At 37.2% G+C, this 72,089-nt stretch overlaps 1 protein-coding gene and 1 pseudogene across 2 annotated transcripts; one reads left to right on the top strand and one right to left on the bottom strand.

Moving 5' to 3' along the window:
* Nucleotides 1-8,740: 8,740 nt before the first annotated feature.
* LOC129492470 (uncharacterized) lies at nt 8,741-8,818 on the top strand (annotated as a pseudogene).
* A 16,246-nt stretch (nt 8,819-25,064) lies between these two features.
* On the bottom strand, nt 25,065-69,068 carry RASSF6 (Ras association domain family member 6). Of its 2 annotated transcripts, XM_055297353.2 has the most exons (11): nt 68,994-69,068; nt 60,258-60,356; nt 47,008-47,086; nt 41,845-41,987; nt 36,210-36,304; nt 33,717-33,901; nt 30,352-30,453; nt 29,982-30,033; nt 25,938-26,056; nt 25,738-25,835; nt 25,065-25,638 (listed from the first exon to the last, which is right to left on the bottom strand). In XM_055297353.2, exons 1-11 carry the CDS (start codon nt 69,053-69,055, stop codon nt 25,563-25,565), a joined length of 1,110 nt encoding a protein of 369 aa, XP_055153328.2. In that variant the 5' UTR covers nt 69,056-69,068; the 3' UTR covers nt 25,065-25,562. The 2 variants fall into 2 exon arrangements, with proteins under 2 accessions (XP_055153328.2, XP_055153329.2); XM_055297354.2 differs by lacking the exons at nt 47,008-47,086; nt 60,258-60,356 and adding an exon at nt 64,404-64,449.
* Nucleotides 69,069-72,089: the final 3,021 nt, after the last annotated feature.

Below are 72,089 nucleotides of genomic sequence, written 5' to 3'. Positions count from 1 at the left end.
GAGAATAAGGACTGTTTCCTGATGGTTGCTGTAGCCCTACTCCTACACATGCTAGAAAATCAATAAAAGCTTTAATGACCTGTGCAGATATTTCTTTTAGAAGCTGTTTACTACAAGTCTGATTTTGCAGCTATCCAAATAAGCTTTCATAGTACCTTAATGAGTAGAAAAAAGATGGGTCAGGGTAGAGCAATGCCTGAGGTGAAAAGACATTTCCAGGTGTACTGAATGAGCCATTGAGCTATTTGAATAAGGGTTGAGAGGATATAATTAAACTCAGTTTAATGCGGTGTTCATCCTAAATCAGAGATCATGTCAGGTACTCAGGAAAGCTTGGTCGAATTCATGTTTGGTCCAACAGTCATTGCCAGGAGTAAGAGGAAATATTCTTTTAGGTTCATAGTCTTTTACAGTAAGAAAGCCCCACAACCATCTGCTCGAGAGTTGGTTGTAAAATTAGCCAGGCATGGTGGTGCATGCCTGTAATCCCAGCTACTTGGGAGGCTGAGGCAGGAGAATTACTCGAACCCGGGAGGTGGCGGTTGCAGTGAGCCAAGATCACGCCACTGCACTCCAGCTTGGGCAACAGGGTGAGACTCCTGTCTCAAACAAACAAACAGAGTAGATTGTGTTCACAAAGATGATGGTGGCTGCTGCCACCAAATGTTGCCCACTGAGACATGAGCAACGGTTTGTCTGCATTGAGAACTCGGTAAGCACATCTGTGACTTTGCCTGTTCTGAAAGTTCTAATCTCCAACACGCATGTGGATCATTAATGTAGTTGTTGAAATTACAGAGAATAATGAATGACATGATAATCATGGAAAGTGAGGCAATTAACTGGGTCTGAAGTCATCAAAAATGAGGAGAATGACTAGGTTTTCTCTGTGTGGGATAAAATAAATAGGGATATGGAATTTGTCAGATTTAATGGCATGTACTTCAAAAAAGCTACAGCTTTTAGAAGATAACGGAGAGATACGTTGGAAGCAGTAAAAAGGAACCAGATGCTAAAGTAAGTGGTTTTCAAGCAAAAATAGCCTCCTCCTGACAGGTTGTAGGGGAAGCTTTGTTCTCAGGAGAGCCTCTCATGTTTTGTATAAAGCCAGAAAGAGAAGTTCAGAGAAGAGGCTGTGGATATAGGGAAGTTTTCTAAAAGCCACAGATTATGAAGGAGTCAGAGGAAGAGTTAAATAGGGCAGGGAGAGCAGTCGATGGGTCAGGTTAGGGATGTGGAAAACATCAGTGTGATGGCGCATGATTTGGGAGCCTTCAATTTCTGACTGGGACTGAGGTGAATGGAGCATGAAGGGCTTGGCCTTGGCAGTTGCACACGTGGCATGCACAACCTCAGGGTAGCTGGTCTTGCCTTGGCTACTGATAGCATAATGTGATTGAGATCTTACAAATGACTGGCAGTTCCTTTGATTCTTTCTATCCTACCCATCTAGGTGAACTGAGTCATCTATCAGGGTCTTGAAAAAGAGGCAGGCACATGTTTTTTTTTTTTTTTTTTTTTTCTATAGACATAGAAATATCTTTCTTAGTGCCATCAATCATCCATCTCTCCACTCTCCCCTCTCCCATGACTGAGCCAAGACCCAAGACAGTCCCTTGGCCATGCATTCTCCGTTGGAATGGTTTCCGTTGGTGATGAAAGTGATGCTAGGGGCCTTTGTTGGAATCTACCAAAAATGACTATTCTAGGAAAAGCCAGATAGTAAAATTCTAATTTCCCAGAACTAGCAGAATGTGTCCCCCTGACAGTGGGGCAGTTCCCTTCCAGTGTCCAGCCACCCTTCCTGGCCTCTTTGCACACCTCTGCTCCTGTTTTCAGGAGAACACAGGCCCTGGTTCACATTATTTCTCCTCCTCCAAGATTATAAGAAGTGGCGGCTTATTTCCACAAATTTATTTACTCTAAGTTTCACTCTGTCAAAGCAGGGTGTAAATATTATTAGTCCAATAATATCATCTTGCTGAGTGAGACAAAGTTTCTGTTGCTTTGGGAATCAACACATTCTCATGTGCTGAGTGCCTTCAGTGTGCTGGGCACTGTGCTTAGCCTTTTAATGTGTTATTTATGGTCCTCACAAAAACCTCGCATGATATGTGCTCAAGTTTTCTTCTTACAGATGAAAATCAGAGAGGTTAAGTATCTCACCTACCATTACAGACGAGTAAGTGGAGGACCTAACTAAAACCAAAGTCCATTTGACTTCAAAGTTTGCGCCCTTTTTGTGATATTAGAAGAAAAGAGAAGTCCAGATTTTGCACAAACTAGCAGTAAACTTTGTCCCCTTCCTTGCAGGGCTGAATCCTCTATGCCAGGCCTTGGAAGCTGACCTAATAGACATATACAGAACTCTCCACCCCAAATCAACAGAATATACATTCTTTTCAGCACCACGTTGCACTTATTCTAAAGTTGACCACATAATTGGAAGTAAAACACTCCTCTGCAAATGCAAAAGAACAGAAATCATAACAAAGTCTCTCAGACCACAGTGCAATCAAATTAGAACTCAGGATTAAGAAACTCACTCGAAACTGCAGAAGTACACAGAAACTGCACAACCTGCTCCTGAATGACTACTGGGTAAATAACGAAATGAAGGCAGAAATAAAGATGTTCTTTGAAACCAATGAGAACAACGACACAACGTACCAGAATCTCTGTGTAGATTCTTAGTCACTGCCTTTCTATAAGGTTACTTTAAAGCACACACATACACACACACACAGGCACACGTGCACATATGTGTGCACACTTTCACAATTGCCTTCTGACCATCAGTCTTTGGATCTAAATGGTGAATAATTCAGGTGTTGCAGGCTGTTGCTACTCACTGCTTATACAGAATTTCAGTTCTAGTGATTATCCCTAGAATCCTCTGAGACGAGCTTATGAAACTCCTCTCCCCTTCCCACCTCTCAGGAATTCTCCATGGTAGCTCTCCTGGGCACTACTCCTGCACCATGGGGAATAGTTATGCTCTCCAGGTACAGTTTTCTCTTGCTCAGTTGCAAACTGGATTCCTTGAAATGGCAAAGCTTCTTTATGTTTTATTCTGAAGGGAAGATAATACCTCTGCCTTACCCCGAGGATTATATACCTTTAGTGGGTGCCATAGCAAGGCTATTTGTGTCTTAACAGTTTGCAAGATTCTAGTGAAAGTACTTTTTTGGTAGTTTTCATACCCTAATCCTTGTATGACTTAGAAATGAGTCTAGTGGAGGCCCAGCTGGGAACCACAGGATTACTCCTGTCTTCCCCTAACCAAGAAAGCCTTTCCTGCTGAGTAGAAGTCTTTGAGCCTGGCCTCTTATCTCAGGATCAGTTCTCACAAGTAGTTCCCAACCCTCATGCATTCTGGAAAGAAAGGGCTGCATAAATGTCAGTTCTCACAAGTAGTTCCCAACCCTCATGCATTCTGGAAAGAAAGGGCTGCATAAATGTCTTCTTTTAAGAAGTGTCTGTTCATGTTATTGCGGCACTATTCACAATAGCAAAGAGTTGGAACCAACCCAAATGTCCAACAACCATAGACTGGATTAAGAAAATGTGGCACATATGCACCATGGAATACTATGCAGCCATAAAAAAGGATGAGTTCATATCCTTTGTAGGGACATGGATGAAACTGGAAAACATCATTCTCAGTAAACTATCGCAAGGACAAAAAACCAAACACTGCATGTTCTCACTCACAGGTGGGAATTGAACAATGAGAACTCATGGACACAGGAAGGGGAACATCACACTCCGGGGACTGTTGTGGGGCTGGGGGAGCGGGGAGGGACAGCATTAGGAGATATACCTAATGCTAAATGACGAGTTAATGGGTGCAGGAAATCAACGTGGCACATGGATACATATGTAACAAACCTGCACATTGTGCACATGTACCCTAAAACCTAAAGTATAATAAAAAAAAAAGAAAAAAAAAAAAGAAAGGGCACCCCACTCGTTTGTTATATATGTCCAGATTAAATTATTCCCAAGGAGTCTGAAACCACTGTTACAAATGCAAGCTGGAGATAATATACGGAACTTTTTAAAGAAGGCAATAGAAAGCATAACATAACATATAAAATTATTAGCACATTGTATGAGTTATAGTAAATGTTAATATACTCAAAAGATATTGGCTATTGCCATTATTTTAAATATAGCTTTTCAAACATATAATGTTTGCATTTTTGTCATTATTCTTCAAAACAGCATTTTTTGGGGGGTCTTTTTCTTCAAAATAATCTGGTGGGGTGACCTTCCTTCCCAAAATGTCTCTGTAATATTCCACTACATATGCAGTGGGTACATATACAATGAAAATAATAGAAAACAAAAATGTTTATCCTAGTAATAAGCACATAAAGAGAATTTAATGTAATAATTATGTTTAGGAGGTGTGCTTGCAGAAAAAATATGTTTAATAAACTTGAAAACAGAGATGGATATTATGAAGTCCGAGGACATCAGGGCCTTTTGGGGGCCTTTACCCATAAAAGTGAGAACAATGAAGAGGTGTGGCTGGTGCATGTCTCTAAACAAGGCAGGCGGTCTTGTAGGCTGGCCTTCCAGAACTTAGGGGTGCTTGTGTTTTTGCTCCTTGTTTCTGATGTAGGCTTCTCAGCAACCTTGTGAAGCAGGAACCATGTGCAGCAGGGATGCAGTTCCAATCAATTTTTGTGGATTTGATTCACCTGTTGGAGATGAGCTGCCAAGGAAAGAAAAGTGAAACTGTTTTCAAGAGACACCCTTGTTTCCATGTTTATTCTCTCAGCACTCTTAGGGTTTATTAAAGTAAAAAAATAAATAAAAGTTACCACGAAAAAACGCCAAGACCATTTCCCATTCCAATCATGAGTGGATTAGGAGAAAAATCACAGTCTAGGTGGATTGGAGTAATTGGCTATATTTGGGTTTAGAATATGTTAATATTTATGAACATTTGAGGAAACCAGGAGAACTAGACATGAATAGAGATGAATACAGCAGTCAAGATCCCAGCTGGAGGGGGAATGCTTAGAATTGGGAGTTGGTGGAAAAAGGATGAATTGAAAAACATTAGTAATTGTACAGAAATGGTGTCCTTGGAAAATATAGAGAAATTTTAAAGAAATAACAATTTAAAAGCCTATCTTTTAAATGGGAGTTTTGTTTTAGAAGTTTCTGGGGCACAATCAGAAAGAGTCACTGAATGTGGTTTGGGGTTTAACTAGGGAACAAGGTAAAAAAATGTTTTATTTTCTCAGTGGTCTGAAGTTCATGAGAATAGAGGTTGAGGAATACAGGAAAGATCAAGGACAGGAGAAAAAGTATCCTAGTCTATGCATACTCACCAACTGCCAGGAGACTACTTACATAATTAATCTAATCGTGTATAGTTAATAAGTAAATTATTTTTCACAAGGTAGTTGTGTGACTTAAATTGCTGAGAATATCATGGTGGCATGTAGCACAGTAAATTCATGCAAATTCTCTGAGGCAGGGAGATCAGACACAGACTGCTCTACCAGTGATACGACTTTAGGAGCAGAAACTCAGATACAGCAGGTGACAGTGTCTGAATAGAGAAATGCAAGTGTAAAGTTAACAAAACAAACACAAAGTAGCTTTGTGCTTTGGCAAAACAGTCTGGGGCTGGTGAGGACTTGGGTTAAGTTTAATAATGGCCTTGGGAAATGTTTTCAAAGGTAATAATTTTCGTGAATGCCTTTACCTGCAGTGGCTCCTTTTTACCTGTTCAGCTGAACTGCACATGTGCTTATGTTAAATCATATGTCTATAGTTTAGTCAAGATTAAGCAAACTACATAGTCCTTGAGCTAAACCAGCTCCACTTCCTGTTTATATAAATAAAGTTTTATTGGTAAATGGTCACATCCATTTATTTAAAAATTGTCTATCACTGCTGCATTCAGGCTACAGCAGCAGAATGAGTAGTGGGGACAGAGACTTTATGAACTGTAAAGCCCCAGATATTTCTCTTCACAGAAAATGTTTGCTGACCCCTGAACTAGTACAAAACAAAGAAAGTCACCTACACCAAAATCCATTTATTTATTTTAAAGTCTTTTTTATAAAACATTAGGAAAACATCTCTCTGAGTTACAATTTTATATCTACTCAGTAAACACTTCTGCTGAAGTGAAGTGCCAAGTGAATTTCCAAGGAAATTTTCTTGAAATGTTTTTGCTCTTGCGCCTGAATACTACTTGCTTTAACTACTTCATCAATAGCAAAATAGAAAGATTTTTGTGTGCTTTTTCTTATGCTTTTTGCCCAACAACAATCTTCAACTTAATGGTTGAAAAACTCAAAATTGTTCCCTTCTTTATCCTTTCTTTTCTTTTAGGATTTTCCCCCAAATTCAAAGAGAAAATAGAAGTTATCTGAAGATTATATCATGCTAATTATAATTTTCTGTAATTAAATCTTCAGATAAAATGCTTATTATGTATAATTATGCATAATCTCTAAAGTTTGGTTGGATTTACCTTTGTATGATTATTCTAAGGCAATAATTCTCAAATTTTAGTGTGCATCAGAATCACCTGTAAGGTCTGTTAAACCACATGAATGTGCAGCATTCACACAATTTCTGATTAATCTGCTTTCATCTGGGCTGGGGCCTGATAAAAATTTACATTTCTAACATGTTCCCTGGTGATGCTGATGCTGCTGATTTGGGAACCACACTTTAGGAACCACTTTTCTAAGGTAGAGATAGACAATCACAAATTGTTCCCCATTCCCCTCCCAATGATTGAGGAGTTGGAACCATGTATGGCAAAATAAATATTGAAACAGCTGGAAAAATAACGTTTATAAAAGAAAATGAAAGAATTTGAGGATATTAAATAGGATAAGAAGACTGGAATATTTAAAAAAATAACCTCATAGTATATGAAAAGGTTGACAACATTCTCAGCAAACTGTCACAAGATCAGAAAACCAAACACTGCATGTTCTCACTTGTAAGTGGGAGTTAACAATGAGAACACATGGACACAGGGTGGGGAACATCACACACTGCGGCCTGTCAGGGGGTGGGTGCTGGGGGAAGGATAACATTAGGAGAAATACCTAATATAGGTGATGGGTTGACAGGTGCAGCAAACCACTATGGCACGTGTATACCTACGTAACAAAACTGCACATTCTACACATAAAACCCAGAACTTAAAATATAGTAAAAAAAGAAAAGGTTTAGCAAAAATGGTGGGAATAGATGATCAAAATATTTTAGAATCTCATCACGAAAATTTGTGTAAGTCTCTGGCTTTTATGTTTGCCTAAGAAGTCTAGGTTTGACGATGGTAAACAGGAATAATACCTAGTAGCTTCCCAGAAGTCTCCATGGAGCCAAGATCCCCCAAGTAAGGAGGTTCAGCTTCTGGCAGTCTGTAGGTGTTCCAAGGCCTCTAAAAGACTAACTGCTCCAGGGACCTACAAAGCATTTTCTCTGTTTTCTTTTCTGAGATACTAATAGTCAATTATGCAAACCTGTTCTTTTCTGTTAAAAGAGAAAGTGGGCAGGCTTAAACTTTGCCTTTCTACTATGGATTTGGGGAGGAGAAAGCATTTTTAGACAAGAGAGAAGATATATTTTAAAAAGTAAGCCAAGAATGAAGGATAATTTTAAGGAGGAAAAAAAGAACCAATGCCAATATTGGCATATTTACAAGAGTAAGAAGAAAATGTAAAGAATGAGAAAAATGAGAAGCTCAGCCTATTTCACCTACATAGGGTATAATAGCCTGGTGTGTATAGCTTATTCACTTAATATACCAATATGCTAGGGTGAATTTGAACCATTCAAAGAAGAGGCAGACATCTCACATTTCATGAAATAATGAGAACCATAGCCATCAGCTAGATCAAGGAGAAAATTCCACAACCAGAAATTCTTTCAGGTCAAGGACAAAAGATAACTATGATTCCTTGTTTATTAGATATTTATTAGCCAACAGAATGTAAGTATAGGACAAAGTTATTATGATTTAGCAGAAATTTGGACAGATTAAAATGATGGTTTGAAAATAACATGAAATGTAATAAGAATAAATGGTTTTGCTTTTAGATGTAGCTTAACAGAAGCACATGCGAGAAGACCTGTTGGTTTAAGTCCATACTTAATGAGTTCCCACATTTGATGGGTCTACTATCAAAGCTACTGCAATCTTGGGACTCAGTTCTGAAGAGAAAAATTAAAGAACCAGATTAAGCAAAGTGATAATCCCGACCTATACTAGCCAGATCATTCTGAGGTACTATGCTCAGTTTATGAACGTGGTGACAGTTCAAATAGACGAGTAGAACACATTTCCCATTTCCCAGAGACAACCAATTTCAAGTTTTCTCTTTTAGTTCTTTTGTGATTACCATCATCACTTTATAGTTTCTTAAAATACAACCATCACAAAAGAAACACAGTGAACTTATGCTAAGTTCAGCCACACTATTCACAGACTCTCTGTCAATAATTTTTAGTTAAAATATTGTTAATTGTTTTATTGGTTGTATTCTATTTCTTGGTCTTTCAACTGTAGTCAGCATCTAACTGATTGTCCAAAACATAATTAACATGTCAAAATTTCCTTTGATTTATTTGCAACATTTCCTATCTTTTCTTTTTCTAGCTATACCATTACTTTCATTCACATTATTTAAATTTATACATCTTGTTTTGTAAATATAACATCTATGTGCTTTATTAATAGGTGGCTCCTAAGACTATACTTTCAGGGATCATTTCTATAGTTTGTTATTAATAGATGGCTGCTAAAAACTAGAAACCATTAAATAGTAGACTCAGTAGGGTGTTTACTTGGAATATTATTTACAGAGGTTCTATAAATGGATTAACCTGTGGGTCAATGACTTGTCCTGTATCTCTCATAAGAGAACATTACAGATGTCAAGTTTAAATAAAGTCTCTACCTACTGTCAACTGTGGAAACCATGCCACATGTATTTACTTTTGCAATTTGAACATGATTTTCTAGTATGTCCTTCTTTTTTTTGAGTTTTTACTTGCCTTTCTTTTTCCATGTTGACAAAGCACAAAGGACTTATTTTCATTATACCACTAACATAGTTCAAGTTCTTAATTATATAATTTCTGTAATAGAATATTCCATCATCTTAAGGCTATATTTCAAAACGTCTTCTGATTTATCTTTCAGTTTGGATCCTGTTATTTTTAGGTTAGATTAGTGACCATTTACATAGGGTTTATTTTCAGTGTCATCCTTAGTAAATTTGACTATTTGTATTATCCTATGTTGTATTCTTGGATTCTTTTAAGTTTTGCTAGGCTACATTCTTAAGTTACTTATGTACATATGTTTTTTCTTTTTCAAAATAGGCAACTGGGAGACAAACTTTTTGGTTCCTTGCATTTTAAAATATTATTTTGTCCATACAATTGGACCACTATACTGATTATTTTGTCCATCTATTTGCACAGTATTTTTTGTGGGTATGTCAGTTGAGATTTTTAAATTATAAATAATGGAATTAAATTCTGGCTAACCTACGTAAATATGAATATATTGAAATGATATTGATGGCTTCAGGCATCTTTGGGAAGTTTGAAAAGTGCTGGGCACCAGACAAGAATCAAAGCAGCTCAGAAATCGATGCCTTTCTGGTCTTTTACTGTTGATATATCTTTTTATGTTACTATTCTGAGCTCCTATTTCTCCACTTTGATATATTGGTCAATATCATCTCAAATTGCTTTCTCCAGAAGTCCATCAACATCTCTTACAGTGATGGTGCATTTTTTAAAAGCATTGTCCAGGCTTTATTCTCTTTTTGTATCTTTTTGCCATTATTGCATTGAGATTTCAGAAGATATGAGAGACAACATATTTTAAGAGTATGTTGGAAAACTGTTATGTCCAGAGAGTGTTCAGAATGGAAAAGGGATTGAAAATCATGTTACCAGGGACATGAAGGGATAGACCGGTAATGTTTATTACAAAATCTTAGGATTGGTGACATGTTAGCAATCTCCCAACAGGCCCAGAATTCTAGGAAATTAAATAGCGGAAAATTTGGACTCAGCATAAGGAATATCTGTCCTGTCTTTTCTCTGTCCTCTACATTCCATCATACTAGTCAATGTTTTATATAACAAAATCTGGCATGGGCCTATTTCTGACTGGGAAGTGATCATTCCTGTTTATATTTAATGCAGGGAATTCCTCATTTATTAATGTACTCTTCTAAGAGGGCTTCCTTCTGCCTTACCTTAGCCTCAAGTATTTTTTCACAGCATTTGTTATAACAATTAGAGATTTATCAAGGAACTATGGAATAAATGAAGTCAGGAAGGACAAATATAGAGAAAGATTACTTTCATTGCTATTGCTAGGTTCAGAGAAAATAGGCAAGATTAAATATAAAGATCTTGGGTAAAGCTTGTGGGGAAATTTCCCAAGAAGATTGATTTTGAAAGTCATGTATTGCCAAAGAAGCAAGGATACCTTAAACTCCAGAGGTATTTAAAAAATCAAGCTTAAATAGGTTATAATCTGCCCAAATAATTTAGTGTGGTACTGTTTGAAAGTGGGAGGAAGGATTAAATTAACAAATTTCTAACAATTTTTCACAGGATCCTATGGACTCATAGTAGTGCAAGTCAGCTATCCCCCAGGGGGTGTGTGTGTGTGTGTGTTTGTGTACATACCTTAACAGTGTCATTCTATGAGTCCCATTCAAACTTTAGCTAATGAAGATCTCACTTTTATCTGTCTGTCTAGGCTTTTACAAATGATTTTTATTTGAAGAAATACTATACAAGTAAAAACTGGAGAAAACTTCTGGGCTTAATATAGAAGACTATATCAATATATATATATAGAGAGGCTTAGAGATGCTATGATTAATGTTAGCAGTTTTGTTCCTCTTGAGTTCTTGTATCTAACTAGGTAGTGATACGTGGGAATAGCCTAGAATAGTTTAAAATTCAGTGAGATGCCAATGTTGATGGTCTTTTTTACCCTGCAGCAAAACAGTATCACTTTTTTTTTTTGAGATGGAGTCTCGCTCTGTCGCCCAGGCTGGAGTGCAGTGGCGACATCTCGGCTCACTGTGACCCCTGCCTTCCAGGTTCAAACAATTCTCGTGCCTCAGCTTCCCGAGTAGCTGGACTACAGGCCATGCCACCGTGCCCGGCTAATTTTTTGTATTTTTAGTAGAGATGGGGTTTCACCAAGTTGGCCAGGCTGGTCTTGAACTCCCGATCTCAGGTGTTCTGCCAGCCTTGGCCTCCCAAATTGCTGCAATTACAGGCGTGAGCCACTGCACCCAGCCCAGTCTCACATTTTTGTGAGGAGGAAGCAAATTTGTATTTATTACAGTTGGAGTCCTGAAAGCAGAAGAGGAATTACAGTTCATTAAGCCTTTAAGCTAAAGGACTACCACTGTGGGAATGCATAAGTTCTTGATCAAAGGGTACATTAGAACCCGTCTCAGGCTGTGATAGTAAGTCTTTTTGCCAAGGGTGGGGGAGTATCCATCACCTCAAACGTTATCTTTTGTGTTTCAAACAATCAAATTATATTTTTTTCATTATTTTAAAATATACAATTAAATCATTTTTGACCATAGTCACCCTGTCGTGCTAGCAAATACAAGGTCTTATTCATTCTTTCTAACTCTATTTTTGTATCCATTAACCATCTCAACTTGTCCCCCATTTCTTCCACTACCCTTCCTAATCTTTGGTAACAGCGTTATAATCTCTATCTCCATGAGATCAATTGTTTTAATTTTCAGCTCCCACAAATAAGTGAGAACATGCAATGTTTGTCTTCCTATGCTTGGCTTATTTCACTTAAAAAAATAACCTCCAGTTCCATCCATGTTGCTGCAAATGACTGGATCTCATTCTTTTTTTTAATCACTGAATAGAACTCCATACCACATTTCTTTATCCTTTCATCTGGTTTTGGCCTTTTAGGTTGATTCCAAATCTTGGCTATTGCGAAAAGTGCTGCAATAAACAAAGGAGTGCAGATATCTCGTCAATATAATGCTTTCCTTTCTTTTAGGAGTGGGATTCGCGGATTGGATGGTAGCTCTGCGTTTAGTTTTTTGAAGAACTTCCAAAATGTTCTCCATAGTGGTTGTACTAATGTACATTCCCATCAACTGTGTACAAGGTTTCCCTTTTCTCCACATCCTCCACCGGCATTAGTTACCGCCTGTCTTTTGGATAAAAGCCGTATTAAATGGGTGAGATGGTATCTCATTATAGCTTTGATTTGCATTTCTCTGATGATCAGTGATGTTGAGTAGTTTGTCATATACCTGTTTGCCATTTGTAGGTCTTCTTTTGAGAAATATGTAGTCAGATCTTTTGACCATTTTGAATCAGATTATGATAGTTGTTTGAGCTCCTTATATATTCTTGTTGTTAATCTCTTGTCAGATAGGTAGTTTTCAAATATTTTCTTCCATTCTGTGGTTTGTCTCTTCACTTTGTTGATTGTTTCCTTTGCTGTGCAGAAGTAACTTGATGTAATTCCATTTATCCATTTTTGCTCTCATCACCTATGCTTATGGGGTATTACTCAAGAAATCTTTGCCTAGTTCAATGTCCTAGAGACCTTCCTTGTAGTAGTTTCATAATTTGAGGTCTTAGATTTATGTCTTAATCCATTTTGATTTGATGTTTGTATATGGAGAGAGTTAGGGATCTAGTTTCATTTTCTGCATATGAATGTCTAGTTTTCTCAGCATCATTTATTAAAGAGACTGTCCTTTCCCCAATTGATGTTCTTGGCACCTTTGTCAAAAATGAGATTACTGTAGATTTGTGGATTTATTTCTGCATTCTCTATTCTGTTCCATTGATTTATTTGTCTGTTTTTATGCCAGTACTATGCCATTTTGGTTACTATACCTCTGTAGAATAACTTGAAGTCAGGTAATTGTGATTCCTCCAGTTTTGTTCTTTTTGCTTATGATAGTTTTGGCTATTCTGGGTCTTTTATGGTTCCATATACATTTTAGAAATTTTTTTCTATTTTTGTGAAAAATGTCATTTGTATTTTGATAAGGATTGTGTTGAATCTGTAGATTGCTTTGGGTAGTATGGACATTTTAACAATATTGATTCTTCCAATTTATGAACATGGAATATTGTTCCATTTTTTGGTACGCTCTTCAATTTATTGCATCAGTATGGATTTCATTGCAGAGAACTTTCACTTATTTGGTTAATTCCTAGGTATTTTATTTTATTTGTAGTTACTATAAATGAGATTATTTTCTTGATTTATTTTTCAAATTGTTCACTGTCAACATATAGAAATGTTACTGACTTTTGTATGTTGATTTTGTATTTTGCAACTTTACTGAATTTGTTTATCAGTGTTGATAGTTTTTGGTGGAATCTTTAGGTTTTTCCAAATATTAGATTATATCATTTGAAAGATGGATAATTTGATTTCTTCCTTTCCAAATTGGATGTGCTTTATTTCTTTCTCTGGTCTGATTGCTCTAGCTAGGACTTCCAGTACTATGTTGAATAACAGTGGTAAAATGAGCATCCTTGTTGCGTTCCACATCTTAGGGGAAAGGCTTTAAGTTTTTCTCCATTCAGTATGATCCTAGCTGTGGATCTGTCATATATGGCTTTTATTATGTTGAGGTAAGTTCCTTCTACATCCAGTTTTTGGAGGGTTTTTATCATGAAGGGATGTTGAATTTTATCAAATGCTCTTTCACTATCAATTGAAAAGATCTTTGGTTTTGTTCTTCATTCTGTTGATATGAAGTATTACATTGATTGATTTGCATATGGTGAATCATCCTTGCATCTCTGTAATAAATCCTGCTTGGTCATTATAAGTGATCTCTTTAATGTGTTGATGAATTTCATTTGCTAGTATTTTGTTGAGGATCTTTACATCAATATTCATCAGGGATATTGGCCTGTAGTGTTGTGGGATTCTTTTTTTTTTTTTTTTAATATATCTTGTCTGGTTTTGGTATCAGGGTAATAATGGCCCCATAGAATGAGTTTCAAAGTATCCCCTCCTCCTTTATTTTTCAGAATAGTTTGAGTAGGATTGGTGTTAGTTCTTTAAATGTTTGGGAAATTTGGCAGTGCAGCCATTGGATCCTAGGCTTTTCTTTTCTGTAAGACTTTTATTACAGCTTTGGTCTTATTACTTGCTATTGTTTTGCTCAGGTTTTGGATTTCTTTATGGTTCAACCTTGGTAGATTGTATATATCTGGGAATTTATCCATTTTTTCTAGATTTTCCAAATTACTAGGATATAGTTGCTCCGAATAGCCATCTATGACCCTTTGAATTTCTGTGGTATTGGTTTTAATGTCTCCTTTTTCATCTCTGATTTTATTTATTTTGGTCATCTCTCTCTTTTTATTAGTTAGTCTGGGTAAAGGTTTGTCAATTTTATCTGTCTTTTAAAAACACAAACTTTGTTTAATTCATCTTTTGTATTGTTTTCTTAGTTTTAATTTTATTTCTCCTCTAATTTTTATTATTTCTTTTCTTTCCTAATTTTGGGTTTGGTTGCTCCTGTTTTTTTAATTCTTTAAGATGCATTGTTAGGTTATTTATTGGATTTTCTTTTTCTTTTTTTGATGTAGGTGCTTATATCTATACATGTCACTCTTAGTCCTGCTTTCACTGCATTCCCATAGGTTTTGGTATGTTGTGTTTCCATTATCACTTGTTTCAAGAAATTTTTCAGCTTCCTTCTTAATTTCTTCATTGACCCACTGGTCATTCAGGAATATGTTGTTTAATTTCCATGTGCTTGTACAGTTTTCAAAATTACTCGTTATTGATTTCTAGTTTTATTCTATTGCTATCAGAGAAGTTGCTCGATATTATTTCAATTTTTTGCATATTTTCAGACTTGTTTTGTGACCTAACACATAGTCTGTCTTGAGGATGATTATGTGCTGAGCAGGAGGTGTATTCTAGCTATGCAAGCTAGCTATGCCAGCTCTTTTATGCTTTTCATTGGCATGGAATATATTTTCCATCCCTTTATTTTGAATGTAAATGTGCCTTTACAGGTGAAATGTGTTTTTTGTAGAGAACAGATCATTGCATCTTGTTTTTTTTTTTTAAATCCATTCAGCCACACTACGTCTTTTGATTAGAGAGTTAGTCCATTTACATTCAATGTTTCTTTTTTTTTTTTGATGCGTAAGGACTTAACTCTTGTCATTTCGTTGTTTGTTTTCCAGTCCTTTTGCAGTGTTCTCTTCCTCCTTTCCTTCCATCCCGCATCCTGTCTTTTTTTCAGTGAAGATGATTTTCTCTGGTAGTATGATTAAATTTCTTGTTTTTTATTTTTTCATGTATCCATTGTATGATTTTTGATTTGAGATTCCATGTTTCTTGCAAACCTTATCTTTTAACCTATTATTTTAAACTTACGACAACTACTGATTGCATAAACAAAAACTAATAAAATCTCTGTACTTTAATTGTATTCCCTCACTTTTAAACTTTTTGTTGTTTTTCTTTATGTCTTATTGTACTATGCCTTGAAAATTTATTGTAGTTATTATTTTTGATTGGTTCATCTTTTAGTCTGTCTACTTAAAAGTAGTTTACATACCACAATAGTAGTGTTATAGTATTATACCTTTTTCTGTGTACTTACTATCACCGGTGAGTTTTGTACCTTCAGAAGATTTTGAATGTTGATTAATATCCTTTGTTTTCTGGTTGTAGAACTCCCTTTAGCATTTCTTGTAGGAGAGTTGTGACGCTAATAAAATCTCTCAGCTTTTGTCTGTCTGGGAAAGTGTTTAATTTTTCTTGATGCTTGAAGGATATTATTACTAGACATACTATTCTAGGGTAACAGTATTTTCCTTCAGCACTTTAAATATGTAATGCCACTCACTCCTGGCCTGTAGGATTTCCACTGAAAAATCTACTGCCTGATAGAGCTTCATTGCATGTTATTTGTTTCTTTTATCTTGCTGCTTTTAGAATCCTTTCTTTATCCTTACCTTTGGGAGTTCGATTATTAAATCTTTTGAGGTAGTCTTCTTTGGGTTAAATCTGCCTGGTGTTCTATAACCTTCTCGTACATGGATATTGATATCTTTCTCTAGGTTTGGGAATTTCTCTCTTATTACCCTGTTGAATAAACTTTCTACCCCATCTCGTTCTCTTAATCCTCTTTAAGGACAACAACTCTTAGATTTTCTGTTTTGAGCTTATTTTTCTAGATCTTGTAGCCCTATTTCATCTTTTTCTTCTGCTTGATCAATTCTGCTATTAAGACACTCTAATGCATTCTTCAGTATGTCAGTTGCATTTTTGATCTCCAGAATTTCTGTTGGATTGTTTTTAATTATTTCAATCTCTTTGTTAGATTTATCTGATAAAATTCTGAATTCCTACTCTGTGTTATCTTGAATTTCTTTGAGTTTCTTCAAAACAACTATTTTGCGTACTCTGTCTGAAAGGTCACATATCTCTGTTTCTCCAGGATTTGTCCCTGGTCCCTTATTTAGTTCATCTGGGGAGGTCATGTTTTCCCCATGTTTTCCTGGCTGAGCTTGATGCTTGTGTACATTTGTCAGTGTCTAGATATTGAAGAGTTGGGTATTTATTGTAGTGTTTAAAGTCTGGGCTTATTTGTATCCATCTTTCTTGAGAAGGCTTGCCAGGTATTCAAAGGGACTTGAGTGTTATGATTTAAGCCAATCTGCATTAGGGGATACCCTAAGCCCGGCAATGTTGTGGTTCTTGCCGACCTATAGAAGCATTGCTTTGGTGGTCTTGGAAGAGATCCAGAAGAATTCTCTGGATTACCAGGCATAGATTTTTGTTCTCTTCCCTTACTTTTCCCCAAACAGTCTTTCTCTCTCTGTGCTGAGCTGCCTGGAGCTTAGGGTGAAATGAAACAAGCACCCTTGTGGCCACCACTACTCGACTGCACTGCATCAGACCTGAAGCCAGCAGGGCACTGGGTCTCACCCAAGTCCATGGTAATTATCATCTGGCTGCTGCCTATATTCATTCAATGCCCTAGGGCTGTATAATCAGCAGATAGTGAAGGCAGTCAGGATTGTGTCCTTCCCTTCACGGCGATGAGCTCCCCCAGGCCACGGGTGAGTCCAGAGATGCTGTCCAGGAGCCAAGGCCTGGGATCAAAACTGTTAGAAATCTACCTGATGATTTTTATTCTGTAGCTAAGCTGGCATTCAAATAATGAGACAGTGTCCATCCCTCTCCTCCCTCCTTCCCCTTTCCACAGGCAAAGGAATATCTCCCTGTGGCCACCACCACAGGCCTACAGGGACTAATGCCAGGCTACCACTGATGTTCATTTAAGGCCCAAGTCCTCTTCTGTCAGCTTGTGGTAATGCTGCCAGACCAATGACTCACAATTCAGGGCAGTGGGCTCCCTTCTGGCCCAGGACCAGTCCAGAAATGCTGTCCAAGCGTCGAGGCCTAAAACTGGGGACCCCAGGAGCCTGCTTGATATTCTACTCCACTGTGGCCAAGCTGGTACAAAACAGAGTCCCCTTTACTTTTCCCTCTGCTTTTCTCATGTAGAAGGAGTCTCCCACCATAACCACCATAGCTGGAAACGTGCTGAGTCTCACCTGAAGCCAGCACATTTCAGAGTCTCAACCAAACCCACAGCATACTACCTGAGTATCATTGCTGGTTATAAAGGGCCCAGGGACCCTTTAGTCAGCAGCTGATGAATCCTGCGATGACTGTATCCTTCCCTTCTAGGCAGTGGGTTCACTTCTGGCCCAGGGTGTGTCTAGAAATGTTGTCAGGGTTTAGGGCCTGGAATGGGGGTCTCATGACTTTGCCTGGTGCTCCATCCTACTGTTGGCTAGCTAGTATCCAAGATGCAAGTCAAAATTCTTTTGATTCTTCCTTCTTCCCTCCTCAAGCACAAGGAAGGAGTCACTTTAGTTGTTGTAAGCTGTGCTGCCTATGGTTGGGAGAAGAGTGTGCAAGCACTCCCTTAGCCATCCTGGCTGGTGTCTCACAAGATTGTGTGCTGCTTAAATCCACTGCCTCTGACCCCAGCACAGCACTAGGGCTTGCCTAGAAGTTGCAATCCTTGTGGTCTAGACTGCATTTCATGTTTTTTTAGCGTCCCAGAGAACTTTAGCCCATGGTTCTGAGGCTTGCTGCAACTCAAATTCCAAAGACGGAGACAGGCAATTTCCCTGTGGCTAGGGCTTGTCTAAATGCTCCCGCCATGGATAGAAATTGGATGAATTCAGTCTGGTTCTGCTTTGTACTGTGACAGGGTAGCACTGAGTTCAATGTAAAATCTCATAATCCTTGTACTGTCCTTCCCCCAAGTGCACAGATTCTCCACACCATACGGCTGCTGGGGGATGGAGGATGGGTGGTTTCTGCAATTCAAGACTGTCTTTCCTACCCTCTTAATGCCTCTTTCAGTGATATGAAATTAAAACCAGGTATTTTGATTGCTCTTCTGATTTTTGGTTCTTATGAAGGTTTTTTCTTTTTTTCTTTTTCTTTGTGTGTGTGTGTGTGTGTGTGTGTAAATCATTGTTAAATTTGGTGTTGTGTTTGATTGGTGGAGAAGAATGATTGGTGGAGGCTTCTATTTGGCCATCTTGCTCTGCCCTTCCCAGCTAAGTCTTAGAAATTTTTCTATTTTGTGATCATACGTATTTAGGTTTTTACTTTTTCTTTTTTTTCTCACAAATGTAATTATTTGTTTGTTTGCTTTTCCTAAGGGTCCAAATGGATCAAAAAGTACTAGTGTCTATGGGGAGGTTAAATGATCCCAGAAAATGTCAATGTAGGATCTTTGATGAGATCTAAACTTATTCTTATAAATCATCAAACATATCTACTATTCAAAATAAGAATCAACAAAATAAATTTTCGGGTGCTCACAAAGTTGCTCAAGAACACTGGCCAGTCTACACTGAAATTGTCCTTTCTTACCCAGCAGAGAAATCTAATTACTGTAACCCTCAGAAAACCCACCGTAATTACCCCTGTCTCTCAACAACAAGCTTTCTGCTTCTCAAGAGCAGAAACAGAAACATGAAATCAAACAGCTTTCAAAGGGCTCAGGTAGATGTGATGGACTGCCACACCAAGCTGGGAATTGTCTGCCAAGTTTCCACAGTGAACAAAACCCTAAAAGCAACTTGGAATTTTTGTCTATGCCAATACCGAAAATGTTTATTGCCAAACTGAATGAAATAAGCTTCATAATAACATTACCTTCGTAAAGGTTTCACCTTTACTCTTTACCCTAAATATGTGATGCTGTATTGGCACCAATACAATATAATGCACTTAAACTAATTTGAGCTTGAAGTGATGATTTGTAAGAGTACTTTTTTTCTTTGGAAACCTTTCTGCAACCAACATAAAGAACTGATGTGTATCATTTGGACTTGTTTTTATTTTTCCAGATATTTTTGTATAAAAGATACAGTAAAATGAATTATTAAATAAATGAATTTAATAATGAATGAATGAACTTAAATAAATGAATAATGAATGAACTTAAATGAATTATTTTAATTAGAGAACTATAGAAAAAATTATCATTATAATATCCTTTCCTTGAGTTTAAGTAATTATTTTTCCTCACTTTAGTGACTTCAACACGTTCATATGCATTAGTGAATTAAATCCAATAAACATTTGCTGAGTACCTAATGCATTCAATACACTGTGCTAGATACTACAAGGAATAATACAAACATGAATATGATTGCACCAGATCACTAATGCATTTATACAAGATATAAGCACATAAAGAATTATAATAAAAGGCAAATTTCAAAATTCTGGTGTCACAAGAGCAGAGCTAACTGAAACTGTGGTACATAGGAGCTTGAGATCACACATTGTTACAGAGACCAGGAAAGGTAATGGAAGAAGTGACCCTAACCGGGGACTAGAAAATGGGAATGTTTCAACAGAAAGAGATGTGCTAAAGTGTGCAGTGTTTCAGGGAAGACTGAGTGATTTAGTATGGCTGGTTTTAAGACAAAAATGACATAGCTGTGGGCAATAAGACTTAGTAGAAGATAAGGCTACAATGGTGGTTGGGGAATATACTGAAGTTTAATTATAACATAGCTAATATTTATCACATTCTTATGTGCGAAGGCTTTACATGTGCTATTCTTGTAACTCCCCCAACTGTCCAATGAAGTAGGTACTATTTTTCCACTTAAAAATGGGGACACACTTTAGATTGGCAGATTCAGGAAGCATAGTTTAGGGGGAAGCCACAGATTATGGTGGTTAACTGTATGGCTTCTGGAGCCATAAGTTTAAATCCTACCTCTGAAATCTCCTAACTGCTCCATGGCTTACTTTCTTTATCTGTAGCATGAGGTTGAAAGAGTAATTTCCTTATGGAATTGTAATGAATATTAAACATAGTGCCCAGCAAATAAGTTGTTATTAGTTTGAACAATATGAAATCATTTCCTTTGTAGGTCAAATACTGGCAATTTCAAATGGCTCGGTCTAATAGGTATTAGATGTTATTAATTAAAAAGACAAATGAATGTCATTGTAAGGTTTTGCCCTCTGTAACTACATCCTATTTCTCATTCTTTCCCATATATATGCCTCCACCTAATAGTTATACCTGCTGTCTTTATCACTTCATCAATTGCATTGCAAAGGGCTTCTTTCCCCTGCAGTTTCAAAAACCAATCTAAATAGCCCTAAACCAAATTAAACAGTAATGACACCTAACTGAATATTTCATAGTAGAGCCAAGAGATAATAAAATATACCACTATATCAGGGAAAAACATATATATAATGTTTAATATTTTTTCAGCTATGGGACCAGACTTGTAATAATACATACATACACTTGTAATAATACATACATACACTTGTAATAATACATACATATGGGGAATTTTATAAAAATATTTCAGATAATTCCTTCACTCATTCATTTATTCTTTCATTCACTTATTTATTCAATCAATTTTTATTGAGCACATCCTATGCACAAGACACAATATTAGGTACAGAAAAGCTGTGAAGATAAATGTGACACATTCTTTACCACTAATAATAATATATATTATCTAAAATTTAATTTGAGCTGATATATAACTGACAATGAAATATTTGGACCACCTAAAACAAGGATAAATGATTCTGCGACAAGTTTATATTCTTGCATTATGCAAAAATGATTCTAAAATAAACTATTTTTTTCCCAGAAATTGTATGAGCTATACATTGCTATGTAACAAATTGCCCCAAATTTAGCAGCATACTACAACAAACACTTCTTATCTCATACAGTTTCTGCGGATGAGGAATCCAGAATGGTTTCCTTGGGTTTTCTGGCTGAAGGTCTCTCATGAAGTTACGGTCAAGCTGTTAGACAGGGCTGCAGTCATCTGAAGGCTTGACTGAGGCTGGAAGATCTACTTCTAAAATGGCTGTTGACAGGAGGCCTCAATTCCCCGCTGGCATTTGACAGAAGGTCTCAGTTCTTCATCATGTAGGTCTTTCCAGGGCTGCTCAGGACGTGGCAGTTGACTTCCCCCAGAGCAAGTGATCCAAGAGAGAGCAAGGAGGAAGCCACAGTGACTTTTATGACCTACTTCAAAGTCTCACAGTCTCTTCCATTTTCCTGTATTAAAAGTAAGTCCCTAATTGCTAAAAGAGTACATTTTTAAATGCTCTCACCACAAAGAAATTATAAGAGGTTATGGATATGTTAATTAGCTTGATTTAATAATTCCACAATGTATACATATATCATAATATAATATTGTACCCCATAAATACATACAATTATTATTTGTCAATTTAAAATAAAAAGAAGTAAGTCAAGTCCAGCCCGTTTTCAAGGTGAGGAAGATTAAGCTCCATTTCTTCAAAGGAGGAGAATCAGACTTTATGGATATAAAACTACCACAGAAGTGATGTTAATGTCTCATTTGAATAATTGATTTGAAATTTTTTGCATTTGGTAGAACTCTGTGCTTGCATGTGCTTGTTACTTGTTTGTTCATAAGTTTTAAATAATAACTTTACTATTTCCTGATTTAAAAAGTAACAAATATAAACTATAGAACACTTAATACAGATAGGGAAATTAGAAAAACATGAATCACTCATAATTCTACAATGCAGATATAGCCATTTTTAACATGTTTTTGTTTCTTGTGTGTATATATATGCAAATATTAGTGTTCACATGCACAAATATATATATACACATACTTATATAATATATATGCCTTAAGTATATAATAAATATTTTGGAACACGTGTATGTGTATATTCTTATTTAGATATATAAGAATTTATCCCTGTAATTAAAATTATTTGGAAACATAATTTTAATGGCTACATAACAATATACAAATAAATGTTTATTTCCCTTTTTTTTTTTTTTTTTTTGAGACAGAGTCTTGCTCTGTCGCCCAGGCTGGAGAGAAGTGGCACCATCTCGTCTCACTGCAATCTCTGCCTCCTGGGTTCAAGCGATTCTTCTGCCTCAGCCTCCCAATTAGCTGGGATTATAGGCGCCTGCCATCGCACCTGGCTAATTTTTTGTATTTTTAGTAGAGGCAGGGTTTCACCATGTTGGCCAGGCTGGTCTCGAAATCCCAACCTCAAGTGATCCGCCTGCCTTGGCCTCCTAAAGTGCTGGTTACAGGCATGAGCCACCGTCCATGGCCTATTTCCCTCTTTCATCTTTTAAAATAATTTTCTGAACCTTTAGGCTTTTTATTTCCTTTTGTCACAATAAATAACAATATAAAACATATCTTTGCAGAGTGTGTTTGTATCTCTGGTTATTTTCATATGATAGGATCTTACAAGTAGAATTATAGGATAAACAGACTACTAAATTGCCTTCAAGAAAAATTATATCCATTTGTATTTTTACCAGAAGTTCGAGTCCCATCTTATGGTGATTTATTGAGTATTTAATGTTATCATTTCTTAATCTTTGCTAATAGGCCAAAATGTGTATTTATTTATTTATTTATTTATTTATTTATTTATTTATTTATTTATTTTACTTTGTACTTCGGTGGCATGTCAGTTATTATTTTACTGTCTCTCAGCTTCACATTCACTGTTGGTTGCCTGCTCCGTGAAAATAGATACAGGCTCTTTAAATGTTTCCTTTGCAGCTTGCATGATGGCATGCTTTGTCAGTAGAGGGCGCTGGAGACACATTGCAAGAAGAAAGGGTCTTTCCTGATTCCTCCAGGCTGACAGGCCAGGCTCCTGGAGAGCAGGCTTTTTTCCTTCACTACTTTGCCTAGAGTGGTTTCTCCAGTGCTGGTTGCCTGTAGGGTGCAGCTTTCTCCAGCATTTCTCCACTTGCTTCTCCAGCTTTTGCTTTGGGCAGTGGTGGTATAACCTGGAGCCACAGTGCAAGCCTGTCCTGAAGCTCCAATTGCTGTTCTCCATATCTTCTCTTCAGCTGGGTGCACACTCATACAGAGGACCCTGCTGGGCTGGCCAACTACTGAGCCACTTGCTTGAGCTTTGTCTTGTGCAGTCTCGTCACACACAAATTTATGCTAAGTTCCTGCAAAGTAGGCCCCTCCGGCTCCTAATCCCAACAGTGCCTCGAACAGAACCCCTGACTCCTTCTTTGTGCTCACCCTTTGGCAAAGCCCCAAGTCCCTCTGCATATCTGCCCACCTGCCTCAGCTGGCCCACACCCAGGGGGTTGGCTGTACCAGCTTGTCCGGTATCTGTGGTCCTGCTCTGGCCTGGGCAAGCCAGCAAACTTCTCTCCAGTGGGCTGCAACCACACCTTCTCCAGTGAATTCTGAAACCCTCATTCCTGCCTTTCCTTGTTAGGATTCTTTCCCTCAGCCTTAGGGTACCTTCTCTTTTCATCTTTATTATTATTCTCCTATCATAGCTTAATTATTATTTATATTAAACTTTCCCTGTTTAAATTACTGCCTTGTTCTGTCTTCTGATTGATACAGACTAACACAGGTGATCACTGTTAAGATAAGACTTTTTTCATATACTTAGTAGCCATTTGCATTTTCTCTTCTGTGATTTTTCTTTTCATATCTACCTTTATTTTCTATGTAAGACTTGGTTCTTCTCTTATACATTTCAGTCTATTAAAGATTAACCTTTTGTCATGTTCATGGCAGGTACATGACACTAGTTTTTTTACAAGTATGTTGAATTTTATTACATTTGCCTCATTTAAGTGAGATGAGACTATTTTCTTATTAATTGACAGGTGAAAGAATAACGATGCAAGCCTCTGGTTTACTCAGTAAGAGAGACTTCTTAGGCTTGAAAAGGCCATAGCACACTTTCACCTTCATCCAGTTTAGGTGTGGTAATACTGAGAAGTAATGCCTTTGTCTTAAAAATGTTTCATATTTTAATACTGTTAATCTTCCAGTTGGGTTTATTGCATATAATCTCATCCATTAGTATATGTAATATGATCAAACAATTTACTACAATGCTTATGAGGAATGCAAACGGAATTAGTTTACAGAATGAAAGAATATTGCCTATAACTCCATTTTAATATAGAATTTATAAATAAAATCATAGATTATACTTACAGCATTTCTTCATTTTTAGTGTTTTTTTTTCAAGTGGGTTAAACAGATCTGTAAGTACCTTGAGAATTGTCATGTAGAAGATGTTAAGAGGGCAGAGTTGGGGATTCCCTACTTAACTTCAGCTACAACAGTCATGTTTTATCCATTGTATTCATTCAGCAACAAATAGGCATTTGTGGGCCAAGTCTTGCCTTAGCTGATGTAATATGTCTATGTGATATAATCATTTTTTGAAAAATAAATAAAGAAAAAGTTCAATTAACTTAAAAAAGAGCTTAAGAAAAGCTTTGAACTGATGAAAGGTCTTTCATCAGTAGAAGAGAGAGAGAATAAAAGGGTTGAGGGGAGGTTCAGAAAATTTCAATTATGATTTCTTAACAGAGTCCATAATCTTTTCCTTTCCAAAGGCCAGACATCTCTGATGTCACAGATAGTCAGAAGTCAACAGGCCATTTAAGATAGTCCTAGATTTTATGAAAATGCCAGAGTTTTCAAGAAGCTACTGTCACTATCAGGTAGATTCCTTGATGGTATAAGACTGTATTTCTTTTTCATTCCACAACCGGCAGCTTCTTTTTTCTGAGTCATTTCTGAATCCATTGATTATGTTTCAGTTCTCTTGAGAGTCCAAGCTAAGTGAAGTTTAAACTGCATATCTGAAGACACCATTCAAATTTGTGTTCATTACATGTTTTACTATAAAAGCTATTTGGCATATGCAATATTCAAGCTTATTTCAGTTACTGAAACTAAACTCAAGCTCATTTTGTCCAACTGTGAACCCTAGTTAACCTCATCACTTCAAAAAGAAATGAGCTTTTTTGACATGCAATTTTCTATGATTCAAGTCTCATATATATTCGTATAAATGCAAGTACAGAACTTATGCATTCATCAAATAGTAATATCTCTGAGTTTTTAAAATGTTTTAGCAATAGCAGCCTGTACTGCTAAACTGTTGTCTCTGTTTTTATTACTAGTTTATTTTGAAGACATTTCAGTATAATTGCCTTTTCTTTCTTGAATCTGAAAATGAGAAGAAGAAAGACTATTAAAAATTGGACATATTTTGTGCATTGGACCTATTAAAGAACCGAGTATCCAATGTGCATGCCCTTGACTTACTTTGTTACTATTCTTTGAATCTCTTTTTTCTCTTCTTCATTTAATCTTTGAAGAATGGATTCCAAGAGAGAAAAGTGAAAGTTAATGTACTGAGCCACCTAAGAAAGAAGAAGAAGAAAAAAAGAAAGCAGAACAATTATGCAAGAGGTGCTGAGTCAGGAGGGAAGCAAAAAACAGATTCAGGGTGATGGTATTCATACATCACTGCTAATTTCTTCTGCATCCTTATCCATGAGGAAAATGCGAGCATTCTTTTCAGAAGGTCCCTGCAGGAGCCTCTGCAGTAGCGGAATGTCTGTCTTCTTTAGTCGTCTTTGTTCTGCAGTGAAAACAAGAATCAACCACAATCAGAAGTTCATGCTGGAGGAGAAGAAGGAAGATAATTTTCCAATTTATTTTTCTTATTTAACTCACTTTGAAAAAAATAACACCTGCAACAGGAGGCAATTATTCAAAAAAGCAAATTGAAATTAAAACTTAAATGAACTTCTTTATCTTACTGTATCTCAAGGTTTGATTAATGTCTCAAAGAACTCAACCTTCCTTTGATTAGAATGTTCAAACAAATCTCCGGTCTGATAGGCCTTTTATAAAGTAATATGCCTCAATAATTATTTAGGTTTCATTCCATCATTCCTTCATCCATGCAACAAATATTTATTGGTTCTTTCCAAGTTCAGTTGATGTAATTCCATCTTTCCGGTTCTTCAGGTCCAAAACCATGTAATTGTTTTTAATTCTTCCTTTGTCTCGCTCCACACCCAATTCTTGGCTCATCTTTAAAAATATATTCATGAGGTTTTTGAGATCAATAATATTCTTATTATTCATTCATCTGTGGGCTTAATCCATTCAGCCATGAAAATGAGATAGAGAAAGAAAATATCTTCCAATCTGGTGTGTTTCCAGAACTTCAAATTTCCAAAAGTTATAATATAAATACTCCTGCTACAAAAGTACTTACAGCTTTCTGTCAAAGTAGTTTCACATCTGGGATTTCATTTTTATCAGAATGAAGCATGAACAAAACATAGTGTCCTTATATTCATCTTATTTCCTCATTCTCTCCCTCACCTTGCTTACTTTCTTCAGAACAGTGAGAACTGTTCTCATTCCCTGAGCTGGACTTATCCCAGGAAAAGAGTCAAGAGAGAGTCTAGAACTCAAAAGCCCAGCCTCCCCACAATTAAAGTGACTTTATCCATTCCTGTTCACACAGTGTCAGTATTTACTGCTGTAATTCCTCGGCCATTTCTGAAGCAGTTGGGAGCCTTGACAATTAAGCTCCTCTCATCCACCCACCAGAATCCTCCTTTGACCTTCAGGTCCAATGTTAACTTGGTTTAGCATCCTCTTGCTTCATGATTCTGCTTTATGATTACCTGGGATGATTATTAAAAATGCATATTCCTAGAGTTGTCCCCTGATCTGGAAGGGCTTGGGAATCTGTATTTTAAGTGAACTCTATAGGTAATCTGAAATGAACTACAACGTGAGATACACTGTAATGGGCTTTGTAGATATAAAGTTAAAACCCACTTATCTCTGTTTTCCAGATTACTGCCCAAACAGGAGCCATATGCGCTCTTCTTTTCTTTGTTTCTGGTCCCTAAAGGGTCCTAGTATTATTATCCTCAGTTATGGATACATACAAAATTTTGACACAAAGTATAAAGGAAAATGGGATTTTTATAGGTGCAATTATAAAGAACTATATTTTTTATAAGGAAAATAGACTTTTTTTCTTATAAAACAACACGCTTGTTCGTTCATAGGTCCAGCACCTTGTGTGGAGCCCAAGAATGACTGGAAGGAAACTAAGCCATATTTCTGCTCAACTGCAGGCTAAAGTTAGAGGTGTGAGGAAAGAACGAGGTGTATGTGAATGGATTCCAAGTCTTGGAGAACATCAAAGAGGGAATTTTCAAATTTTGTACAACCTAGCTGTTCAAGTCATCACACAATCATTTAAGACTTCTTAATAAAACTGCTTTTTTTAAACTTAAAAAACATTCCCTTCCCTAAACATGCATGCTATTGTAATTGGAACAAACGAGAAAAGTATAAAGCAGGAAGTAAAGCATAACTGGAATTTCCGAGCCCTGAAATACTCCGTATTACCCTTTGAGTGTCCACTTCACGCAACTCATAATACATAAAGGTGATCATATCGTGCTTGCTGTTTTTATTGTACACACATTAAAAAAAATCATTTTTTCTTTTTTTTTTTTTTAGACGGAGTCTCCCTCTGTCACCCAGGCTGGAGTGCAATGGCGCGATCTCGGCTCACTGCAACCTCCGCCTCTTGAGTTCAAGCTATTCTCCTGTCTCAGCTTCCTGAGTAGCTGGGATTACAGGTGTGCACCACCACACCTGGCTAATTTTTTTTTTGTATTTTTAGTAAAGACAGAGTTTCACCATATTGGTCAGGCTGGTCTCAAACTCCTGACCTCAAACGATCCACCCACCTCGGCCTGCCAAAGTGCCGGGATTACAGGTGTGAGCCACCGTGCCCGCCACCCCCCTTCTCATCCTCTCATCTGCATCTCCCCAATCCCCCACCAGGTAATGTATCTTAATGGTTTTGTATTTATCACTCCATACCTTTCTCCCTGGTCATATGACCATATATAGCACATATTTAAATGGGAGCTTGTAACTGTTTAAAAAATGGGATCTTTTATATATACTTTAAGGCACCTTGCATTTCTCACTTAAAATATATTATGGAATTCCCTCCATTCTATTGGCATAAATCTAACTCATTCCATTCAATGGCAGCCTAACAATCACTTATTTAATCATTTCCCTAGGATGAGTAACTTTGTCTTTAGCTTTTTGTACTTATAAACAGCCTTGCACATAAATCTGTAGGCACTAGTGCTTATATTTCTGTGGGATAGATTCTCACAAGTGGAATGGTCGAGTTAAAGGACATATATACTGTAAACTTTAATAGATATTGCAACAATAAATTCCAATAAAGAGAAAGTCATATTTTCACCAGTGTTGCATAAAAATATCTTTTTACCCTGAGGCATGCCAGCCATGGGTAGAATCATTTTAAAGCATTTTGCCAATCTGAGAAGTGCAAGATAATATTACAGTGTAGCTTGAGCTTGCATTTCCTTAGCTACTTTCATTTCATTGAGTTTAAGACTTTTCTAAAACTATTTAACTGGTTATTATAGTTTTTTCTTTCAATTGTATTTTCATGCTTTTTTCTATTTTTATTGGATTGTTTGTTGTTTTGTTACCATTTTGTAGGAAATTATTGGTATTATAGTTATTAATCTTTGGAGTACATTGACAATATTCTTTGTAATCTACTATTTGTATCTTTTAAATTGTTACACAGTCCAATATTGCTACCATTTATTTTATATCTTTTGGTTTTCTTTCTTTCCTAAACAACTAGAATATGAGTATATATATGCCCTTAGAATTTTCCAAAAAATAGATCTTTAAGCTTTCAATTATAAGAACTTTAATTTTATATATGTTTGGAGATACAGCTTTCATTTTCTTAAGGTTGTTCTGGCATCAAAATGTATTATTTTATTCTAATAAATTTCTGGCTCGAACATTCTGACACTTAAATTATAGCATGAGTTTTTTCTACAAATTGGCATATAAAATTTTTCATTTGTGAAGTTTTAAAAACTTTCATTTCAGTATCAGTTTAAGTTTTCTCTATTCTGTCTATTATGCTCCTAGCATCCCACTTATAGCGCCTTCCCAATGTTCTGCTTCTAACCTTTTACTCCCTACCACAAAGTTCTGAATATGCGTCTCTACTGAGGAAGAGATAGCACTCCGGCAATGTGTCAGACCCTGTGCTAAAAAAGAGGCAATATCAATGTCAGAGAGAACAGGTATGCAATCGTGACTCCTCTAAGAGCAACACTCAGAAAGAAAAGCCAAAAAGAAAGGTTACAGAGGTGAGCAAAGACAAAAGTGCCTAACAATCCTAGAGCGTTTTGATCTCCATTCAGATAATTTAATGTCCGGCCAACAAGCAAACTCTTTCATATAATAGACCCTTCAGGGATACCTTATTCTTAAGTTATCTTTCTTTAAAACTGTGGACTATAGATAATGTTCTAAAGACCACTCCTTCCTTTTCTCCTACTCATTCCTCCCCTTTCTCCACAGAATGAGGTAAACTGTTCTTCTGCCTTCCACCTGGGCAGCAAACTGTAACACTCTAGAGTCAGGTACAAAGTGTGATCAAGCTTTCTTACCTCCTGTTGCAAAAATAATGTGAAGAGCAAAATCCTGGGGACTATTTTCAATCTGTCAATGGAACAAATGAACAAATATAAATTCTTTGTTGTTATATGATGTTTTCTAACCCGACCAGACCCAAATCATGTCTGTTTTCTCTTTCATTTTTCACTTTTAGACATAAAATCTTCTCTGCTCTTATGGGAACTACATAATTTTTCAAGGGATAGTTACCAAAAGGTGTTATACAAAGGAAAGAATCTTTCAGTACTCAAGATACAATTTAGATTTACATGTTCATAGATCTTTTTCAGAAGAGTGGATTTGTGTGTTTATAGTTGAATTATATATAATATATTTATAGCTCAGTTAAGTAATAAAGGTTACCTTAAATTTTTGGAGAAGTTGCTTTATTACTTCTTCAGTTCTCATGTTACTGTTTACTCTGACCTTAGTTTCTGATTCAAAGGCTGGAATGAAAATTGATGTCTAGAAAAAGAATTGTCATATAAGTCTTTGAAATTATATTAAGGGTATTCAATATCTTGAACATAATCTTCTTACAGGACAAAAAAAAAATCCAAGGTCATTCATTTAAAAAATTTGTTTTGTTTTTGTTTGTTTTTCTTTGTTGTTTTTGAATATTATGTGTTCTTTTAAGCAGCTTTATATTGTTTCTAGAGTAAATTAGGTAAAACACCATTTGAGGATGCTTATAACATTTTCACTGGACAATTATACCCCTTTTTAGTGCAGTTTAAGATTTCAAAATAAATAAGAAAGAATGTCACCAGATGCGTATTTAAAAATGGATAGAGATATTAAGTAAGGATTTATTTCCACATATTTTATTTATATGCACAATCTCCAAGTATTCCAAGGCTCTGTAGAAATGGGGTGGGTTCAGCAGAGGTGGAGATGGGTGAGTTTTGGGGTGGCTCATTGGATGTTAAAAAGATAAGTCCTATATTGAGAGATCAGCAAATTAACATCAAAGTATGCAGACACACACATATATAACACCCACACATGTAACACCCACACATGTAACACACACACACACGGCATTTGTGTGATTAAAAATATGGATATGTAAATAAGTTTTCTGAGAAGATGTGTGGAGAATGTCTAGGATAAACTTTTATAAGTATGAGAAAATTCAATATCTGTAGACATTTTAGTGCATTGATAAGTTATTCTGTGACATTTACGATTTCTATGGAGCCCTGAAAAACCAGATGTTCATCCTGAGCTAAGGCGAATATGTTGTACATGTGGTTTGATGTTGTTTGTGTGAAGAAGCTTCATGCAGTATAATAATAACATAGATTACCATTCAGGAGACCTAGATTTTAGTGTCCACTAAATGCCCACGAACTCCAACTTTGTCAACTCACTTAACATCTTTATTGACTCACTTAACATATATTTGATAAATGACTTCATTTATAAAATAAGAGAGTAAGACTAAATAATCTCTAAGAGCTCTTCTAAAATGTCAACATACAGTGAATTTATTTTTCAGGGCAGTATTTCAAATCTGTAGTCTTTATATCAGTTGTGTTGGCCAAAACTTATAATGAAACCTGCTATCATTTACTACTGCATGGATAGAAATATGCTACTGGTCAACTTATATTCACCATAACTAATCTCCAGATATGACAATCTAAGCCTTTAATATGTGTGTTATTCATAGCCTAACAATATTGGCATTAACAAGGGGCTTCATAGTATAAAAACATATCTTACGACACACAGCAACTTAAGAAACATATCCACTAAAATTCCTAGATGTCCATCATTGTATAATTGTTGATAGAATGCTTTGTTTTTTCTTTTTTGTTTGTATTGTTTTCTGCTGGTTATTAAATTGCAGTGAATGACATTTGTGTAAAATATCTATAGTCCCAACTTGAGGTCATTCAATCAACAGCAACAACATAAGCTAATGTAAACTGAGTTCTTCTTTTGTGCCAGGTACTGTTCTTATGCTGAACTTACCTCATTTCATTCCATCCCATCATCAGCCTTGAAAAGTAAGAAGAATGAAAGAACTAAGATGAAAAGATTGAAGAGGTTTTAAACTTGATCAGCAAGAATGTAAAACCAGGCTGTCAAGCTCCAGGGCTCAAGCATTTAACCACCATTCCGTGCTGCCAACCTAGTGTCAATTTCATTTTCAGCACAAGTGATCCAATCTGAAAGCCACTTGCTTGGAACAATGTGGCTTTCCTTCTTTTTTTTTTTTTTTTTTTTTTTTTTTTTTTTTTGAGACAGAGTCTCGCTCTTTCACCCAGGCTGGAGTGCAGTGGCGCGATCTCGGCTCACTGCAAGCTCTGCCTCCCAGGTTCACGCCATTCTCCTGCCTCAGCCTCCCGAGTAGCTGGGACTACAGGAGTCCACCACTGCGCCCGGCTAATTTTTTTTTTTTTTTTTTTTCTTTTTTAGTAGAGACAGGGTTTCACCGTGTTAGCCAGGATGGTCTCGATCTCCTGACCTCGTGATCTGCCCATCTCGGCCTCCCAAAGTGCTGGGATTACAGGCGTGAGCCACCGCGCCTGGCCGGCTTTCCTTCTTCAACACAAATTACCCCACAAGATAACGACATACAACACAATTTCTGAGAAGAGGGAAACAAGACAATTGGTAGGTGCCTCTCTGTGGGGGACTATCAATGCTACTCTATAGCAATGAGAATGATTCTGGAACCCTAAAATTCTGATATGAATAAAGAATTGGGAAAAGAGGTTTCTCCCCACCAGGCTCCAAAGACACACTATCGATACCTCCCAAGGGTAGAAGAAGAAATAAAGTAGAAATCCTTACAGGAAAAAGCCTACAAAGGAGAGTTCCTATTTCTTATTAAAGGCCTCAGAAGATACCTGGCACAGTGTATGTGCTAAGTGTTTATGAGATGGAGTGATGAATGATTGCTAAAGTACATCACATGAAAAATATTTGAGTTCTGGAAAAAATGATGATACATTTCCTACCTTCAGCAAAATGTAATGTCTCACAAGCACTATGGAAAGGCACATATAAATTTAACACATATTCAGTGAAAAAGCGGAATGTGAATTGTATCTAAACTACAACTACACTTATATAAAAAGGGTATGTGTATAGGTAAAAGACCTGGAACATGGCAACATGAGAAGTTCGATTTATTGGAATAAATTGGCCTGTGGCTTTTTCCTTGTATTTAAGTATTCATGTTCAAATGTCCTTTGATCCAACCGCTTTGTAGCACTTACATTATTCCAGTATTATTGTTGGTATGTTGGTTTCCCTGCTCAATCCCTGAGCTCCATACTGGCTGAGATATCGGCTGCCTCATCTGCATGTTTTTAAAGCTTGGCACAATGATAGAGTTCACCCGTCATGGTGGTTAAAAACTTGTGTTCTGGAGTCAGACAAAGCTGGGTTCAGGTTGAGAGTTACTACTTAAGAGTAGCATAATCTAAGACAAATTGCTTAATCTCCATGAGCCTCAATTAGCTTATATGTCAAGTAAAGAAAATAATGGTACCTACTTCATAGGATTGTTTTAGTGATTAATAAGATAATTCAGTAAAAATCTATTTAAAACACATTTACTTTAATACCTAGCACATAGAGAGTGCCCCCAAGATGTTAGACATGCTACTGTTATTATTATGACTCTAAATTGTGAATTGAATTGAGTGGTATTGTTAGTGAAACAGGGAACCTTATTTTATATTACATTAATGGAATTGTAACTCACTTACTTCATGGTTATAGATGTGTCCATTAATAGAGGCTCTATTTTTCTGTCTTTCTTTTCTGTCCGTCATCAGAGGCTTCATCCTTTTTCTCACCAGGGCTGCTTCACTCATGGTTCTATAGAGCACTGGGGAGTCTGGTTCATCCTCTGCATGTGGCTTCAGGGTGTTGCTGTGATAAGATAAATAGTCTGGGAAGAATAGATTATAAGCTGATATCGTTTAGCTGGCTGTCTCCTAGCATCCTGAGTGGATTTGTGTATGCTTTCATTAATTTTAGGAATATTACTATTTTCTGGCTGTGTAAAAGCATTATAGTCTACTGCTTAGCTGCATATTTACTTATTAAATGTTGCCTGAGACTGACTCAGCAAATTCTGCCAGTATCTCATATAAAATTCTTATGTCTCATTCTTATGTTTCATAAGAAATGATCACAATGATCATGTTTGGGGTTTGGGCATTCCTTTAATCTTAATTTATTGGAGGGTGCATTTTGTGGCATTTCAGAGTGTTAGAGCTGGAATAAATCTGATACTTTATCAGGTTTGATCTCTTATAGGTAAGAAAAAGTACAGTGAGTTGAAGTGGCTTTCCTATGGACATAGTACTCATAAATGATAGAATCAGGTCTGGATCCTTATTATATGCTGGCCCAAGTTCATTGGAGCTTTCCCTAAAAAATAAACACTGGGCCTTAGTTTTCCTAACAATCTACAGAAAGCTCTTTGAGAAGCTATTTATATGGTATGTGGAGCATTGAAAGATTTTGTTCCCATCTTTTATAAAAGCAAAAGGAATAATATGCTTTGGACTAGTCCTACTATTTGTAATATATCACAAAGGTAATTCACATAATATTCGTTTTAGAACATTTCAGAAGTATGATATGAATGACTTTTTCACTTAGTTGTCCACTATCCTATTATTTCTTCTCATTGAGTCATGTATATTTAACAATGATTCACAACTTATTGGTCAAAATTTGGTTATGGAATTATTACAATTTCTATAGCAGATTTTAGAGGATAAAATTATAGTGTAGTGTTGAACAGCTCTAGTATCTATTGAGTAGGCAGAATGTGTTTAAATGGAATTGAATTGAGCTACTATGTGTTACTAGCCTAGGATGCAGAAGATTCAAACCTGCCTTCTGCCCCCTTTTCTGCTTGTATCCAATTGATAGTGCCTTTTTCGATTTCCTCCTATGCATATTCATATGTAAGAATAAAACCATGTGGTGGCATTAGTGTTTTATTTTACTTTAGGATTTTAAATAATTTTCTACTGTAATTAGAACATCATCAAATAGGCATGAGATATTTCTTCATTCTCTAGCACTGCTGTTTAAATACAAATATATTTTTATGATGTCTTTGATGCCAAGATACTGGGATTTCCTTGGGTTTAATATATATTTCTAAAAGATAATTGGAAGGGCCCATATTTAACAAGATGTAAAGATCCCATGGGATAAAGAGATAAGGGAACCCCGGAAAGAACATCATGTTTGTCACAGGATCTGGGTTCTTGTGGAATAGCAGAGGAGGCAGAATTGAAAATAATTTGAAAAAAAAAAAAAAAGAAAACAAACATTGCAAGTTGCTGGTAGGTTTATGAAGTTAATGCTAGTGGGATACCCTTGTTCACATTGCATCGACTTCGTAAATCACAGCCCCATTTCAGGCACATGAACCCTGTCTACCACCCCTCATTCTAGCTTCAGTCATCAGCATCCACCACTCTTTGAATCTTATGTGTTTTTGAGAATTACATGAAAAAATTCATATAAAATACAAAATACTATGCCTGATACTTACCAGAATTTCAACAGATTACAGCTATCAATATCATTATTATTACTCTCACATCATCACCATTATGATTACAACTACTAATGTCACACATCCCCGGAGCTGACATTTCCCATTGGTTTGCCAAGTTCAGTATGGATCCATTTGATCCTTAAGTATATTTCTCTCTTAAAAAGATCTCTGAAATAACTCCATCAAATATAAAATTGACTCCAGCATATCTGTGTCTTTCTGAGAAGTAATGTTATTGACATATCTATTAACTAACTAAAACGTTCAGCTTCTAAAAAGATACAGAATTAGGTCTGATGGGCTTGGCCTAACATATAAAGCTATTGAGAATAATAAATGACTCTAATCTTTGGGGAAGATATTTAACAATTTTATGAGTACAAACTTTATTAAAACTATTAGCTCTCCCTATTCTAATAAATCTAAGTGACATAATATAATTTTTTTAAGAATTATATTTTTATATACCAAAGTAAGGTTCTTAAACATCATACAAGCACTATAGTGACTTAAGTTACTATGCTCCTAAGATATTTAAAAATATATATACATATAAAACAAGAGTTTATTGTGTAGTAGTATGAAAAAGGTTAGATTTCAGGGAAACATATGGAGTCATACTTTACATTAATTAAAAATTAAGCCTCCCAATCAATAAGATTTTGATACTGACCTTCCTGGGAATTCCTTGTTTCAGACATAGGAATCTGGGTCCTGTCCCGCTCACTAATATGATAGAGATCGTCAAATTCCCCCCAGCGTGTCATTCTGAAAAGTAATAAATCTTGTAAGTACATCAGTTCCATTCATATTGAAGCCTATGATGGTTTCCAGATTTACAATATTAATATAGTAATACTGTGGGCCTCTGTAGGTGGATATATTGTCCAAAGTTATAAAATTTTATGATATTATTAAAATTATATTCATACCAAAGTGGTCAATATATGTTTTAAATGCTTCCTGTACTTTTATAGAGCATATCTTTTTGACATAATAATTCAGTTACATACTGAAACACAAGTTATATAGATTCTGTAAAACATATGTCCAAATTGAATTAGTAGAAACCAAGATGATCAATTATTATAAAGATATTTCACAATACTCTCAGGGGAGTTTAGGTATAAAAGTGTTCTTTATACATTCTGTCAATACGTATTGTACCTTTTGCATTCAAAACATTGTTAGGTAGAGTGGCTGTAAAATAATAAAATATGGTGCCTATCTTTTAAGGCCCTTGACTACCATGAAGCATGTAGTTTACACAGGAGGAAAATGTATGAGAATTTTGCCAGAAAATTATGATTTCATAAAGAAACTAGCAATTTTAAGTGCATTCTAGTGCTCAGAATACATGAAACCTGACAAATGTTTATTTTTACAGCAGGTCAAAACTCAATTTTATTTTATTTATCTGGTCTTAAACAAGTTTCTTATCCCCTCTGTGCCTGTGTCCTCATCTGTAAAATAAAAATGATAACAGTATGAGGTAGGATAGGGTTGTTTTGAGGATTAAAAGAGTTAATTTGTATAAAATTCTTGAAACAGTGCCCTGAAAATAGTAAGCATTCAATATAGATTAACAATAATTATAATTATCCTCATCTCCATTGTCGTCATCATCATCTCATTATCATCATCATCATCATCATCATCATCATCATCATCATCACCAGCATCCGTATCTATTTCATTCCTGATGGGCCAGGAACCATTAGGGACCCATGGTCTTCCTGGATCTCTCTAGGCAAATGGTTGCCATTATCTAAGAATCTCTTCAATAATGTCTGCTTTTCTTATGACTAAAATATATTCCCTTATAGGGAATTTGTGGCATTGACTCTGCCCAAATTTCATTGGTGGCAACAAAAAATACTTATTAATACTAATGGTAGTGAATATGAAAAAAATCATCCCTTATCCTCTTTACTTTTGAAGCCTGTTTTATGGCTACTATATCATTTGAGTCTCACAATAGCCTTATGAGGTAGAGAAGGTAATCCTAATATATTTGTTAATTTTCCAGCAAGCTGTACTATTCAGAATACAGCCAATGAAAACAAATGTCATAAAGCCCAATTATAGGTAACAACTTTAACTCAAAGGAAAACTACCAGGTCCTGACTCAGAATCTAATTAGTCTTATGGCAGATAAAATCACCCATTTCCCCCAATCTATAGCAGCTTAATAATCAGAAAGGGCATACATAATTATCATAGAAGGAGGGTTAGGAATGGAAAAGTCAATACCAAAGAAAAACAGAAATTAAAAATGCAAAGTAACCTGATGCTATGTCATAGGACTAAAGATAAGAATCCCTAGGATGCCAGTCAAATTCTTGGTGACCCTGGCAGACGTGACAGCTTGGTTTTGTCACACAAATATAGGAGGCCAAAAGTCGTCCAATATGTTCTGTGTTTGGCCCCTTATTTTTTTCTACTATCTACAGCAGAAAACACCAGTTTTCAGCTCTGGATTGTGTAATTTGAAGCATCACCCCATACAACTGTGCACATGACTAAGCTTCAGAGCAGTTATCCAGAGTTTTCAAGAGAAAACTGGTTGGAACTTTATGTAATATCAAATAGTTTAACTTGCCCAAACATGGGACTTCTGTCGCTCTGACTAAAGTTCAGGATGTATATCATTTGCAAACTTAAACTATGGGGAGGTTTTCTAAGGAGTTTATAAATAAAAAGGAGGTAGAAATTTGATAGACAAATAGAATATGGTCACTTCCCTACCCATATTGTAAGAAAAAAAACACCACTGACGTTATTCAAATGTACACCTGTCCCGTTTGTGCTCTTTATGTTATTCTGTCATGACTTTTCCAAAATATGCAAAAGCTGAGTTTGGAAAGATATTAAAAACAGAAGTGAAAAATAGCATAAGCAAACACAACCTTAACAAGGCTGTTCTTTACTTTTGTTATGAATGATTTCCAAAACACTTGTGCCAGATATGAGAGATCAAAGTACTGCCCATGGAATTGTTTCCATAAAGAATAACAAGTGGTCAGAGCTCAAATAAACTGATTTTTTAAAAGCTTCTTCACTCCAATTAAGCTGATACTTCCTCTGTGTGACTCATTTCAAACATAATTAAAACAAACTAACGTGACAAGACCAATGATTCTGTCAAAGGGTGAACTGAAAGACACAAGATTATAGCCCTTCCTGCAGCTGAAGTTCCATTGTCATTTACCGCACGTTTACCCACTGCAGATATAAAATCTGTCATCCTGCAAGAGCAGAGGTGTAAGTTTTGCCCAGCGATGCCCAGTATGGGAAAAAAAAATAGGAGAAGTTTAAGAGGAAGAAAACAGTCAATTTCTTTTCACAATTAAAGGCTGAGAATTTAAATGGATGTTATCTTAAATGAGACAACCAGAGGGGGGGTGTCTAGAATTGGACTGAAACAACAAAAGTGATACCTTAGGTGGCTATGCACACCATTAACGAACAAGAAACCAGAGAAAAGCCATTCAAACTGTGCTGTGCCTTCCTGCTTGAGTGTTCAGCTGGCTTCCAGGAAGTACTCTTGGCTAATTAATGACAACCAAATCTAATCTTGCTCTTGTTTGCGTGTGGCTCTGTATGTATGTGAAAGAAATGGGATCTTTTTCTGCCAAACGTTCTACAGTTAATCTTGTTGCTGGAAAAGGACAAGCCGGTAAAGGTTTCTAGGTAATTTTTCTCAACTTTAAAAAAAAAAGAGCAAATTCCTGTTTGCTTCACAGCAATGTACTAATAAACAATGCAAAGTGTAAACGGATCCTATAGCAGGTGTATCATGAGGATATTATTTTAGAACCTGTGGCAGTATATGGAGAAGCATATTACCTTGTCCACCTGGGCTCTTGAAACTCATCCAAAAACTCAGAATTGCTAGGAACAAGTGTTTTAAATTTGAGAAGTTAAAAAATATCGTGGTTAATAATAATATATTGTATATTTCAAAAGAGTTAAAGAAGAGAATTTTTTAAATTCCCTATTGTCACCACAAAAGTGATAAATATTTGAGATGGCTGATATGTTAATTAGCCTGTTTTGTTCATTCTATAATGCACATATGCATAAAAACATGTTGTATCCCATAAATTTATAGAATTATTATTTGTCAATTAAAAATAAAACTTAAAACATATCTTGGTAAAACCATATAAAATAATGATGGTTTAAGGTGATACTAAAATTACCTTACTTCATTTCTCTGACATTTTCCTTTAATGTTTGATATTTATTACATTTTCATGAATTAAAAAATTAAAAAGCATCAAATAGATGTGACTGCTCAGAGAATTTTGCAAGGAGGTCTTAGGTAATATGAAATATGGTAGTTAATTTTGTAAATTCGTATCTTGTACAGTTTTCTGAAAGCAGAGCCCAAGAGTAATTTTTCCTTTTAAATGACGCTCCTTGTCATTTAGAATCATAAGCCCCATCAGTCACCAGGTACCTGAAGTGAGAAATGCGGGGCTCTCTCAGGCTGCCAGAGGCTGCTGCCTCCCTTCTGTTCTTCCTTACGCCCTGAGCCCTAAGCTCCTTGGCAATCCGTAGCTTGGATGCGAGACGAGATAGATAGAGGGATCAAGTAGTCACAACAAAGCAGAGGTAATTTAACCACAGGCTTCTGGGGATTTTGCTCTATACTATGTTTTGAATCTTCTCTTTGTGCCAGGCACACAGTTGCGCACTGGGATGAATAAAGCAAATAAAGCAAAGATGAATAAAGCACATTCTCTACCACTGAGAAGCTTGCACTATAGACAAGGAGATAAGTATACAAAAATACAATTGACTGCATGTGTGTCAGGTGATATAGAAAACTTTTCAGTGAACCTAGTATAGACTGAGGAGTCAGAAAGGCTTTCTGGAGAACATGTTACCTCACCTGGGTCTTAAAGGATTGGTGGAAGAGAGTCAGGCAAATGGATGTGGAGAAGCAGGTAGACTTCTAGGCAGAGTCAGGAAAATTAGAAATTGCATGAAATGTATAGGGAATTACAAAACATTCAGCATGGCGGTAGCATAATTTTTGAGAAATATTGGCAAGGTGAAAATCATAGTCGGGCTTAAATATTTTTTCCAAAGGAAAAGCAGACTTCTGCCAAAGTGATAATTAATTTTCCCTAGTTGTGGCCAAATATCACATTGGGCAAATTGTCCTGGCAGCTCCTTCTCCAATGCCTCCTCTGATAGAATGCCAGCTCATCTAACAATGGATGGGAGGATGAAGTGCATGAAGAGAAGGCTTGGTATCTCAATGTATGTACACAGTGGGTTGAGCTGGAGAGGTAAGGACTAAAAAGGAAGAAGGATTGGAAAAAAAGGATGAAAGGAACTTTTATACAGGTATGTTTCTTGCTGAGAATATTTATTAATTTTTCTAAAACTTGTAAAGGGGTAAGGAAAAAATCAGCCCAAACTGGATATCCAAGGGACATTTGCATAAACCCACACAAGGGACTGTTTTGTGCATTTATTTAACTTTAAATGCATTTCAGGGTGCTCTGTTGAACAGGATTGGGACAATCAGATGGAGCATCATTAAGTTTCCCTGGTAGAAAGCACGATGAGCCCTTTGTTCCAAGGAAAGAAGACATTTAGATTTTATTCTCTTATTTTGGAGATCAGGCCAGGGTAAATCAAATTCTGCCTTTACATTTTGCCTTTTCCAATGAAGGAATGCAGTCTCCAGGAGAGAAGTAACAGAGCAGAGGAGTCGAGACCACAGGCTGTGGAGCCCAGACAGAAGTAAGGCCCAGTCCAGTTCTGCCACATTGTAATTGGGGATCTTGCACAGATTAGGTAATCTTGAAGAGCCCTGGTTTCTGAACACCTACTTCATTGAGTTGCTGGGATTTGTTTTTTTTTGAGATTTGAGACAAAGTCTCACTGTGTCTCCCAGGATGGAGGGCAATGGCGCGATCTTGGCTCACTGCAACCTCCGCCTCCCGGATTAAAGCAATTCTCCTGCCTCAGCCTCCCAAGTAGCTGGGATTACAGGTGGCTGCCATCACGCCCAGCTAATTTTTGTATTTTTAGTAGAGACGGGGGTTTCACCATGTTGGCCAGGCTGGTCTTGAACTCCTGACCTCAGGTTATCCACCTGCCTTGGCCTCCCAAAGTGCTGGGGTTACAGGAGTGAGCCACCATGCCCGGCCATTGCTGGGAAATTAAATGAGACTGTGTTTAATCAGTTTCACACAAGCCTAAGTTTCCCTCCTTAAGAGTGCACACAATAAAACTAGATATGAAGATCATCTTCTGAGGAATTAAAAACATGAAAGATAGCTTACCCTTTGCTGGAGAAGACGTCTGATGACTTCATACTAGTAAAAGAAGAGAATGGCTTCTCATCTTGTATTTTTAGCTGTATAGGTCGTTTTACTCCCCAGAAAATGTCCAGCATTCCTTCAACAATTAGTTTGCCATCTTCAGTCTAAGGAAGAAATGAATAATCCCCTAATTGTTTTTGTATTATTTATAGACAGTAAATATTTTAACTGAAGATGTAGAAATTAAGTGTGTAACAAACCTTAATAGGTTAAAAAGAAATCCAAGGGTTATTGTTTGGCTTTCCGATTTTTATCTACAAAGCAATTCTGTTTTTAAAACATTCTTTTATTTTTGAAAACAGCTATACCCAGCAAAGTGAGTAAATCATAATGGTAATGGCATGTCCACCAGAGGGCACAGTATGTCAAAATTCTTTCTGAACTCTGATTCCTCCATTAAGTAGAATTTTAATTCTCTAATTTTGTTTAATTTAAAATTAAAGCAGATTTAAAAATTATACTGAACTAGACATTAGAAAAAAGCTATTTAAAGATTTAGCAGCTATTTCCTCATTGCTGAACAGAAAAAAATTTAACTCACAAAGTTATGGAAAACAAGTCAAATAACACGTGTGAAAACACGCTGTAAAAATTCAAAACATAGATATATGTTTTGTAAAAACAATAGCATTTGAAGAATTTCTTTAAAATTAGAAACACTGTAGTATAAAAGAAGAAGGAGACAAACTTAACATCATGAATTTTGTGGAAATTTTTGAATTAAAGTATAAATAATCATTATATATATGAAAGTGCTTTTCCGATGTTAAAGTAATGTTTTCTGTTATAGGAACTTTGGAAAATGTAGAAACTAACAAAAGTCATATGTCAGCCACCCAATACCTATTTTAACATTCATTAGCTATTACTAATATTATGAAGAGTCAATTGTTAGACAACATTTAATAACTCAATTCTTATTTGAGAGCATAATGAAAACTCCAGACTCTGGAATCAGACAGACCTGTGCTCAAACCCTGGCTCTGCCACTTCTTAGTTGTGGCCTTGGACAAGTCGCTGGCTACCTTTAAACTTGGGCTTTCTCATGTGAAAAACAGACATTGTAATAACCCCCAATTCACAGCACCTGGCATTCAATAGATGCTCTGTATTACTGTGTATTATTTCTTTGGCTGATAAAGTTGCTTTGGAATCACTCTTGAAACAAACCTTTGCACTTCTTCCACTTTTGACTTTACCTTTCAGATTACTAAGAGGTCAGGTTACCAATCAGTTGTTTTCAACAGTCAAACACAATTTATTCCTCGAAATGACTGTATATGATAGAGATTGTATGGTTAATGGTGGATAGCATTCTTTCTCTGCCTAACTAGAACTCAATTAAGCCTTTGTATCAAAAACTCATAGAATCTCTGAAAAGAAAAACAAAACCCACTACTCTGCTGGGGTTGTTAAATTCTTCATTGCTATACCTCCAGCTTTTAAAATGGTGTCTGGTACATGGTAGACATCCAATAAATATTTGTTTAATTAATTGATTAATTAACCAAAGATGAATAAAGCCACATATTGTCATCCAAGGACTGCCCCTTTTAAACAGTGTCAGAAGATTTGAAAAATTCTGAATTATGACTTTATTGATCTGTGTGTAAAGACTGAAAACTCTGGTAGTCTCACCATACACTTCACCTCATACTGTTTTTAAAAATTATGTAAAACATGAAACTATTATTAAAAATTAAATAACTTTTTTTTTTTTGTGACAGAGTCTCGCTCTGTCACCCAGGCTGGAGTACAGTGGCGTGATCTCGGCTTACTGCAATCTCCACCTCCTGGGTTCAGGTGATTCTCCTGTCTCAGCCTCTCGAGTAGCTGGGATAACAGGCATGCACCACCATGCCTGGGTAATTTTTGTATTTTTTTTTTTAGTGGAGACAGGGTTTTGCTATGTTGGCCAGGCTGGTCTCGAACTCCTGACCTCAGGTGATCCGCCTGCTCCGCCTCCCAAAGTGCTGGGATTACAGGCATGAGCCACCACATCTGACCTAAATAACTTTTGTAATATAAATGGAGCACTGATGTACAGAATTGGAAAGAATATGTCTCATCTTAAATGTTCATAACACCAAAACTCAAACATTTACCTAAAGGAAACAAACTTAACATCATGAATTTTGTGGAAACTTTTGAATTAAACTATAATCATTTTCCTAGTTTTAATCTTTTCCTAAATTTTATCTTTTTATAATTATATATATTAAAGATTTAAGATATAGGACAATGTTGAAATAACTTAAAATTAGGCCCACTTCTTTATAAAGGGATTAGTTATTTAATTCAGTATATTATTGAATTTGGGAACGTAATTGAAATACCCAGTTGAACTAAATCATTTAAGCTCAATAGGAATGGCCAGAGTGCTTTGTAAATTTCCTTCTGTCCAAACTGTAGATTTAAGCCAAATTATGGTCACCTGAAGTCCATGCTGTGCCATGAAATTAAATCAGGAGTAGAAAATTCTAATATCCCCTTTGGCCAGGAAGATATTGTAAATATGTAAAGTGAGCCCCATCAGAATACAAAGCTGAGTGAAGAGACTTGTGGAGAATGAAACACTGAAATTAAATAAAAAGAAAAAAAGTAAACATAAGGCCACTTTGTACAGTAGCCTGCCAGTGGCACTCCTAAAAATGCTTTTGAAGAAATAAAGGACGTTCAAATAGCAAGTCAAACTATCCCTGTTTGCAGATGACATGATCTTATATTGAGAAAACCCCATCGTTCCAGCCCAAAAGCTTCTTAAGCTGATAAGCAACTTCAGCAAAGTCTCAGGATACAAAATCGATGTGCAAAAGTTGCTAGCATTCCTATACACCAACAACAATCAAGCCGAGAGCCAAATCCCAAACAAACTCCCACAGAAAGAATAAAATACCTAGGAGCACAGCTAACAAGGGAAGTGAAAGACATTTACAAAGATAACTGTAAGTCACTGCTCAAAGAAATCAGAGATGACACAAACAAATGGAAAATCATTCCATGATCATGGATAGGAAGAATTAATATTGTTAAGAAGGCAATACTGCCCAAAGCAATTTGTAGATTCAATGCTATTCCCATTAAACTACCATTGACATTCTTCACAGAACTAGAAAAAACTATTTTAAAATTCATATGAATCCAAAACAGCCTGAATAGTCAAGGCAACCCTAAGGAAAAGAACAAAGCTGGAGGCATTACACTACCTGACTTCAAACTATACTACTGGGCTACAGTAACCAAAACAGCATGATACTTGTACAAGAACAGACACACAGACTGATGGAACAGAGTAGAGAACCCAGAAATGAGACTGCATTTCTACAAGTATCTGATCTTCAACAAATCTGACAAAAACAAGCAGAGGGGAAAGGATTCCCTAGTCAATAAATGTTGCTTGGATAACTGGCTAGCCATATGCAGAACTGAAACTGGACCCCTTCTTTACACCATATACAAAAATTAACTCAGGATGGACTAATTATCTAAATGTAAAATGTAAAACTATAAAAACACTGAAAGACAACTAGGTAATACCACCCAGGACACAGGCATGGGCGAAGATTTCATGATGAAGATGCTAAAAGCAATTGCAACAAAACCAAAAATTGGCAAATGGGATCTAATTAAACTAAAGAGCTTCTGTACAGCAAAAGAAACTATCAATAAACAGACAATCTACAGAATGGGAGAATATTTTTGCGAACTATGCATCTGACAAAGATCTAATATTCAGCATCTACAAGGAACTTAGACAAATTTACAAGGGAAAAAACCAAACAACCCCATTAAAAATTGGGCAAAGGACATGAGCAAACACTTCTTAAAAGAAGACATACATGTGGCCAGCAATCATATGAAAGAGCTCTACATAACTGGTCATTAGAAAAATGCAAATCAAAACCACAATGAGATACCATCTCACACCAGTCAGAATGGCTATTACTAAAAAGTCAAAAAATAACAGATGCTGGTGAGGTTGTGGAGAAAAAGGAACCCTTATACACTGCTGGGAGTGTAAATTAATCTAATCACTGAGGAAGACAGTGTGTTGATTCTTCAAAGACCTAAAGACAGAAATACCATTTGACCCAGCAATCCCATTACACGGTATATACCCAATGGAGAATAAATCATTTTATTATAAAGACATATGCACACATATGTTCATTGCAGCACTATTTATAATAGCAAAGACATGGAATCAACCTAAATGCCCATTAATGATAGATGGGATAAAGAAAATGTGGTACATGTACACCATGGAATACTATGCAGCCATGAAAAAGAACAAGACCATGTCCTTTGCAGGGATGGAGCTAGAGGCCATCATTCTTAGCAAACTGATGCAGGTATAGAAAACCTAATACTGTTTGCTTTCACTTGTAAGTGGGAGCTAAAGGATAAGCACACATGGACACATCGAGGGAAAGCACAGACACTGCGTCCTATCAGAGGGTGGAATTTGGGAGGAGGGATAGGACCAGGAAAAATAACTAATGGGTACTGGGCTCAATAGCTGGGTGATGAAATAATCTGTACAACAAACCACCATGACACATGTTTACCTATGTAACAAACTTGCACTTGTACCCCTGAACTTAAAAGTTAGAAAAATGCTTTCTAACTTCAGGACTTTCCTGAATTCTTTCTTTAATATTTCAAAATTTTTATTTTGATATAGTGCACATCTATTGGAATCTAATGCATTCATTTTAAAACCCAAATCAAATTTGACATTACAGATGCATCATAATTTATTTCAATAACCCCTAATTGATAGAGACATCTTCAATTTTCTGCATTACAAATGACATCACAATGAGTATCTTTCTATATACATTCTGATGCGTTTGTAAGAAAGTATTGTGATAGATTTTCAGTGGAAATGTTGTTAAAATATTCATATTCTATTTTTAAAATAGAAAGAAAATATGTCATTAAAATTTTTAAATGCTTTTCTATCTCAAAAATGCTTAGAAAGTCACAAGTGTTCCAAGCCCAAGTCTAAAAGAATCATAATCAAGTTAAACTTTCATTTGTTTCTTCCAGAATTTTGTGTGTGTGTGTGTGTGTGTGTGTGTGTGTGAATAACACTGGATTGCCTTTCTTCAGTGGGCTTACCTCTCCATATAAAATATGCAGATTTTTCTGGTTCTCATAAAAAATGTTATAGGTCTTCAATAAAGAATTAAGTTGTTCCCTAAAAATAAAAAAAATTAATTACAATCAGTCTTAGAGTTTTTAACATAAAAGGTGATAATGGTACTTTCATAAAGGTATGAGATAGAAAGAAATAGTTTAATGGAATCTTTACTGTTCTGTCACTTTAACTTAACATAGGTCATTGGAAGTGGAAGCATTCTTAAAATATCAGCAAATGTTGAAGGTGCTAATTCATAAAGAAATAACCAAAGGTGGGAAATGACTGAGGACAAAAATGATGAGAACAGTATTCTGTAGCAGGAGGCAGCCACGAAACAGGAATTTGGTTTCATATTCCTTTTTGTATTTCAACATTTTTAACCAACCTAAATTAAGCACTGGCGTGTGGCTGATACCATCTCTCTATAAACTACTCCCTCCTGTGTGCCCAGGGAATGGGATAGGACACCAGTGCCCCAACTCTCCAAATCTGTGTTACCTTGTGTAAGCCACTTAGTATCCCTGAATTTCCACAGCTGTTAAATGAAGGTGATCTGTCCTACTTGCCGGGGCTGTTTAGACTATTAAAGGCAACCACAGAAGTCAAAGATCCCAGCTGGCTGGGTGAAGCAACAGTGAGCAAAGGCTTATTGTTACTGTGGCAGGGGAGCTTCTCTCCTGGCCTGCCCCATACAGCTGACAATGGCAGGCTCTGGCCAGGAAAGTTTGTAGGGGAGGAGCCCTCTACCTTTCCACCCTTCCAGCTGGGTATCAAGATCTGAGACCAGATGTGCTGGTGAGTGACTCAGTGCTTTCTTGCCTGGAAACTCCTCCCTGTGTCTCCCACTGGGAACACAGCTATGGTAAGGAATGCCCCTGACTTATCTCACCCTTTGTGGCAGGTGGGCCCTGGCAGTGGGAACACTGGCTCTTACCATACCTCTATTCTGTCTTTCTCTCAGTGTCTCTAAGTCTTGAGATGCTCCTCTTGAGATGATCATCATTTCTCACCTGGATTATTGCAGCAGCCTCCTAAAAGCCTCCCTGTATCTGTTGTTTACTCTCAATAGCAGAAACTGTTTTAATGCAAACCTGACCATCTCTCCTCTTTGCTCAGAACTCTTCAATGTCTTCTTGTTTTTCAGATTAAAAGCCAACATCCTTACAATGGCTTAAAAGGCTGGATGTGACTGGTCTTCTGTTACCTCTTTCATCTCATTTCCTCCCACCCTTCCCTCACCCCATGCAACCACCAGCCTCCCTGGTGTTCCTTGGCCACTCCAGACAGACTCCCATCTTGGGGCCTTTGCACTTGCTGATCCCTCTGCCCAGAATGATCTTCCCCCAAACGTTCACCTTGCCAGCTCATTCATCTTCTTTAATTATTTAATCAAAAGTCATCTTCTCAAGAAGTCCTTCCTGATCACCCCATCTAAAAGTTCACCTTCTCCAAGCATTTCATATCTTGATTTTCTCCTTTACCCCTGTCCCTGAGTCACCTTCTATATAGTTTACTTATTTCCTTATGTTCTGTCTCCTCCATTGAATGTAGCTCCAACAGGGCAGGGGTATGTACACATTTTGTTCACACTGTATCCTGTGCCTGAAAGAGTACTTGGTACATAGCAGGAACTTGACAAATTCTGGTTGACTAAAATTATCGGGAAATACTCATTTCCTAAACAACAATAAACAAAGGAAGAAAAGCTTTCTCATATAAGCAGTTTTATAAAAAAAAAAAAAAAGACCCAACAAGCCATGATATTAAAATTCCAAGTATTTCAATTGCTAAAATCCCTTTGATCCTCAATATCTGTCTCTGTCTCATAAGAAAATGAGAGGGCAAGGAGTTTGATCCACTTTATTCACTCCTGTGTTCCTGGTTCTCAGAGCAGAAACTTGCTCACGGTAGGCTCTTCTTCAATCAATACTGAATATTGAATGACAGAATTTATATATACTGACTGTTACATGTTTGAAATCACGTAAGCATGTATGTTGCCACTGGCTTTTTCTCACCTGTAATTTTCAAGGTGTACGTTTCCAAGGATCAATACACTCTACACGACTGCCATAAAAAAGATTCTCTGGAAGTCCTCCATACTGTCAGTCCATTTCCCAAATGGATTACTTTCAATTTTTAATGTTAATGAACATGTCTCTTCTAAATATCATTGGTCACTCTGATTTTGTTCTCCTGGGGTCATTGTCATAGGATATTTCCTAAAAATTATACTACTGGCCGAGAACATGAACATGATTTACAGCACTCATTGTTTAGTGCCAGAACACTGTTAAGAAATTTCACCATAAAGAAATTTTACTGTAAAGAAATTTCAGGGACACTTGGGATGCAACTCCTGATATGCTGAGCTGTGAGAGTTGTTATGAAAGCAAATGGAGCCTTACCTAATCTTATTCCCTCAGCTTCTGCTTCTGATAAAAGTACATTATATAGTAGAGTATGAGCAGCCTCTAAAGTGTTTAGTTCAGGATCATGTGCAGTTGGAAAATGTTTCTGAACCTGAATAGAGCCTGACTAAATCCTCAACTGAAATAAGTCTGCAAATGACATAAGGAGTTGGCAGACGGTGGTCCCAGGCTGCCTGTTTTTGTAAACAAAGTTGTATTGGAATATCACCACACTAATTTGTCTGCTCATTGTCTATGGCTGTTTTTCTGTTATAACTGCAGAGATGAGTAGTTGTAACAGAAACCATATGACCTACAGAGCCTGAAATATTTCTAATCTGGCTCTTTGCATAGAAAGTCTTCCAATCTGTAATCCACTGTGTAATACAGGGCAGCTGGATACCATAGAAGTCTTCCGTATTTTTTTCACCATGAGTAGAATCTTTTTGATTATTAATTGGACTTTGAAGGATTTTGGAGTGTTGAAGATTAGAGCTCAGTAAACTAAATTATTGGAGTAAAATTAGGTAAATTAGTGGTGCAATACAAAGCAAGGAATTAGAAAAGAAAATTTAGAAGTTGCCTGAACAAATTATAGCAATGGTGAATGCTGTCCAAATATTTCTTTTAATCATGTGTACACCTTACCAGAGAAACTTTTGGAGATGATTAGTTTATGTACCTGATGAAACAATATGTCTAATATAACCTTGAAAATAAAATGTATGTCTGTAACATTCTAATTTAACTTGGCATTAGGGGAACAACATGGTGAAGAATTACTGTTTGGTTGATCATCTGTGTCTATCCACATTACACCATCCCACAGAAGGTCATTTATTCAACATGATACAGTTGCTGTGTGAGCACAGTCAGGAGGCCTCAGTCATGCTGGGAGGGTGGGTGAGAGCTTTAAGGAATAGATGTTGCCTACGGTGAACCTTGGTTGGTGAGAATTAAACAGGAAAAGAAGAGTATAAAGAGTTCACCTGGCAAAGAAACAACATGAAAAGGGACATGTAGCTATTTCTATAGTTCGCAGAAAAAACTCAAGAGTTGGGATTCCAAGAATACAATATGTAAAACGGGGAATGCTGAGCAATGAATGAGCCCCGTGAACCATTTTAAGAAACTTGGAATTCACTTCACAGGCAATGGGCAGCTATTGAAGATTCTAGGCAGGGGAAAGACATGATGATACTAAGGATCACTAAGTAGAATGTCGAAGATAGATTTCAGTACAAGACAAGATAGAGGCAGCAAGATGAGTGAGACCACTGCAACACTAGTGTGGTAGAGGTGCAGAAATGAGGCTGATGTTCCACGGAAAGGTGAACAAATGTGCCATGTCTATGGAAAGTTCTAAAGTCCAGAAGGGACCTATAATAATTATAGGCATTGTATGGTTTAGAAGACCCAAAAGCAATCACTAAAGTGTTATCTGGGCAGCCCTTAGTCAATAAGAGGAGCCCTGATTTAATATACACTGTGGCCTGTCAGTGGTAATTTTAACAGACTTTTTTTAGGGTTCACCTAAGTGTTACATGTGGACCCCCTCAAAAAGAATTTGTGCACCTTTCCCCCTCAAACCCATAAAAGTTCACCTTCCAACATGATCAGACTGCTTAGCATAAACTGTTTGATGGCCCTTAAAATGCTTTAAAATGGGTGATAAGAAATGGATTCTATGTCCAGTTTTCAAGTTTATAAGTCTGTGATGTCCAAGGCACGCTCAAGAAATAGAAGTTTCGGCCGGGTGCGGTAGCTCACGCCTGTAATCCTAGTACTTTGGAAGGCCAAGATGGGCGGATCACGAGGTCAGGAGATAGAGACCATCCTGGATAACACGGTGAAACCCCGTCTCTACTAAAAATACAAAAAAATTAGCCGGGCGCGGTGGCGGGCGCCTGCAGTCCCAGCTACTCAGGAGGCTGAGGCAGGAGAATGGCGTGAACCCGGGAGGCGGAGCTTTCAGTGAGCTGAGATTGCGCCACTGCACTCCAGCCTGCGCGACAGAGCAAGTTTCCGTCTTAAAAAAAGAAAGAAAGAAAAAGAAATAGACACAAGTTTCTCACACTTTTATATGTGAGACACAAAAAATTGATTTTCTAGGAAAGGGCCTAGAACATGAAACACTATATCACAATATGTAACAAGGGTGTTTTTAAACATCATCAAACACTATATAATAAGGACGGTGTTTTCACTAAACTGAAGAAAACCAAACTTCCATATAAACTGGACTTCTAGCTAAATGAACATGTAAATTATAAGTTTCTCCAGGATAGAAGTTGGCACCCTGCTACAAGCAGTGTGGAGAGAGAATCCTGGTATAAGCTGATGAATACCCAGGATTCTTCATCATGGTCCTGGAAGAGAGCTAGCGAGGGAGAGACTGACCTTGGTGGGGGGCAGACCAGGGGGAGGGATGCTGAGGGGATCCCAGAGTCCTGTTCCTTTAAGGCTCCAGCTTGGTTTTAATGAGTAATAGTGGACCCAGAGTTTACTGTAAAATGCTCTGGTGTACTTTGTACTTTGTGGCCTGAATTGCAGCTGCTCAGCCGATGGGAATTAACCGCATTCTGACGTTTGCCATGAATAATGTACTTAGCATGAAGTGAGTTCCTCAATCTTATCAGGTATTTGGCTGGCTGGAAGAAACTTTTTATTTAATTTTATAAAACTGTAATGTACATGAATGTGGGACAGGATTATGGGTGGAAGTGAATTATGTCTCATATCCATAGAGTGGATGTCAAATATTAGTTGTACTAAGAGATTTTTTTTCTCTTGTTTTAATAATGACTTACAGTATAATTAAGTGGCTATCCTAGTCCTTCCCTAAAAGGCAAAGAACCGTGTCCTAGTCTTTACAAAGTGATACTTACAGTTTGAACCCACTAAGGACAAAGCATAAATATTGTCATATGCCGTCACCCTACACAAACTTGAAAGACTTCCGTGTGATACAAATGAACCTCAGGGGAAAATACACTCAACGAAGCTGCCAAAGGCATATTTAGCCCCTGGCTGTGCTTCCTGAGTTTGTGTTACTTCTGCTTCTTGGAGACTTGCTGAAAAATGTTCATGGTTCCAATTAGGCAGCCACTGAGCTGCTCAGTGACAACAACGTTAAGAACAACATTCCATCCCAGCACTTTGGGGGGCTGAGGTGGGCGGATCACGAGGTCAGGAGATTGAGACCATCCTGCCTAACACGGTGAAACCCCGTCTCTACTAAAAAATAGAAAAAAGTAGCCGGGTATGGTGGCAGGCACCTGTAGTTCCAGCTACTCGGGAGGCTAGGCAGAAGAATGGTGTGAAGCCTGGAGGTGGAGGTTGCAGTGAGCGGAGATCACGCCACTGCACTCCAGCCTGAGCGACGGTGAGACTCCGTCTCGAAAAAAACAAAAACAAAAACAAAAACAAAAAAACAAAAAACCATTCCACTGTGTGTGTTGCCACGTTTAATATTAGGAACCAAGAATATTTGAAACAGACTTCAGCAGGTGAAAAACTGAGGCAGAAAAGGATAGTGCTAATTAGTTCTCTTGCACAGGTTTTCTTTTTCCCATTGATTTTGTTCACGATATTAAATTTTAGCAGTGAGGCTATTTAACAATTTCTTATGTCAGGTTCAAAAAGCTGAATTTAGAACTTTATATTTTTATAAAATAACTACGAAATATTAAAGTTAAACATATTCAACATTACATTAAATATGTAAAGGTAACAAATTGATTATTTGCTGGGAATTAAGGTTGTGATTTTTATTTCCTATGTTGTAATTCTATACACCTTATAAATTCTTTTCTTTCTTTTTTTTTTTTTTTTTTGTTTTTTTGAGACTGAGTTTTGCTCTTATTGCCCAGGCTGGAGTGCAATGGTGTGATCTCATCTCATTGCAACCTCTACCTCCCGGGTTCAAGTGATTCTCTTGCCTCAGCCTCCTGAGTAGCTGGGATTACAGGCAGCTGCCACCAGGCCAGGCTAATTTTCGTATTTTCAGTAGAGATGGGGTTTCACCATGTTGGCCAGGCTGGTCTCAAACTCCTGACCTCAGGTGATCCCCCTGCCTCGGCCTCCCAAAGTGCTGGGATTACAGGTGTGAGCCACCATGCCCAGCCTATAAATTCTATATAAGAAATGTGTGATACTTTCATGATATTTTTTAGGTTCATAAAAATGTAATATACACTCTTGTATGTTTTTGGAAAGATGGAATCAGGAAATATGAGGACACAGAAGAGAACCGAATAAAGCCTTGTCATCAAGCCATTTGCCAAGACAAATCATCATTCCATATTAATGATGTCTGTAATAGAAGCAGAATTCTCCAAACTCATTTTATCCTTTATTCCTGTCCATTTGAATCCTGGAATTAAAATTACAAATTTTGGCTCCTGTTTCATAAACAGCCATGGCTTCATGTCTTTTGGCTTTTGGCCTCATCTCCTGGTTCAAATGATGAAGAAAGAATGCTTTTCAATCTTTGCATAGAGACCCTCCTCAGCTAGGAAAGTAGGTTATTCACATTTCCTTTGCAAATGAAGGGACTGAGTTCCAAAGTCTGGAAACTGAGAAATTTGTGAAGTAGTCTATCTTGATTGAAGTAAAAATGCAAACCCTAAATGATCAGAAAGCTCTGAATTCTGTCTCACTCTTCCAACTTCAAATACCTGAGGAGTTTTCCCTTTTTTCTGCAGCCTTGCCAACATATGTTATTTTTTAACTTTTTTATAAAAGCCATTCCGTCTGCTGTGAGATGGTGTCTCACTGTGGTTTTGACTTGCATTTCTCTGATTAGTGACAATGAGTATTTTTTCATGTTTGTTGGCTGCTTGTATGTCTTTTGAGAAGTGTCTGCCCATGTCTTTTGGCCACTTATACACTGTTGGTGGGAATGTAAATTAGTCCAGTCACCGTGGAAAGCAGTTTGGAGATTTCTCAAAAATCTAAAAGTTGAACTACCTTTCAACCCAACAATCCCTTTACTGGATATAGACCCAAAGGAAAATAAAACATTCTACCAAAAAGACATACACACCCCTGTGTTTATCACAACACTATTCACAATAGCAAAGACATGGAATCAACCCAGGTGCCCATCTGTGCTGGATTGGGTAAAGACAATGTGGTACATAGACACCATGGAATACTCTGCAGCCATAAACAAGAGCAAAATCATGTCCTTTGCAGCAATATGGATGCAGCCGGAGGCTATTATCCTAAGTAAACTAATGGAGAAACAGAAAATCAAATATTGCATGTTCTCACTTATAAGTGAGAGTTTAACACTGGGTACACATGGACACAAAGATGGGAACAATGGGCACTGGGGACCACTAGATGCAAGAGAGAGGGAAGGGGGCAAGGGCTGAAGAGCTATCTATTGGGTACTATGCCCACTACTGGGATGATGGGTTCATCCATATCCCAAACCTCAGCATCATGCAAGATAGAGATGAGGGAATGGAGCAATTAGGCTGGGACTTAGCTCATATTTGGGTCTTGCTTCTCATTTGTCTGTGGTTTAGCCTTTCATTTCCTGTTTTTCTGAGACAAGCCTTATAGTTTTTTTAAAGCCAGTTGAAAAGTAAACACAGGTGTGCCACTCAACAGCAATCATTATGGGAGCAGATGGAAACTTGCTGTAAAATTACACCCTTTGTATATGAACAGATAGGGACTTCTGTGCTTATTGAGAATGAGTACCTTGACTTCACACTCTGATGCCCCTTGTTCCCTTGGGAGGGAGAAACTATCCTATTTAATGAAGTCTTTCATTTATTGTAGCAATATGCCTTTCGGCCCCCTGGACATTTGGGATTGTTACTAGAGGGTTTGAAACACAACAGGGAGCCAGTGATTCCCAGGGCCATCAACATGAGCACGAGCCTGAAAATGGGAGCCTTCCTGACACACAGGCTCTTACACTCACTGGCTCTGACTTCGTTCTTCGGTAATGCTGCCATGACTTTCACCACCGGTTATCTTTACATTCAACAAGAAAATAATAAGCAAACTCCTTGCTGCTATTCAGGGGATCTTCCAAACATTCTCCAGACTAAATCCAGAGTATGTAGAATGTATCTGATCATATCATCTGCTTTGTTAACATCTTTAAATGTCTTAAATGTCTTTCCGTTGCTCTTGGGATAAAACCCCCACATACTTATGGCAGGTTAAGTCCTGTTTGGTCTCTCTCCTGCCTTCCTCTTCAGCCTCCTTTCAAGAGACATTTTCCCTGTGTCCTGCACCCCAGCACCCTGGACACTTTTCACTTGTTGGGACTCTTTGCTGTATGGCTGTAAGGATTTCTGGCAGATTTCCTGTGTCAGAAAGGCTCTCTCACCCACTCCCCTGAACTTTGATAGCTCCCTTTTAGTCAGATCTCTGTACAAACATTGTTTCTAGGGAAGCCTTCTTGGAACTCTTGTTTAAACTAGGGCTTTGTTCTTTCATAGAACTGGGTTCCTTCCCTCAGAATACATGTCAGTTTGTTTCAGGCCTTTAGACCTATGTGGATCTCAAAGTGTGATCCTCAGACCAGCAGCATCTGTACCACCTGGGAACTTAGACATGCAAATATTCACCACACCCTAGAACTCCTGAATCAGAAACTCTGGGGATGGAGCCTAGCAATCTTTCTTTTAAAGAACCCTCCAGGTGGTTCTGATAAAGGCTCAGGTTTGAGCTACAGCTTCAGATTGCAAGCTCCACAAGAGTAGGACAGCTACCTCCCCTCCTCTCCTCTCCTCTCCTCTCCTCTCCTCTCCTCTCCTCTCCTCTCCTCTCCTCTCCTCTCCTCTCCTCTCCTCTCCTCCCCTCTCCTCCCCTACCCTCTCCTGTCCCCTCCCCTCTCCTCTCCCCTCCCCTCCCCACCCCTCCTCTCTACTCTTCTTCCTTTCCTGTCCTCTCCTCCATCCCCTCCCCTCCCCTCCTCTCTGCTCTTCCTCCTCTCCTCTCCTCTCCTCCCCTCCCCTCCCCTCTCCTCTCCCCTCCCCTCCCCACCCCTCCTCTCTACTCTTCCTCTCCTCTCCTCCATCTCCTCCCCTCCCCTCCTCTCTACTCTTCCTCCTCTCCTCTCCTCTCCTCCATCCCCTCCCCTCCCCTCCCCTCTCCCCCCTCCCCTCCCCTCTTCCTCCTCCTCCTTGCTTATGGTATGCTCTCAAAAGTTATTTGTGTAGGGAATACAGTATAGAAAATTCACACATCCAGAAATTGAAATAAATTCCATACATGTAATATATTTCTGGAGTCTGAATTTCTGGAGTCTCGTAGAAAATCACTGGATTTTCGATGAGAACATTTTTAGATTATCTTGGGCAGACAAATGATCTCATTGTTTTTAAACCTCCTTAACTGATAAAATAGGTAACTGCAAAGTAGATAAATTTTACTAGGAATAACAGATTATTAAGTCATATTGATATGCTCAATGACTGTTGACAATATATGCTTATTGAAAAATATAAAATATAAAAAAACTAATAAATGTTCTTCTTTCACATATCTCATGATGACGTTATTGACCTTTTTGTGACAAAATAACAGATGTGATACCCAGTTTCTCATAATAATTTCCTTTCATTTCACTGGATCATCAAACATGAATAATGTGAATTTTTAAAAACAATCCCCATGTGGACAAAAATTCTATTTTTTAAAGTAGATGCTCCTAAATATGCAGTTAAAATCTTGTCTCTGGCTTGTTTTAAAATTCTAACTTTTTATACAAATACATCAGAACAGGCTCTCTTATACTTTAATTAAAGACAGGTATTCAGCATTCTTCAGGAGAAAGATGCCCTCCTCTTAGAAACTTACCTTCAGACTCACAGTGGCACGCAGTATTTGCTCCTATTCCTTTGATCAGGAGAAGACCCTGTGTATGAAACCTGGGCAAACATTGCCTTCTGGCTGTACTGGCCAGGTAGAAGGCAGCCTCTGGAACACTGGCTCTTTGTGCTTAATTTGTGCTTAGAAGTGCAGGTGGCTGGTTCCTTTGTTTCAACAAAGATTGCTGGCCAACATGCTTGGAAAAAGAAACTGTTTGGAATAATGCACTTTCTGCTAAAATTTATTACATCACGCTAATTAAACTTATTTACTAAGGACAGGATTGTACAGGTGCCTTTTGAGCTGCCCTTAGAAGAGGCATAGGCTGCAAAGTTTATGTTAGGTTACTAAGTAGCAGAAAAAGTCTGATAGGTTCTGAGAGTGAAATCTGATCGGCATTCTAAAACTGGATTTAAACTTCTCCATTAATTTGTTTTTTTTTTTTTTTAATACATGGTTAGCATTTATTCACCTCTAAAGTGCCCAGATTTCAGCCTATGACCTAAAGTGAAAATACTTTGAAAGTAACCATTAAAAACTTTTGTTTTTATTTTTTTCCACCCAGCTCACTATGTGAAGCAGTGTGCAATGATGACTCCGGGCAATAAAACAGCAACCGGAAGCTTAGTCATTTCAGCACAAAGCTAATCTGTGCCAATACCCTTTGAACAAGGAAGTTTCTAAACTCAGAGAATTCTCATCCAGTAGTGGGATATAAACGTTTTGTTGCCTACTATGCTATTACTAATATCAGGACCTCTTATTTTACTGATCATATGTAATCCTCATGAAATTTGCTGAAACCAAAATTTTGATTATGAAGATTCTGCTTAACTATTAATTTCCATTCTTTTCATGTAGTTCTGTGCAGGAAAATAAAAATACCTCAATAAATTGCTAATTTTCATCTTGTTTACCGTGACAATGCCTAGTAAAGACAGGGAGCTAAAAAACGACTTGCCAAGTGAATAAATGAGCAGGGGTGTTTGCCGGATTTGTGGTATGCTAGATATCATAGTTGGTCAGTGGCATTGTTATAATTTCTGGTGACAGCCTGGCAGAGATTTCCCCCAGCTCCAGGAATTTTGTTTATGTTAGGAGGTCAGAAGTTCTCAGAACTTTAATCCTTTCCTACTGTGAGAATTTGTTCTCAAGACTTCAGTATGCATCAGAATCACATGAATAGTTCTGGGGTGAAGCCCAGGGTCTATACGGTGAACAGTCATCTGATTCAGAAGCAGGTGGTCCATGGACCTCATTTTTAAGAAATGCTTCTTATTCAATCTCAGATGTAATGTGTCCAGGACTGAATTCCGGATCCTCAGCTGCAAATCTGCTCCTCCTGTAGCTCCTGCTTCTCCTCATGATTTCAGAAAATGTTAACTCCATTTTTCTAGATCAAAATTTTTAGAATTATCCTTGGTTATTCTCTTTCTCTCATACCCCATGTCTAACCCTTCTGGAAATCCTATTGTGTTGGTCTTCAAAATATATCCAGAATCTCACCATTGTTTTCTACCTCTACTGCTGCCACCTTCATTCAAACCACCTTCATCTCCACCCTGGACTGTCAGCTCCTTGGTAACTTCTCTGTTTCCACTCTTGTCCCCTCTCTACTCTGTTCTTCACACAGCAGCTAGACTGATATTGCCACTCATGTGCTCAATATCCTTCCACAGCTTCTCATCTTATTTAGTGGGAAAGATCAAGCCTCATAATGGCCTTTCAAACCCTACATGTTCTGGGCCCATTTGGCTTCATCTTCTGCTGTCTTTCTACTTCCATTTCCCCACACTGTCCTCCCTGACCCTTACAAATAGGCATCTGCCTTAGGGCTGTGGAGTTGCCGTTCCCCTTGCCTGGAATACCTGTGAAACCTGCATGGCTTGCTTTCTCCTTTTCTGCAGGCTTTTCCTCCAATGCTTCCTGCTCACTCAGGAAGGAACTAGGTTATATGCAATCAGAACCCTTTCCGCTCTCTATCTCCAGCACTCTTTACTCCATTTCGTCAGCATTTATCTTACGTACTGATTGTATCCCGACTTTATGATGTAACCCCATGAGAGTAAGGGTTTTGTTTGGTTCATTACTGAATGCTCGAGGTCCAAAAAAACACCTGCTCACAGTGACAAATCAATACGTGTTTGAGGAATAAGTCAGTGGATCCTTTATCCTTTGCGTCATGTCTTTTTCCCACTGTTTATAGTTCATCCTTATCTTTCAGCTGTGGCTTTATTTCCATATTTGATCATATTTGTTTCCTTCACTTTCCTACCGCCCAACCCTGCATCATTCACTTCCCCTTCTCTCTATCATTTATTTGGCTTTATTCCTTTTTCCACACCCCCCATAAGATTTGGGTCATGTTTCAGTACCACTTGTTTTTTCATGATTTCATCTCCCTTCAGTCCCCAGCCTCTGCTGTAGCTTGGCCAGTTTCAGTTTTCGTCTCTACTCTTATAGCTTTTAAGCCCCTACTCTAGTGTTCCCAAAGCAATATGAGATACTGCTTGCTGTGTACAAGAAAAGTTGTGGATGTCGGCCATATAGTGCATAATCTAGTGTCAAGAGGGAACCAGTAAAAATAGAGTGTAATGAGGAGCAAGGGAGGGAGAGGTTAGGACAGGACATAATGTTTTTGGCCCTGGGGTTAATTCTTTAGAACTATCATTTATGAGAAGCCTTAGATATTTCACCTAATGCTGCTCTTCAGTATTATCTCAACTATTAAAACAGAAATGTTGCTTTTAATAAAGTAAAAACCACTGTTAAACAAAATATTAGTGATTGTTCCATGAGAGAGTAAATTTGAGAGTCTTTAGGAACAAACTTTTTCAACTTCTTATCTAGTATCTCTACTGATGATTCATATTATTGATCTTGTTGATCATACATCACGCTTAGAAAACTTTGAATGGTATATCCCACAAATGATTGGTGAGTCGGACAATGTATAATATAAGGTGTGTGGTCACCTGGTTATGAATGTCTTCTCATTAATGAAGATCCAAGAGGGGTACTGGTGAGCCGTCATAGTCATCTTTTCCTCCTTTTCGAGATGGTCTGAGGATATCCTAAACATGAGAATAATCTTAATGATTTATTCCTATAATGCATTCATAACTTAGTTTCTGATTTAAGTTGAGTGTTTTGTTACGTCTCTGGAGTATAAGAAGGTTTTAGAAAGTTTTTAAGTAGTATGTCATGTGTGAGCAAAAATACAGAAGAATGTATTATGCAAATGAAAAACTACAGAAACGGTAACTCCAGACAAGGATGGATTGAACAATTTGGTAAGTCTGTTTTAGATATATTTCTAGCAAAATAAATATGACTATTGATTTATATAATTCTGTATAAGGGATCATATTCCTTCTGTTGCAATAACTCACCCAAACTGGCTGAACCTTGCCCCAGTCAGAAGAACACAACTGCAATTCTAGGCAGCTAAAATCAAGCTCTGACTTGAAAGTTGATTAGGTATGATGTAATATTTTTCAAGTCTCCTTCAAACTCTGGAAACTGTGGTCAGATGTGAATAATCTCCTCCTTTATATGTTCATATAAATGGCATTAGGGTGTGACCAGAGATGTAAAGTATAATATTTTCTGGTAATTCCATTTTGCAAAAATTGAATATTCAGTTATCATGGCTCCAAGCCTATAAGATTTTAGGGGATAGAGCCAGAATAAAAAGATGGACGAGAGAGTTCAGTTTCCTTTCTTTTTTTTTTTTTTTAAAGTTTGTGTATAGGGGGGTGGATTTCCTCCTTTTCCTTTCAAATCAGGTTATTTGGGTTGGGTAAGATGAATAAAAATTAGGAAATTATATGTCCTAACTCTTCAGAATACCAGGAAAAAAAAGAAAACAGGAAAGCTATTCTTCTATTCTCATAAAACCTCTGATGCATATTTTTCTTTATAGCATGTTGTTAAACTCACTAGGTACTTTGTTACAGTTTTCAGTGTGAATGCTTGGCTGGAGTCTCATTTTAGGCTTTTATCATTCTGATCATCCCATCATCTATTTGGTCACAAACCATCCTGGCATCTTTCTTAATAAATACAGCCCAAGTCCCTTAACCTGACTTTCAGGCTTTCTTCAATTCCACTCAAACCTACCTTTCCAAGCTCCAAATGGAAACATTTCTTCAACACCAGGCCTTGTAACCTAATGAAATTTCATGTCATTGAGTCTCTTCTCACCAATTCCCCTGGCAGCAGAGGGCCCTCCTCACTGCAGGTCCAGATATCTGGTCCCTTTTAGTCCCCAGTGGGGCATCTTTAAGTCTCCCCATGGCCTTTGAATCCACACTGTTGTCATCATTCTGCTTTCTACCTTGTATTGTCATTATTGATTTATACCTTACTTTCTTTTCTATTGCTATCTTCTTGCTCAAAGAATGGTGCTTCTCTAGTTAGAAATGGCATCCTCTGATAGCACATCATTGGCAGGTCTCATGCAGGACACCTGGAGGACTCATGCCAGAGAGACAGAAGCTTAGTCACCAGGCAAAGTAATTCTATACATCAGAAGCCACATGGGCATTTTATGCTGCCTTGGGGACACAGACACAACATGCTCCATGAGCCCAGTGAATCCCAGTTACTCATTCACAGGATTTGGTCTGGGCAATTTGGTTATACAGGTTACACAGGTTACTCCAGCTTCTCAAACTTGAGTTTTGCCCTTGAATTTTGTTATTCTAATAACCCACCAAAAGGGTTATTAATGTCCCCTAGTGAGATCCCCCAGTGATGACCCTGGGGCCCAAACACTTCCTTCTTCCTCCTGGATCCAGATTATTTATCATATATTCCTTTAATTTTGCCCTACCTCCACCTCTCCACCCATGTTCCAAGAGCCTGTACCTTGCCAAAGAGTTCACTTCTCTCCTTATTTCTCCACCTCTTAGCAATATTTGACAAGATTGATTTTCCTACCTTTTAAAACACTTTCTTCTTGATGCTTTTGAGACAAACCACGAATAACAATCACCTCTCTCTATTTTCCTGCTATCTCACAGGCCAAAACACTAGTCTCCTTTGCTGACTCCTCCTTTGTATGATCACTAAATACTGGCTTGTTTGAGTGTCCATTCTCAGCCATCCTTTCTTCTCTATCTATATATTCTTCCAGGTAATCAAATCCGTCTCCATCCCGTAATCTCTGCTGAGCTCCAGACGCATGTCACCACCTACCTAATCTCTACTTAGATGTGTACCAGGCATCTCAATATCTACATGGCTGAAAAAGAACCACTGACTTTCTCCCATGCTCTAAAATTTCATCCTCCACAATTCTTTCCCATCTAGGTATCAAAACTAATATTTAGTCTCATTTTTTCCCTCTTTCATCATAAGCCGAATTAAATCCAAAAGTAAGTCCTATTCACTGTACCACTAACATAATCCAAATTCAAAAGCTTTGATTTCCACTGCTACTACCCTAAGCCAAGCCACCATCATATTTTTCCTGGATTATTGTGTCAACCTACTAGAGGGCCTCCCTCTGTTGTGGTCTGAATGTTTGTGTCCCCACAAAACCTACATGTTGAAACTTAATCCCCAATGCAATAGTATTAACAGGTGAGGACTTTAGGAGGTGATTAGGTCATGATAGTGGAGACTTCATGAATGTGATTAGTGCCCTTATAAAAGAGACCCCAGAAGCTACCTGGACCCTTCCACCACGTCAGAGCATAGCAAGAAGGCCATCTAAGAACCAGACAGCTTGCTTCCCTCACCAGACACTGGGGATATTTGGAACTGAAGAACCACTGATAGCAGCTTCTTATAATCACAAAGTGAAAATTGGCAGTGATGGACTGAAAAATCATTGCAGTGGCTTTCCAACTGGCTCACTCTTTATTTGCATTCATAAGAAATATCAAAGTTATCATTAAAGAGGGCAAATAATTGCAATGTAGTTATAGTGACACACTTGTGATCTATGCTGAGGTAACTCATAGCCAGCTTCAGAAGACTTCAGAAGATGTGATGAAAGGATTTCCAAGCCTCTTACATCTTTCTCTGACTTTAGGAAGGAAGACAGTTGAATATAATTTAATGTAAGAAAATAAAAACAGGATAAAATTTTCATTCATAGGCAGCACATAATATTTGAGTAGGAAATAATATTGTTCATGTCTGATCTAAAAATTGGGTAAATAAAATATTCAAACAGTTTAAATATCTGAAAGGAAGAACATGCTTTGGTAAAAGTCCCATTGTTAGTATTAACAGTGAAGTGAAATACAAAAGTTAGCCAGGTGTGGTGGCACACACTTGTAATCCCAGCTACTTGGGAGGCTGAGGCCCGAGAATCACTTAAACCTGGGAGAGGGAGGTTGCAGTAAGCCACGATTGTGTCCCTGCACTCCAGCCTGGGCGACAGAGCGAGACTCCATCTCAAAAAAAAAAAAAAAAAAAAAAGCAAAACAAATAAGCAAAAACAATGAAGTGAAGCATAGATCTATGAATTCAAATAGTTTTTCATCCTCATCTTCCCATTCCCATTCACCGTGATTCACAGTAAATTAAAATCTGCTAGGGCCCTTGTGAAAATCTTCTAAATTATAAAGACTTGGTAGATATAAGCATTTGAGCAAACTCTCTCAAAGACTTAAGAGGAGAATAACAGAGAAGTCATGAATAGCAAAGAGGGAGAGAATTTATGAAGAAAGAAATATTACAGTTCTAGAAGCCTGGAGGTCTTACTTGGGATGTTCAGTTATTTTGGTAGAACATAATAAACTACAACTTGAGGAGGAAGATTGTTGTTACAAATCTATGTAGGCCCTGGTGCCAGAGATTATTGACTTAGATTGTGTGTAAAATAAGATCATTATTTAATAAGTTTGGTCATTTGCTTTTTCATTTTGTCCAGAAACAATGAAGCTGGAGAAACAGGGAATTAGATAGGTCAGCAATTAAGTCCTGGAGAAATCAACAGCACTATAAGTACTAGGAGAGGTAGAATTGGTCTGAACAGGCCAATGAGATCTGGATGGAGCCTGAGGAGGCAGTGTTGGGCAGCATTAGCGTTCCAGCAACACTGGAACGTGGTTCACCTCCCCTGCTCTGCATTCCTGCCTAGAGGTGGGCTTGCCTGGACTTACCAGTTGCCTTGTGACCAGAATGAGGCCAGAGGACAGGAAGTGAATTCTAGTACAAATTAAATCAAATGGGTTAGTCATTTAAAGTAACTTCCTGTTATCCAAGCATGAGTTAATTAAATGGTTACATGTCTAAAAGTGGAAAATTTGCTTCACTCGTTTGTAAATTCAACAAATATTTCACGAGTTCCTTCTCTGCACCTGCTACCGTGCTAGGCACAGAAAGTATAGCCTGTATCTATATCTATAGCCTCTTATTTCTGAGGCCACAAGGTGCACAAAGTGTCATAATGCTAATGATTTTACAAAGAACTAATATATATACATCTATCTATCTATCTATCTATCTATCTATCTATCTATCTATCTATCTACAGGTGTTAACTTCCCTGTATTTCCCCGCCAAAGACAATGTCTCTTGCTTCTGAAATTTCACAGGAAATTTTCTGTAGCTTTCTAATTACTTACTGCTCTCTCTCTCTAACCATATATTATTTTACTTAATTTGACTACTAGGTCCTTTAGGACAAAATTATTGCTATTTCATTTTTGTGTCTTCTAAAGTGAGTGAATATATGCAGGCATATAGATAAAACATACACAAAATATTGAATACATCCAACATACAGAGAGGTATATTATAATATTAATGGTAAAATTAAGAGCTAAGAGATTATGTGTGATAATTATTTATTTTTTTATTTTGTATGTACTTTCTAAATCATAGACAAGGAATATATGCTACATCTCTTTTACCTACGTCCCCAGTAAAAGCTACTTAAAAAAAGAACAGAAAGTATCACACTAGAATAGCAAGTGTGTATTTCAATTATGAGATAAGAATATATTAAGGGCTGTACACATGGAGAGTCTTTTTAATAAAATATCGTTTCAGCTTGAAGAAGCAATAGAAAATTACAATTATGTATTCATCTCCAAAATGAAGCTGTTTTCCCAAAGTTATGACCTGGAACCTTGGAGTAGAGAAGAGCAGGGTTATATGCAATTACATCACTTCAAGAAAATGAGACAAAGCATCTATAATTCCATCTACTATCTAGTTCTCTAATAAAAGGAAAAGAGTTAACAGAGTGATGGTTTCTAGGAAACATTTGGCTCCAAATTTTTTCTTAAAATGTGCTTTATTTGCAGAGACAGTAAAAGTCAAGAGTTGGCATATACAAACTATCACTTAATTAAGCTATATTGGTTGCAGTCAGCGATTGTTGGTTTTGAGATAGAAATAATGTATTATAATCATTGAATTTAAAAGAGGACTAAGCAGAACATGGATCAAACACACTTTTATGTGAGCATGCCACTGCCCCCAGTTCAAGTGGAATCTAATTGGAAATGCCAAACCTTTACTATTCTATTGCATATTTACATGGTACTAATGCCATGCATTTTTATTCTGCTCAAGGTGCCCTCAGGGAGATAAAGAAAGCAGAAACAGTCGGAGAAGCAAATTTGTATTAAGGCACTTAAGGCATCTTGCCACCACTGGGTCTGGGAGGCGCTGCTCAGTCTGCCGACAGTTTCTTCCGGAATTACCAGTATGGTGGAGCTCAAGGATTTTCTGCTTCACCTGAGCTTCCCAGTCGAAATTCTTAGGTTGACGTCACAAAGATCACGACTCATTTTTCCTGTTTGTATATTGGCTGCAAAAGAATCAACACTCTCTCCTCTTAAGCTCCTTTACTAGGCTCTAGGTGATGATGAAGTTTTCCTTTAAGTTAACATCCTTATTACTTAAATAGGAGACACTTCATGTTCAACTCCTGAAAGCAGTGGTACTAGTTAAGTTTGGTGGTTGAGATTATGTTATGAAAGTGATGAAATCACTATAACTGATCATTTTAAATATACAAATTAATTTTTGCAACAGAATAACTCTCTAACTGTTGTGTAAAGGGAAAACATTCAGAATTCCTTTCTCAGAGGTTGTATTTTCAAATGGCCTATACTTGAATATTTTAAAAATCTAAGCTTTTATATGAAGCCCATGTATCTCTAGTAACCGTGAATTCCCCACCTACATTGTAATCAATGAATCTATGTAAGCAAATGGACTGTTAGCACTGGGTTTCTGTTTCAGTTAAAAGTATAGGATGCTTCTTATTTTAGGAAATTAAAACAAGAATCAGGTATAGAACTTTTAATTACATGCTTAAAAGACTTGTTACATACGTGTTACACTATTTTGAATATAACTGGAAAAGTTAATTTTTTCTTAATCATTGCTGGGTCTCTCTATGTCACTATTTTCTCTCTTTCTCTCTCTCTCTGACCAAAACATTTAATAGTTTATAATAAAATGTTATACAAGTGAGAAATAGTAGAATAAATGTCAATTCAACCCAATATTCTAATGTATGGATATAAAGTTTTTATCTATGTCTCTATCTATCTATCTATCTATCTATCTATCTATCTATCATCTATCTATCTATCTATCTAGACAGATTTTAACTAGGAAGACTTACACCTAGTTATGGTTAAATAGATTAATCTCAAATGAATTTCAAATATGGTTAAATAAATTTATCTCAATTGGGGCTACTCTTTTTTATTTAGACATATGTCTATTAATAAATATAAAGGCAAATAACTTGGCTTAAGGATGTATAACAATATGTAAATTCAGCATAAAAGTATATTTCCTCTTTGAAAAATGTTTAGTGAATATGGAGCCCTAACTTATTCTAATTCAATTTGATTCCTTTATAAGTTTTTAGCTAAACTGTACTAAACACAATCAGACCCCAGAGGGAAATAACATAGTAAACTTCAGTTAGGTTGGGTTTAGAATTCTATCCACAGTTCTCCAGTCACTATCTAATTGTAAGCACACTGAAGAATTTCAACTCTGCAATTTGAAAAAAGAATCCATTAAAATACTGATGATACTAAGTTAGTGTATACTGCAAACTCTTTGACTGTTTTATTTAATAAAATAACAAGATAAAAATGACATCAATGGAAATTACTAGTCATAGGCACTAAGTTGGTCCCCTCAAGAAAATTAGTAACATTAATAACTAACAACATTGACAAAAGTGCCCTTTAAGTGAAACTTCACAAAATAAAGCCACTTTCCTGTAATTTAAGCTTAAGAGGTAGAGACTGACCAAATACAAGTATTATTCCTTCATGTCTCTTGTCCATCAACACAAATTAAAAACATCACTTCAGTACAAACAATTCAGTATGTGCTTAAATATAAAGACATGGATTATATGGTCTAAACTGATGAAAGTTATTCAAAAGCAGTCTCCTTTATAAAACCCAAATGGCATGAATTCCACAATATGAGATTGTGTGTAACCCTCTTACTCTATAATTCTATTTTCTTTTTAGGAATAACAGATTAATATAAATGTGAATTTTTCAAAAGAAAAGTGATTGAGCAGCAAATATGTCTGAATTTGCCACCACATACTCTATCTGAAAAATGGAAAGAAGCCAGGTCATTTCGTTGCTACCCAGAGAGATGATCCTAGCACACCTGTCACCTGCTTGCCTGTCCTGGACCCACTCTCTGAGAACCAGTTCAGTTCCAGCATCCTAATACACACTGTCTGGTCTCCCTAGTTCAGCTTGCCCTCCCTGAGAATGACCGCTTTGGCAGAACATCTTATTCTTAATGCTAACAGTAGGTATCACTTACAGAACACTTGCTGAGTGTTCAGTTCCCATCAAAGAAAGCCTTATGTGGCAGATCCTTTGATGATGCTTGTTTTATAGACAAACGTTTGGGGCTTAAGAAACTTGCAATGGGGCAAACTAATAAGTGGCAAAGCTGAGCTTTGAACCTACCACTCTCCTGCTTCAGAATTCATATCCTTAACTCATGGACTCCCATTTAATTATTTATGTTTATTATTTCATTGTTTGGTGAGCGCTTATATTGAAAATTCATTTTTTTTTTTTTTTTTTTTGGTGGGGGGCATGCTTTCTGTCACTTTGCAGAAACAAAAGTTGAGCTGAACCCTCAATTAAGATCTTTCCAGTGTGATGATTCAACACAATATTCCAGCCATAAGGATACTCAGAGGAAGGAGGATGCCATCCAGAAGTCTAGTATCTTTATAAGGCACGATTTTTGCCAGGCACAATTACAGGTAAAGGGCTCATTGAACTAAAGGGTGGAGGGGTCCTGTGGTCACATTACCTCCAAGCCCTTCCCCGCACCCTTTCCCTCCCTTCTTTCCCCTCTCTCCCTCTCACCCTACAAGCTTACCTTGGTTAGGAAAGCATATTCTGAGAAAATCAAAAAGAAAAGGGATGTGCGCGATTCAGGCTGCTATGACACACACACACACACACACACACACACACATTTAACTTTGCTGCCTATGGATTCTGCTTTCTAATAACTTGCCCTCAACATGACCCCAGGGAGTGGATTAGAAAGTTTTTTCCCCATCCCCATTTTTTACCTGTTATTCACACTGTGAGCAGAAGGTGCCTTTTCACCATCGTTGTTGGGCTGAACTTGCTCCGCAGTTTGTTCTCGGCTGGGTCAGGAACTGTGGTAGAGGGAAACCAGTGCCCTGTCTCTGCCGGGCTGGGACTTCGCGAGTCACTCACCTGTAGGGGAGGTCCGAGGCCCGCGCGGGCGCAGGGGCGGCGCCTGTCTCCTCCCAGAGCATGGCTCGGCTGGGCGCTTGCAGTGCCCCCCACGCGATCAGCGATGCTAGAGCCCCAGGAGCTGTTAATTATTTCTCCTTGTCGCCACAGCAGGGAAGTGTTAAGAAACCTGAGCCACTCCCTGTGCCTCAGTGCATGTTGGGAGTGTTTACTTTCTTAGGAACAGCTGATAGGTACACTCCTTTGCTCTCTGCCACACTTCTTGAGAAATGAATGGACATTCTAGTTAACGCTTTAACCACGGGATTTGACTGATGCTAATCTCTATTCTCTAGTCCACCCAGACTGTAGGTAATTGGTCTGTGAGAAATGACACCAACCAAGACTGAACGCCATTATTCACGTCTTTCTTTTTAAGATTTTTCTTTTCCAATTTGAGATTTATTAACTTTCTTTTCCTTGTTCTTTTGCTAACACATTTCCCTGCTAGCACTTTTTTTCACCCAGAGCAGCGTTTCACGCTTCAGGGTGCACCAGGACCACCTATGTATTCTGCTAAACCAAGGTACCATCACCTGTGAGGCTCCGATTTAGTAGGCCATGCGTACACTTCGGGTATTTATATTTTTTATAAGCTCCACAGAAGAAACTGGTAGACATCAAAGTTTGAAAATGAACATAATGAAACAAAACAGAGGAAGTAAATAATAATTTAGTCATTATCTACTGAATTGGATTTGGGGGCTTTGTTTTTTCCAATATCTCCAATTTCAAAAGGACACCAAAAAGGCTTAGAAACTGTTAAATGACAGATGCTGTGGAAATATGAAGTACATTTACACACACACACACACACACATTTTTAAGGATCATTGTTATTTTACTGGTTTCCTATGTAAAGCAACTATTCATAATTTTTTAAACATACTAGGTTATTTTACAAGTGTAAACCTGAGAGCCCTCAAAAGAAATTCAATCTGATTCCTACAAAGAGTTCAGCAGGCAGAATTAATTTCTGGTATCTTTTGTGTTCAAACGCCAGACAAACAGAATGACTCTAGATGTTCAGGTTGCATGTTTGTCATAGCACTTTAAATAGGATCTTATATGTTCAAAAGGTGAGGCAGGCCAGGTGCAGTGACTCACGCCTGTAATCTCAGCACTTTGGGAGACCAAGGCTGGTGGATCACTAGAGCCCAGGAGTTCAAGACCAGCCTGGACAACATGGCAAAACCCTGTCTCTACAAAAAATACAAAAAAAAAAAAAAAAAAAAAAAATTAGCCTGGCATTGTGGGGCATGCCTATAGTCCCAGCTACTCAGGAGGCTGAGGTGGGAGGATCACTTGAGCCTGGGAAGTCGAGGCTGCAGAGAGCCAAGATTGCACCACTGCACTCCAGCCTGGATGACAAAGCAAGACACTGACTCAAAAAAAAAAAAAAAACATTAGGCAGTTTATCTATTTAACCTGTGGTGTGTGGAGACCAGGAACTATCAGATTTATCATTATTTGAGCAAATGGTTTTATTGGATCACGATCAAAGATTTTACAATCTTATGTAAGGACAGGCGTGACTTAATATTACTTGCAGATATTAATTTGATTGTCATGTTGGCTCCATAACTCTCTGGTATGTGGTTGCTGGTATGGACTGACCTTTGAATGATGACTAGCAGGACCTTGAGTGGTTACAGCTCTAGGTTCCAGGATATCTTGCTCAGATCCATGCTCCGCCTCCATTGTTTGTGCCTGAAGTGGGTCATTTGCTTATTGTCAGCATCAGGGCAACATTCTTTTTTATCTTTTATCTGCAAGCATTGGATTTGGGGGCTTTGTATTTTGCCAATATCTCCAATTACAAAAGGACACCAAAAAGGCTTAGAAACTGTTAAATGGCAGATGCTGTGGAAACTTTTATTCTGATGACTGCTTTCCAACTGGTTTTCTAAAGAAAAGTAAACTTAGAGGCTTGGTGACTTCTTTTGTTTTTTAGTGTTTTATCTGTTTGTAAATATGTAATTTTTATTTTGCAATATAAAAAGTATATAATTGCACATGTGCAATGTGGAAAATCTGAAAAAGCACAGAAATGTAGAGGACAAAAATCACCTATAATTCCATCTCTCAAGTATAATCATCATAAACAATTTGTTGAATGTCTTTATTGATTTATTTTCCCTGTGGCTGTTTATCAAAATGCTATTACATTTGGCTTGTTGGTTTATAGCCTGCTTTCATCACATCAAACATAGTATGAACAATTTACTATAAATCAGTCAGTTTTTTTCCTGCAATGTAATTTTAGCTAGCTGCTCTGTATTGCACCAAATGAAAATACCGTTACGTATTTAATCATTATGATAAAGTTATATTGCTATAAACAACACTGCAGTGAATGATTACATATGACTCCACACAACATGACTATACCTTTTAGATACATTTCAAAAATTGAAGTTGCCAGATGTAAGGCAATGTGAATTTTGAAGAATTTCCCTCCTTAAAAAAATCTTTGTCAGTTTTATACTCCCAGGGCAGCTAACATGGGTTATTATACTTCTTTTAAACATCTATTAATTTGAAATGTAAAAAAATCCATATCTTATTTTAAATATATATATTATCGTACCTGTAAGTTTGAGCTCTTTAGACTTTGCACTTTTGCTTTATTGTTTATTGGACTCTTTGCTCATCTTTTTTCTTATTGATTTATAAGTTCTCTTTATATATTAAACATATCAACTCTTCATCGTATATGCTGTGACTATATTTTCAAGGTGATTTGTTTACCTTTTAGTCTTGTCTATGGTATTTTTGACATATAAAAGTTTAAAAATTTAAATGGTTGAATCTATTATTTTTCTTTATCAGTTACATCACAGTTTTATAAAAGCTTTCCCATCCTTAGAGTATATACAAATGTACATATATTGTTTCTTCTAGTTTTTCTAAGATTTAGATATTATTTATTTATTAAATTGAACATTTTAGCCCATCTGGACTTTGTTATGTTAAAACACCATGAAATTTAGATCTAACTTAATTTTTCTAAGTTATTAGTTTGTTAACTGAGTCACATTTATTAAATAACTATAG

This window comes from Symphalangus syndactylus, chromosome 10, assembly GCF_028878055.3.
Source record: "Symphalangus syndactylus isolate Jambi chromosome 10, NHGRI_mSymSyn1-v2.1_pri, whole genome shotgun sequence".
NCBI classification, from domain to species: Eukaryota; Metazoa; Chordata; class Mammalia; order Primates; family Hylobatidae; genus Symphalangus; species Symphalangus syndactylus.
Note: the sequence above shows the minus strand (reverse complement) of the source record. Positions and strands in the feature narration are given on the sequence as shown.

Bases quoted from the DNA above. Each gene is read 5' to 3' on its own strand.
- RASSF6 (XM_055297353.2), bottom strand. From the start codon at position 69,055: ATGCTCTGGGAGGAGACAGGCGCCGCCCCTGCGCCCGCGCGGGCCTCG. The intron at 36,305-41,844 runs GTAAGCTATCTT...ATTACTTTTCAG, and splicing joins GACGTCTTCTCCAGCAAAGG to AATGACACGCTGGGGGGAAT. The intron at 30,454-33,716 runs GTAAGTGAGTTA...TTCTTTTTCTAG, and splicing joins GACACATCTATAACCATGAA to ACATCAATTTTCATTCCAGC.